This window comes from Alnus glutinosa, chromosome 7 (assembly GCF_958979055.1).
Source record: "Alnus glutinosa chromosome 7, dhAlnGlut1.1, whole genome shotgun sequence".
Taxonomy (NCBI): domain Eukaryota; kingdom Viridiplantae; phylum Streptophyta; class Magnoliopsida; order Fagales; family Betulaceae; genus Alnus; species Alnus glutinosa.
The window spans coordinates 11,119,064-11,190,827 of NC_084892.1; the positions used below are offsets into that span (position 1 = coordinate 11,119,064).

The window sequence follows — 71,764 nt, forward strand, 5'->3', positions numbered from 1 at the left end:
TTGGAAATTTGGAATGTGGATCATGTGGTAGTTTGATTGTTGGAACTCTTGAATGTTGGTATGTAAATATGTAATGTGTTGGTTGGGTTTATTGGAATGTGGTATGTAAGTTTTTTATTAAAAAAAGAAAAAAACCAGCAAACTTATGTTGGTATAATGGTATGTAAGTACATTTTACAAGTTGGATACTTGGTATGTAATAATGTAAGTATGTATGATGGAATGTAAGTACATTTTTGTTAAAAAAAAGAAAAAAAACCAGCAAACTGATAAAAGATTTAAATTTTAAAGCTAGAAAGTTTTTACAAGTTGGATATTTGGATCCAACGTCCAAATTCCAATTGTTCAAATTGTCCAATTTTTTCTTAGACATATAATTGTCATTTGTGGGCCAGTTTGGCAATTTAAAAGGCCCAGCTTACAAAACTGAAAATTTCAAATTAAAAGCCTAAGTTTAGAAAATCAACCGGTTAAGGCCCAATTTTGAAAAGCCCAATTCGGAAAAAGCCCACCTACTACCGATTTAACCGACTAGTTTCGACCGACTGTTCCGATTTCCCGATTTATCCGACAATTTCGAAAATAATGTTTAGCGGAAAACTGTCGGGTATTATTCCGACTTTACCGACAAGGGCGGTTCAGTAATCGGAAATAGCATTTTCGACACCGATTTACCCGATACCCACCCCTACTAATGCATAAGAATAATACAAAATCCAAACAATTTGATTGATCATTTGATCTTATCACGATCGTCTCACTAATGCACTAAGATCAATCAAACTAATGTATAAACAAAGGGAAATGTTTGGTATATTGGGGGGAAATTTTGGTGAGTGGTAAAGACTCCTGTGGTGAATATTTTTGTGAAAGTTCATTATTTTTTAAAATAAAAAACAAAAATGTAAGTTAAATACATGAGACATTAGCAACGATGTGTCTTCACTAATTTGAGTCAAATATATTATAGAGATAATTGTACCATTGGTCTTTAGGGTTGGCCTAAATTACAAATCAATCCCTCTGATACAAAAAGTTTATGAAGGGTCATTGTGGTAACTATAATTACGAATCATTTCTTGAACCCGTTTTTCATCCACCAAGTTAACAGATTCTGTTAGTTTATCATGTCATACCCGATAGGACATCAACACGTGTCCATTACAATAAAAAAATACAAATATATTAAAAATATAAATAAATAAAACTTAAAATTTTTTTAAAAAAAAAAAAAAAAATAGAAAATAGTGAAGGGGTGGCTGTCCCCCAGTGGTCGGGGGTGGCGCACGGCCACCCCTTCACTATTTTTATTTTTTTAAAAAAAAAAAAAAACTTTTTAGTTTTATTTATTTATATTTTTAATATATTTATGTATATATTTTTTTATTGTAATGGATATGTGTCGATTTCCTATTAAGTATGACGTGACAAACTAACAGAATCTGATAACTTGATGGACGAAAAACGGGTTCAGTGAGTAATCGTAATCATAGTTTACCACAAGAACCCTCAATGAACTTTTTCTACCATAGGGAGTGATTTGTAATTTAGGCTAACCCCAGAAACCAATGATGTAATTATCCTTATATTATTTATGGATGATTTTAGCAACGACGACTATTGTGTTCACTAATAACGTTTGTTATTAGCAACAACATGAATAGTCGTCGCTAATAGTCAAGTATTAGTGACGATTATTGTTGTCACTAATTACATTTGTTATTAGCAACAACATAGTCGTCGCTAATGTGACGACATGAATAGTCGTCACTAATTAGTCAAGTATTAGCGACGATTATTGTGGTCACTAATTACATTTGTTATTAGCAACAACATAGTCGTCGCATTAGCATGAATAATTGTCACTAATTAGTCAAGTATTAGCGACGATTATTGTGGTCGCTAATTACATTTGTTATTAGCGACAACATAGTCGTCGCTAATGCGACGACATGAATAGTCGCCACTAATTAGTCAAGTATTAGCGATGATTATTGTGGTCGCTAATAACGTCTGTTATTAGTGACAACATAGTCGTTGCTAATAAGCAAATATTGTCGCTAATACTTTTTACGTGGGGAAAAAATTCCCGCCACAATATTAACGACGACATATCAGCGACGACAATTTTATCGTCACTGATGTTGAAACTTTTTATGACATTAGCGACCACCCCAAAATGTCGTCGCTGATAAGTGATTATTAGCAACAACTTCTGGGTCGTCACTAAAAAATTGGTCACTGAAGACCATTTTTCGTGTAGTAATTCGTTCATGTCCTCAAGAGTGTCGTCTCTTCTTCATAACCTAAACACAACAAATAGACCACGAAAGGTTTTATGCATAGAAAGATCTATGACAGTGTTGGAGTAGCATCTCACATAGAGAGAGCGAAGACCCTCAAGCTTAAGGTGACTCCCATCAAGACCTTTTAAAATTTAAAGCTCAAGAACAGAGTATTTGAAAGAATGTTCTGTTCTCGAGAAAAACAAAGTATTCGAAAGAATGTTCTGTTATCGAGCCTTCGCACATGGCGTCAATGGCTGTGGTTTTGGGTTTGCTTTCTAGTAAGTTTCTCAACTCTAAATCTTGCAACGTTTAGCATATGATTTGTCTGTTTTCTCTTAAAATTTGAGCGTTTTGATTTTCGCAAGTGAAAACCCAGAGATACAAATCGAAGGCACATTCACAGCAAAAGACATAATCATCGGATAAACGTAAAAACCCACAAAAGAATATATTAAAAAAAAAAATCTGAAACAAAGAAAATTTACTCAGGGAGTGTGAGAGATGGCGTAGAAGAGTAAACAGAGAGAAGGCAGGGACCGAAATTTAAATCTAATTTACTGGGGCAGGTAGAGAGAACGTAAATGAAGAAATAGAGTGGAAGTGGAGAGTTTTAGAGGGTGTGAATTGAATTTTCATGGTTTTAAATCCAGTAACAAAAAAACAAACATTTGACAAAAACGAATGAAGACATCAAAACACACGGCACATAATTTGCATGGTTTTAAAGTCTTTAACACAAAAACAGATGAAGATATCAAAACGCACACCACTCAAGTAAACGCACGACACCAACCGGTTAAGGGTCAGTTTGGGTTTGCGATTTTAAAAAGTGCGATTTAAAATAACGATTTTAAAATGTGCGATTTGGAAAAAATAATTTTTAAAAACGCAGTTAAGCGTTTGGTAAAATCGCAGTTTAACCTTTAAAATTGTGAATTTACCTTTAAAATTCTGGGTTTCCAAAAAAGTATCATATTATCTGCGATTTAGGGTGCGTTTGGGATTGCGATTTCGTAGACAATAAGTGCGATTTTAAACCAAATCGCAGAACATAGATCGTTTGGGAACTGCGTTTTTAAAAATTGCGATTTGAAAACGTAGAAAATCTGTTTTTTCAAATCGCAGATAAGATGGTGCTTTTTTGAAAACGCAGGATTTTAAAGGTAAATTCGCGATTTTAAAGGCTAAACTACGATTTTGCCAAACGCTTAACTGCGTTTTTAAAAATCACTTTTTTCAAATCGCACATTTTAAAATCGTTATTTTAAATCGCACTTTTTGAAATCGCAAACCCAAACGGACCCTAAGAAGCCCAAGAATAAAAACGCTCACTGAAACGCACGTTTAAACCCTTCCAGTACAGTGATTAAAATTCACGGTTCATGCCAGTGTCCTGAGTTTAGGCCCTCTCTAAGGAAGAACTCAACTTTATATATATATATCCTCTCTAATTAGTATAACCCATATTTATTTCGTGGCATTGGCACTTATACGCTAGGGTCCTACCCGTTGTGGTAAGCATGAAAAATAGGATATTCCATTAAAATATCCGAATCCTCTTTGAAAACTACGTACGTAAACAAATTTTCCTATTTTTGGGTATCGGAAGAAACGTGTAAACTTCACTGAAGACCCGAAAAATAACTAACAAATCCCATCAACCTTTCTAAAACTGCAGAATCCTCTCAGGAACGCAAACCAATACCACTCATGTAAGCTTACTTACTATATGTTTTTCTTTTCTTTCTGTTGAATTGTTAAACGGGTTGTTTTTGTAGACGTATATGATCTCGAGTCTCACGGTCGGATGCCCGGATATAAAGTTTTATTATTATTATTATTATTATTATTATTATTGTGGGATTTTGCTTCAGTTTATTGTTTTCTGGTCAGAATGATAGAAATGTTGCTGGGTTGTTTACTCTGTAACTGTGTTGAAACTTTTTTCAATAATGTTAAATTAGTTTCTGGCTAAAATTTTAGTGTTGAACGGTGTGCATTCCTTAGTCAGCACTTGGCAATGCGTCCCAGACGGGGATCAAGCTTAATTGACTTTTTCATGCACAAAGGTTGTTTGATAAAGTGTCTAGAAAAGGATTGGTTGTAGTTGATTTGGGTTTATGGCAGTCTTTTTTTATGTACATTGGAGTGCTCATGTTCGAAACTGAAATCTTGGAAATCACCTGTTTTTTTTTCTTTTTTTAAGCATTTTGGATGCTTGTAGAGTTTGAGATCATGGAAACTGCTTTGCTTGTTGTTCATGGGTTCACTTTTCCTTGAGATTGTGAAAGCAAGTCTTGTAATCTAAGTTGTTAGCTCTTATTTTTGGTGTTCTATATTGCAATATCCTATTCATTTGCTACAAAAGATGTAATAATATAGCTAATTTATATGAGAATAGTAGCTTCAAAATCCAAAGATACTAGGTCCTGAAAAAAGTTATACAACTGTCAATTCAGATATAGCCACCAAAATGCAGGTGTGAACTTCAATGATTTCCAGTCATTTGCTTGTTCTAGCTTCAGTTTCATTCCTGTTAATTTTATGTTTTAACTACATGCTATTTTTTCATTCTATATGCATATTGGAAATGAGAAGTGGTTTATACTCGAGCAAAACTAGGCTAACTAGGTTGGTTATAAGCAAAATGACAATCGATTCAAGGTTTTTTCTTCCACCCCTCCTTTGCCCCAACAAACTTAAAAAAGAAAAGGAAAAAAAGGGGGGCGGGGGAGCAGCAATAGTATCAAGCATATTATGTGGGGTATAATATAGGTTATTGGCCCATGAACTGAGAACGCAAGAATTGTAAGAATAATGAATGATGTAAAAATTGAAAATCATTACACCGCCCCCCTCCTTGAGGACTTCTATGTTAAAGAATGTCAAAATCTTTCAGATTTTTTATAAAAGTTTCTCCGACAACAGAGCCTGCCTTTACAAATACGGCAGGATAACCAATTGGAGCTTCTACCCAAGCTTCACAACCTTGTTCTCTAAATAGTTTTCCTGTCCAGATATGTTGCCAATCACTACCTTCTCCCACTGGAAAATAGACCTTAACATTCTTCTTGCCTTTGTCTAGGACAGGCACCACTAGGATCTCAGTACCAACCAAAAACTGTTGGTAACTCAAGCTATGAACATATTCATCTTCTGGGTAGTGGAGAAATAGGTGGCGGCAAACTGGGAGGCCTTTTTGAGCAGCTTCCTGTATTCAAAAAAATAACAGTTGGGGGGTTGAAAATTGAAATCCTTTCTTAATGCACTCACCAGATTTGAAAAGAAATTAATATCTAGAGTTCTGGGAATACCTTTACAAGTTGGATTCTGTAAAACTTCCATGCTCTGTACACTTTAGCAAGGCGAGCAAATTGTGATAAAGTTTGGTGGTTTGAGTAGAATTGGCTATTGCTGGATGGCTTGTTCCCCTGCATGCGCAAGACAGCCAGATATCAATTACCATTGATTATCCAACTTATCACTTTCAGGTGAAGGAATCATAATGTTGGTTTGAAACCATGGAAACTGTAGCTGTCTATATTCTTAATTTGAGCTTCTATATCAAGTTCAAGTCAATAGCTTCATACAATTCTATTTGTGTAAACAACTTTCTATATCCAAAAAGTAAACAGAAAAGGATAGGAGAAAAATAGAAAAAGTTGGTATTTTTTGCAGTTTTGGAGGTTAAAAAAAAAAAGGATTATCTTTAGAAGCTAAATGAATGTACTCCTCTTTTAGGTGTACATGCCTGAGCATTAGGTTTTCATCATTGAGCACAACCGACATTATTTTTGTCTTTCTTTTTTTGTCTGTTTTTTTTCTTCATATAATAAAGGATAACGATAAAGACAATTTATTTATGTTATGTGTTCATGTGACAGGTTTTTAACTTACTTCATGGGTCCGGAAGACAGTAGTGAAAGCATTTAGCTCCATCCAACGCAAAAGCAACTCTTCACTTCTTCTGTACTTGAAAAAAGGTAAGTTTACTGCACAGTAGCCTCCAATATCACTGTGGTTAAAAGCAAACCCTGAAAGTCCACTGCTCAGTAGGCCAGTAACAGCACTCTTTATCCCATCATTAGCCTGCCAACTTACCATTTGGTCCCCTTCCCAAAATAGCATCCCCCATTTAGGACTATTTCTGAAACCAGCTCTCATGAAGAAGACTAGGGCCTCTTCTGGGTCTTCTTTCAATTTACCCACACAGTTACTTTTCCATTCTTCAACGAATTCTCGATTTATCTGGGCCCATAGCTCAGGGTACCTGTTATGCGCAGAAATAGGATCTTCACCTGAAATGGTGAGTGGTAATTATTAGAATCTCAATTTGTCTAGAATAATCATGCAAGGAAAAGCACCAAGAATATGTTATGATCACTTAAACCATGGGAAACCAATTTAACTATATAGGTTCCCTCCCTTTGGCTTGGGACACGATTTCTTTTTCTTTTTTTTTTTTTTTTGAAGTTTTCTTTTCCATTCTTTGGGAGCTGGGGAGGCTGGCTGCTATGGAAATATAATGGTTAAAAATGTTAATGATTACGGAAGCTCATGGACACTTCATGGAAAAGCCTACTGATTTGGCCTGCCTTGAATGTCTAACACTACTAATATGATATCATCTAGAGGTAGTTTATTAGTTTGTCAACTGTGTGTAGGAAAACGCATGGGTATGGGAGATGTGAGGAATTAGTATGGAGATGCTTAAACCCTTATTAAAAGCTATGACAAAACATGGTATGGGTAGTGTTGGGAAATATATTATAACTCCTAAAACATTTCTTTTTGTGGAAAATCAGTTGCGGGAGAAGCTTTCCCTAGAATTTGTATAAAGTTCCCAAAAATTGTCTTTGAAATCTATAAACAGAACAGAACCGAACCTTTACACCCCCACCCCCCTTCTCTAAAAAAGAGGAAGAATACGGAACCCAGGTTCATATCATTGTTGGTTGAGCTTTGGGTATTATAAGTGGCAGATATCTTTCTTTTCTGTGCTGATAAGATGGTAAAAATGAGCTATAAAGACAAAAAAATGAAGAGCAAAATCATCCTATACTACTAAAAGCAGGAGCCAGTAGGTAGAAGCTCGAGCTTTCCTTATTAAGCAGGACTTGGCATTGTCCTTTCAGATTCTGTTGACTGGGAATTGGTGGGTATGGGGTTCATGCAAAGAGGATTCTACTTCATTCATTTGTCATGTCACTTGGCATCACAAATGACCCACATGACTCAGAAAGTTACCCTGACCTTATGTTGGCTTTTTTCAAATATAAGTTCAGATTTAAAAACCTGAATAAAGAGTCGCATCCACGGGCAGGCCTTCACCAAAATCAGCCATCCATCCTCTGACTCCATCATCCACCATTTCTTGTAAAATCTGTTTGAACCAACCAGCAGTATTTGGGTGTGTCAAATCTAACATTCCAACATCAAAAGCTGTATTTGGAACCATGTATGGTTGTCCAAGTTTGTCTTTCACCAAGATGTCCAACCCCTTTGCTTCCTCAAAGAGGTTTTTCCTTCTGTTTGGCTTCTCATGAGTCTGTCAAAGCAAGTGAACGCTATTAATAAAGTGACAAACTCTCGATCTATCACTAATTACAGCATAACATTTTGCTGTACATGGGGTACTGCCATCATTGCAGTTACAAAAGAAAATTGTGATTAATGATATCAAAAATCACTTTGGCTTTAACATACTTTTAGCGGCATTACACTTCTTACAGTGATGCAGTGTACTGCAATCGAGGGCAGGTTAGTGATTTCAGGAATTATAGTTGAATTTAATATGGAGAGCTTAAGTGAGGGAGAAGGTTTTTACTGGAGCTAGACAAGGATTGCAATATGTCATCACTTTGATATGCTGAGCACTAAGATCTTGAACTAGTTGTTGCCATCCCCAGTACCTTTCTGTATCCACTTCCCAATTCCACCACAGTTGTGATCCAATCAATGTCTCCCTCTGCCCCACCCAATCCTATTCAAAAACCAGTACACAGTATAAGCGGATGCACATAGATGCATGAGTAAACCAAATATGTAATGTCCAATCTGTTCAAAACACACAAAATTATGTGGAGAAAGAAAAATCTGAAATGGCTCATCATTGACATGGGTGTCAAGTTTGCAAAGTAATTGTCGAAATGAAATAAAAAGTTTATTGTTTTGAACGGTATAATTATGTTTCTTTTTCATGAAGAGACATGCATTACCTGCAACCAAAATGCTGACATGGGAACATCATAAGTCCTTAGCTTATCCCAAATATGGCGTACGGTTTCCGTGCCACCTTGCATTCCAACCACAGCACCAGATATTATCCACTCAGGAAGCTCAGGAGGCCTCCCAATGGTTTCTGTAAAATGTTCAATGAGCTCAGAAGGTGAATTCCCATGCAATATCCGTCCTTCAACTGAAGTCCCGTGTATCTGCAAGCGACAGCATACAGAAAATAGAAAACTGCAGTTTTAAGATCTTGAACGAGCACGTTTTACTATTCCATTCATGCATGGTGAGCCCATCTTTTGAAAAACTAGTTTTTATGATTTAACCATATAGAAGTTCACATAACATCATGAAAACTGTACATCTTCTTTAATAAAAATGTATTGCTTCTCCCTAACCGAAGTTCAATTTCTGCTTACAATTGAAATTCTTACTTCTGTAAGCACAGTTCCTTTCCAATACTTCTCCTGATTTATATCTGATTTACTTTATTACCAATAAAAAGTTATCTGAATTCCTTTGTCTCAAACAAACATTAAATTTTAAGATGTCATTACAGCTTTTAGATCCAACAGTTATCAAAAAGTACCTGAATCTGAACTCTATCATGTCTCGTTAGATCGAATACTGAATAATCATATCCTTCAAGATAAAGAGACCGCATCTTCGATGTCATGTAGAATGGAGAAGGAGCATAAGTTGTACTCCAATCACCCCCAGCCCTGCAATGAGGAAAAACCGTCTCAATAGTCATTGATAAGTGTTATAATATTAATTAAATGATTAAATTTACTAATTCCTATCAAATTAAGCTTTGGAATAAGTAGTGATTTAATATGATATTTGAGCTAGAGTTCACGAGTTCCAACCTGAATGCACAATTCACCTAAATTTTTCATGTGTTTGGTCGTACTTGTTGAAGTAAAGTTTTTCTATCCGCTTAAACTTTTGGGGTAAGCGGTGATCTAACAACAAGCATAAGGTGGTAAAAAGAGATATTCCTTTCATGATTCATCTTACCTGTAGCTAACCAAGTTAGCTGCAAGAGTAATAGGCTGATCCCCTCTTCCAATGCCTTGTTCTTGAACAAGAATAGGTACCCTTTTGCCTTTGAAATCCATGTGTGAGAACTGCTCCCCAAAACCATAGAATCTCTCGTTTCCTTCACTTGAATATGTCAAGCAGACCCTGTTGAATTGCGCGGGTTCTGCAACCTTCGTCTCTTCTTTTTCCTCCTCTGCTGAAGAAACTGTCACATACGCCCGTGGCCTTGAAAAGTACCAACAGAAACCAAGCCTCCGTTTTCTTGCCCTTCCCAGCCTCCGCCTAAACCCCTGGTATCTTCCTGAAGCTTCTGGAGAGGCTTTTTGGCGTAGCTTGAAGCTTGGCTGCCCAAGCTTCACTTGGAAACCAATCTGATTGCTGTTTTTCTGATCGAACAAAACCCAATACCGTGCAGAAGTAGAAGGTTCCTTCTTCTCAAATTTTGTATCGGCGTAATTGCCAGCTTTTTGAAACTGCTTCTTCTTCTTCTTCGTGCTGAAAATCGAACCAGTTATTAGCAAAATAGGGGACTGGGCACCATTCGAATCTTTTTTCTGATCAAATCCCAGATACCGAAATGGAGAATCTTCATCTTTAGCTTCTAAAGAATGATTAGACTGATTGATCACTCTTATTTCCTCAATGGTTTGGTTATTACAAACCAGACGAACATCTCTATCTTTCACAACAAAGGATCCCCTGCTCTCCTCCACCTCTGTTTCGGCCATGGCTGCAGACACAAAGGCTTGGCCTGGGATGGTAGACCATATGGGTCGATGAGGACGCGATTGATGAGAAATCGATAGATAGCCACCATTGTCGGAGCTCCAAAGAAGCTGGAAGTCCTTCCCAATTGAGAAGATCTGGTGGGAAGGCACTCTCTGGGAATTGAAAAACAGAGTTCCTTGAATGAAAGGGAGGGATGTTGGGTTTGACGGGAAAGGATTATTAAAGCGATTGTGGTGCTTTTTCGTGATTTTGAGCGTTGCCATGTCGGGATTAAAGGGAGGAATGGCCCATCTATATCCTTCTTATAGATTCTCAATCTAAAAAATCTTGATTTGAAGATTCTGTCAGCTTCCTTGAACGTTTTCAAACTCCAAAGTCCAAAAGGAGTTTATTAAATATATTTTATTAGAATTATAAAAATTTAATTTCAACCGTAAGCTTAGAAAAAATAAAAAATAAAAAATCATACAATAAAAATCTACAGCATTGAGCATGGCAGTAAATAAGTTTGTTTGGTTAAAAAATTAAAAATCATTTTTTTTTCGACTTTTTTGCTCTAAAAAGGTTTAGAACTGCGTTTTGAAAAAATTTAAAAATGAAACTTCTCTAAAAAGCTCCTTCAAACTTTTTCTCTTTTCTCTTGCTTTTGAATTTATTAGCTGATTTTGAACCCTACCTTGGGTAGAGTCTCTAGTATGCTTTGTGCTGAATTTTCCACTGGGGTTTTCAATTTAAGATGCAACTCAACAAATTTCATTGTATGGTTTTGCAGCAGAATTAGTTTTTGCATTGAAATTTCCTTCTCAATTTTTTTTTTTAATTAAAAAATAAAATAAAATCTTCCCCTTTGTTTGGGTGGGGGGATCAGTACTAATTAAGAAAAGTTCAAGAGAGTGGGGACCTAAGGTAAGTTTGATTGATTTAGTTTTCTATAATTTCATATATCTATTAGGATTCCCCCATTAATTGCCTCACTTTCACTTTCACTTTCACTATCATAACCTTTTCTTTCCCTTTGCCTTCGCTTAGCACCTTTGTTGTGTCTCATTCGCCTTCCTGCAATTTGGCACTTTGTGACACATCCGGTGGCAAACTCAATACAAATTTGATTTTCATTCTAAGGATTCAAAAGACGACAATTTCTGACTGCTAAACGAGGATAAAGATATACGACAATTAGCTATCTAAATTGCTAGCAGTTTGAGCAATTAATGTGAGAGTCGAGAGAGTCCATATGAGATCTACATGTCCGAATAAGTAGCTAGACAACCCAAGATTTATTTGGGCAGATGAATCTCATATGAACTCTCTCACTACTAGCAATTTGGACAGCTAATTGTTATGAATCACAATCTATCAAAATAACAGCTAATTGTCGTGAACCCTAGCCTACCAAATTAGGCTAATTGTTTCGTCAAAGAAAGAGAGAGCAATGGGGGGTATGTTTCATTTTCTTACCTGAACAGGGTTGCGTGAACACTTCCACCATTGTGTGCTTGCTAGGATGGAATACTGTTTCGGTTCCTAATGATGCATCTGGCCTACATATGCTTCTTGGTTCCTTCTTTATTGCATCTAGACCTCCTAACCAGCACCATTCATTTGCTTCTTTTCACGGTGTTTCTCATTTTTTTAGAAACGCATTCTCCCAACAGACTGATCAGTTGGCGTGGCATTTTCGATCCACCTTAAAAAAAAAAATTTATTTTTAATTAAAATTAATTTAAAGGCAGATTGAACATGCTACGTGAACTAATTATGTTCCGTTAATACAAAATAGCAGTTCTTTTTTTATTTTTTCTTTTTTTGAATTTTTTTTTTTTTTTTTTTTGTCTATGAACTTGGCCTTCATGATGGGGTTGTTCCTAACATCCATCAAGAACAATGTACACAGCCTTCTTCTCCGCCCACGTTCACTATCCAAATTTAGGATGAAAAAGAGTACGTAAGTACGCACGCACGCATGTTTCCCTCTGTTCCAACGAATCTTGGGTGGCCACGTGGTGGTGGGACTTTTCTATAGTAGATCAGACCTGTCAACAAGGCTATATATATATATATATATATATATATATAAAGCTAAATCCTTAATTAAAGATAAATGTTACAAATCAACGGTTGATTTGTAAAAGGGATGAAGGGAATATGGACATTGGAATGATGTAGGGTATCATATCTCATAAGTGAGTGACAGTTTAAAATGCTGACAAATGTTCTTTAATGTATCCCTAAAATCGAAATATATTAAAAATCTAAATCGAAAGGATTTGTTTAAAATCATAATAATTAATAGGTTAAGTGTTATGAATGTCCAAATTAAATAAGGAACCAAATAAATATAAATCAAATCAAATCATATTAAATTGTGTAAATGTAATTTGAATTCTGGTAATATCATTGTGGCATTAAACTTTTAGTCATTAATATTATATTTGATTTATTATTATTGTGTCTTTTTCTTTTTTTATGACTTTTATCCTGTTCGTAACTTTTTAAAACTTTTGCTTGTAGTCAAAGTTCTTCATTAAATAAAAAAAAAATAAATAAATAAAAAAAAATACAACACTTCATATGTGCAACTGCTCATAGCTCAATACTTCATATATGATACTTTTCTTTACGTGTCCTTTTAAATGCCTTCATTTGAAAAAGAAAGCCATTTTTTTTTATTATCAATATTTTTTTATTTTTTTTAATATTCAAATGGGGGAAGGGGAAAGTATTATCATTTAGTTGGTTACCCAGAAACTGGCTTTGTTTGTTAATGTGGGTTAGGAAGGTTTTTTTTTTTTTAAAAAAAAAAAATGTTAAAAGGGCTCTATCACTCAATAGAGACATTTGAAGGAGTCTTCCCAGGGGCCGCCCTGAAGCCCACCTCCCCATTGCATCTGGGCAAATCATACCATACTGCTCATTAATTGACTACCGCACTCCTCCGTCCCTTTTCCTATCCATAGCAGATTCCGTTTAGAGACAAAGATTTGCGGGAGAGATACTAAGCCTCATTAGATTCCTTGGTAATTTCGACCATACATAGGATTGACCGGATTCGTCATGGATTTCAAGTGACATAAATGTTAAAAATATTTTATTTTATTTTTGTAATTTTAGAAATATTCTGTGTTTAAATTGTTTGTTATGTTTTTGTTCTGAAAAGAGAAAACAAAATTTTAAGCGAAGGGATTGGAAGTGCTCTTTGAAAAAGAATTGTTATAATGAAACAATGACTATATCGGAAATAGTAGCTAGGGCGCCAAATATAATAAATTGTGAGTAGTTTACCGACCTTGATATGTATTAAATTATGATTTGTAGTAAATTATGGGGTTTAATGTTTACTTAATTTAATCTATCCAGCCATCACCATATGGTAGAAACCAACCATTGTTTGAATTTACTAGAACCTTTCTTTCTTTCTTTCTTTCTTTATCATTATTATTTATATTCTTTTCTAAGACTTTTTTTTGGCAAAAAGATTTTTGAAATTGAATTACAATGTGACCATTCAAAATAAGCACAAAAATTGGAAGAAGAATAGTTAAGTTGGAAGCTAAAGGAACCTCTTTATCCCAAATATTCCAATGACAATAATAAGCATCAGTACTAAAGAAAAATTATTAAATAACGTACTAAAAATAATATTACCTTCCTAATAACCAAAAATTAAAATTTTAAATGGTTTTAGGGTATCCAACATTGGTTAAATAGGCCAAAACTTTTTAACAATTTTATACTTCAGGTGCACATACATTCAATAGCTCTACAAAAATTTCACTAACAATGGGTTAGTATGTTGAATAGAACTAAAATTTAATATATAAAATAGTTTTAGGGTGGTCAATTCTGTTACAAGTAGATTTTTTTTTTTTTTTTTTTTAATTTTTTTTATATCGTTTAATGTTGGTTTAATTTAATCCGCCCAATTCTCACCATAAGACAGAAATTAACAATTGTTTGAATTTAACTAACCTTTATTTATTATTTTTATTATTATTTACTTTTTTGCTATTATTTTCTAAGATGATTTTGGAAAAATATTTTTGAAATAAAATTATAATGCAATCATTGAAAAGAAGCTTGAGAATTGGAAAAGGCTAAAAGATCATTTTAAAGCTCCAAATATTCTAATACCAATAATAAACATCAACACTAAAGAAAAAAAAGTTGTTAATAATGCACTAAAAATAATAATAGTACTCCCCAACAACCAAAATTCAACATTTTAAATGGTTTTAGGATGGCAAAATATGTTACAAGAAGCATTTTATGACAATTTTTGTTTTTTAATATCAATTTTATTTGATCCACCCAACCGCCACCATAAGGCAGAAATAAACTGTTTGAATTTAATGAATCCGTCCATAACCTTTTTTTCTTTATTATTATTTATATTTGTTACTATTCTTTTCTAAGACAATTTTGCCAAAAAAACAAATTGAAATTAAATTTTAATGTAGACTTTTAAAATTTGACTCAAACACTCGAAATATTGCATTCTACTTTCTTCCATTTGTAATGAAAGTTGTTTATTTTTCTAATGAATTAATCATTTTGCGTACGTTTTGTACGCTAAGCACTCGGAGCGCAGCCAGCTTCGTCTCACAAGCATGTGCTCTGGATTTGCAATCATTGTATTACTACAAGGCTACGGAACCCATGAAATCAAATCCAAACCCTTAAATGAACGACAGCATAGGTGCTGTTGTAAAAAAATTTACAGCACCTAAACCTAATCCGCAACTACTTGCCATATCATCTGTAATCTTCAACAAATTCAGCAGTATCAGTCAAGCAAATCTGACACGGTGGTCCTCCTAAATCCATCATAAGAATGCTAAAACTCTTTCTAGTGTTCTTCTTGTGTTCATTTGAAAAAACATAAATATAATAAATAAAAAAATTACATCTGGATGACATGAATGCAATTTTTTAATTTTTTCTATTATATTTATGTCATTCTAGATAAACATTAGAAGAGCACTAGAAGGAACTCTAACATTCCTCAAACCCATCAACATGAACCAATAGGGCTGCCAAAGCACTGTTGGGGAATACATTATCTGCTTTCATCCTCTCCTTAATCCCATAAGCTCGCGTCTTTGCATTTATGTAGGCCTGGATTAGAGCCTGGAACTGCCGCATCCGACCCGCATATCCAGCCTGTCTCATCCTATGAAACGCTTTTTCTGTATTATGGACATCCCCCCTCTTTGCATACTGTTCCATAATAGCTATGTAAGAACTGTACATTGGCTTCATCTGGGTATGCTGGGCTGCCTTCTGCAGGATGGAATCAGCCTTTTCCACCTCTCCTGCCTCCACATAGAGCTTTACAAGTGAATCCCAAGTCAACGGGCCAATCCGGCAGCCACTATCCCCCATTCGCTTAACGAGATCCTTGCCCTTGGCGAGCATCTTATGGTTTGCATACACCTTCAGAAGCACAGAATAATGCCTCGAAAAAAGCTTCTGCTGCATTTTCGACATCCTATCAAAAACTGCCTCTGCTTCTTCAATCTTCTTCAACTTTCCCCAAGCATCAATAGCAGCCATGCACTCTTCAAGCCGGGGACTCGACTCGCATACCTTCCAAACCCTACTCACATCATCAGCCTTTCCCAGCTGTGCATAAAGAGGAAGTAACACTAGGCAAACCCTACGGTCTTTCAAGTTGTCGCCTTCCATCTCCTTTAAAATTGCCTCAGCTTTGTCTTTAAGCCCACCTGAGGTATAATGCTTTACTAAAATGGCTTGTGTATGTATGTCTGGTTCAATGCCTTCAGCCTTCATTGCCTGTACAATTATATCCATACTTGTTATGTCATTGGATTGGCCTTTGGTGTCGATTAACAACTTGTAAGTGAACGGAGTGGGTTTGACATTTTCTTTCTCCATCAATAATAATACATCAGCTATTTTATTCTTGTCCATCCTCTTGTAGAGTAGGAGCAACTGGTTGCAAGCAAATGGTGAAATTGGGAAGTCTAGATCTTTCATCTTGTTGAATACGTCTTCTGCTTTCTTAATGTTGTTGGCAACCACACAGTTCGCCATCAGGGTTCGGTACATTACCTCCCCTCTGAAGGATTGCGGGATCTTCTCAATGTAGATCTCTGCCTTTTGGAGGCCACGTACCTTGGCAATTAAATCAAGGCGAGAAGCATAATCTCTCTCAACAAAGTCCAGATGCTTATTCACCTCCAGCCACTCTGAGAGCTGCAAAATCAATGTAGCACAAGAAGAGTCGCATAGCCTTAAGTACAAAACTGATGCTATTAATGAACTGGAAATCAACCTCCAGCCACTCTGAGAGCTGCAAAATCAATGGAGCACAAGAAGAGTCGCATAGCCTTAAGTACAAGACCGATGCTATTAAAGAACTGGAAATCAAACATACAAAGGACAATATATACCCTTGGTGCCAGTATATTAGCATTTCTTTTCTAAATGTTTAAAGGTAGAACAGAAGGGAAACAGATATGAAAACAAATATAAGCAGTCCAACTGAAAGATGGATAGATGAGTGAAAACTTCCTAAGGGTGTTCTAGGCATTTGAACAGAAAATTAGGCATATTCTAATGCATCTTAGAACTCACATATATGACTTCAATGCCCAATCTTCCTTTGCTGAAGACCTCAAAAAATGGACTCTAAAGATTAAGAACTCAACAATTGGTCGTGTCAAAGCAAGTGGCATCAAGAACTACTATACATCATGCAGCAACCAAGAATATATGTTTAACCCATTAGTACAAAGGTCAATACTTGGTATAGAACCGGCGGCATTTACCTTCTCAATGTTCCACCGCAATGAATACCATCCCCTTCATTTCCTTCTAATATATTTTTTTAAAAAAATAAAAGTAAATATAACTCACACTCATATGGTAGTGGATCCATGATCTCACCCTCCACCCCCTTATATATGGGGAAAGGAAATGTCTTTTGGTCCAAAAACACATTAGCGTATCCTCTAAAACATTTTAAATTCATTTGAACCCTAACTGGATAGTGGAAACAATATCGTCAGTCCTCTTAATCTCAAGCAACTAATTTATTCTCCATTGTGGAAATCCAATCTATTGCCTTTAGCCAAACAACCCTAAGGGCCAATTATGACCATTAACAGTCCTAACTTGTCCACCTCAAACCAGTTTAAGTCATGGTTTTCTACAAACTTTTATTTTTTATAAGAAATCAAAATTCGTTAAAATGCAAAGGGACACAATCTAAGTACACAATAGAGATTCTACAAACTAATCAGTGATAAAAGAAAAACCCATCAATGTGCATAAGAAAAATCCATGACAATTAACGAAGAAAAGGGGTGAGAGAGGGTCCCCTTCAAGAAGGCCCAAAGAATTACCAAAGAAACCATGCGGGCTACTGTTAATCAAGATGAAAAAGCGGGCCGTGGAAATACAAGCAGATATCCATTTCCTCCATCTAGTACCAAACCCACTACGCCTCATGAGATAGGAGAGGAACTCCCAATTGAGATGGTCATAAGCCTTTTACAGGTCCAGCTTGCACAGAACGCTTAGAATTCCCGATTTGGGCCTACTATCTAGGCATTCATTGGCTATAAGAACTGAGTCTAAAATGTCTCCCCTAATAAAAGCATTCTGGCTATTCGAAATGAGCGCTCGTAACACCTAATTCATTCTAATAGCAAGAACTTTTATCTTGATTTTATAAACACTCCCCACCAGGCAGTAGGTCTAAAATCCCTAACTTCCAACTATTCACTCTTCTTAAGGATGAGACCAATAAAAGTAGCATTGAGACTCTTTTGGAACATCCAATGCTTATGGAAGTTATGAAAGACGCACGTGAGATCATCTTGCACTAAAGCCTAGCAAGAACTGGACAAAAAAAAAAAAATCAATAGTGAAGCCGCCAAGTCCCGACACTTTGTCTCCATCCATACTAAGCAATGCTTGAAGAACTTTCTCCTCTAGAAACGTCTCTCCAACCACTCTGCTTTTGTAGAATCTAAACAGGGGAACGTCAAGCCGTCTAATTTGGGACGCCAAGGAGTTGTTTCAGTAAAAAATTCTTGAAGTACTGAGTGATTGTATCTTTGATCTCCTCTTGATCGGAAGTAACACTAGCGTCAATGCAAAGACTAGAGATAAAGTTGTTTCTTTTGTAAGAATTAGCAAGGCGATGGAAAAATCTGGTGTTATGATTCCCTTCTTTTATCCAAGTCCCCCTAGACTTTTGCCACCAGCTGATTTCTTGCATAAGGACCACATTCTCCAGATCTACTTTCGCCTTTGCCCTCCTAACTCTCTGCTTTTCTACAAACAATCTCTCCTCTTCTAAACCATCAAGAACCTGGACCTGCTCCAGCAAGGACTTCTTCATCTCCTCTACATTTCTGAAGACCTCCTTATTCCAATGTTTCAAATCAAGTTTCAATAGTTTTAGTTTATTAGCTAAAACTTAACGAGTGTCGAAGAGCTTATATGAATCCCACCATTGCTTTGCTACAAAACCTTTGCTTTCAACCACATGCTCTCAAATTTAAATGAGCCTGATCCTCGGGTCATACCTTCGCTATCAAGAAATATGGGAAAAGGATCTCTCAAGCAATTTTCCAGCGTCGTTGACACCTCTAATATTCCAACAAATGATTTTTAAATTCATAACAGGTAAAAGCCTTACCACGGAACCGAGGATGTGGACGGGTTTCTTTTAGAGTCATAGTTCACTAAGCTTAACAAGTTGAGAAGTTCTCTTACCCCTTTCACCATGCTCCCTGTCTCTTTTTTCATATAACCCGAAGTTATGGAATGGTCTTTACGTCTTGATTCAATAGTGAAAAATAACTCCAAAGCCTCATGTTGTATGAGACCCCCTTGGAATTTTTTTTTTCTAAGTAAATCAAATCTTATTGAAAGCATAAGACACCCCTAAATACACCAAATGTATACAAAATAAAATACCTAACTAGGAAGAAAAAAACGAGCAAGAAAATCGACAAAACTAAGCGACAGAAGGGACAGAAAAACCACCGTCCAAAAATACAGAGTATGAAAGAACAAAGTTAAAATATCCTCCATGGAACTCTCCACGTCCTCAAAACACCTAAGATTTCTTTCCTTCCACACACACCAAAAAATGCATATTGGCACCATCTTCCAAATCGCAACACTCATCATCGGCCTTCCAAAATTCCACCAACATGCAAACAAGTTGATAACTCTTCTAGGCATAACCCAAAACAAACCAAATTGAGTGAAGAGAGAATTCCACAGAGCGGAAGCCACATCGCAGTGATGAAGAAGCTGGTTCACTGATTTCTCATTTCTCTTGCACAAGTAGCATCTATCCACTATGACAACATGCCTCTTCCTGAGATTATCCACTATAAGAATCTTACCTAGGACCGCCGACCAAGCAAAAAAAGCCGCCCTTGAAGGAGCCTGAGTCCGCTATACACTCTTCCAAGGGAAGAGACTACCTTCCGAGCAAACCAGGGAGCTAAAGAAGGACTTGACCTTGAACAAGTCTCTCTTGGAAGAGACCCACCAAAGCTTATCTGCACGACCTCTACTCGCAGTAAGTGCAACACCTGGAAGAAGGAAGCAAAGGCATCCACTTCCAAATCATGCACTTCTCTAACAAAGGTCACACGTTCCACTGAGTAGAACGGCCCAAAATCTCCATATTATCCGCAACTGAGGCATCCTTCACACGAGCAATACCAAAGAGAACAGAAAACACTTCCTTCAGAACCGTATTCCCTCACCCTTTCCTGATGTTTATCTACAATCCCACTCCAAATGCACCTACAGGCTCAAGGGAGCACCACGCACCCCACAAACTGCCAAACTTGAGAGTCCACCGCAACTCTCCACCAAACATCTCTCTAACTCCCAAACCACCACAACCATTTACCTAACAGAGCGCGGTTGAACATCATCAAGTTCCTGATACCCAGCCCTCCCTCTGAAATTGGGATACAAACCTTAGACCAACTCACCAAATGATATTTGAATTCTTCACCAAACCCACCCCACAGAAAATCCCGTTGTAGCTACTCAAAGCGAGCAGCAACATTCCCCGGGAGAGGGAGTAAAGATAAGTAATACATAGGTAAATTGGCGAGGGTGCTCTTAATAAGGGTGACTACCACCCTTGGAGAGCCTTTTCCAACTGGCCAATCAATGCTCTATCTTCTCGATTACACCGTCTCAAATATGAGTAGACTTATAGGATGCCCCTAACAGAAGAACAAAATACTTCACCGACAGGGTTGCGACCCCACACCCTAGGATTTCGGCTAACCTTTCCACTTGATCTACATTCCCCACAAGAATTACATTTGACTTAGCCAAATTAACCTTCAAACCCGAAGCAGCTTCAATCAAAAGAAAGAGACTCAGCAAATAACGCAGTAGAGGAGAGCGAGTACTAAAGAATATCAGAATATCATAGGCAAACAAAAGATAAGAAAAATTAGCATTACCAACTTTGAAGCCTTCCAACAAACCGCCACTAATTGCTGTAGAAACCATACGGCTCAAAACCTCCATCACAAAAACAAACAGAGGTGACAGGGGATCCCCTTGTCTCAGCCTACGTCCGTGTTTTGTCCATTTATAATCAATGGGAAGGACAATCAGGTCAACTCTGTACGATTTTGTAGCCGTGTTCTAAGCTGTTCGAGTGGGCTGCGCCACCGGGCCCACCACACAGGCCCCTTCGTGGCCATTGTCTATTGAAGCGGTCGAGTCTCTTTTACCAGAGGGATACCGGCGGTGGTAGAACAACGGCCGGAGGTGCGTAGTTTTCGGAGATGAACGATAACAACAGATAACGCAACACCTCTACAAACCCGCACCATCCTCACTTACGCTTGCCTTTGGAGAGGAGAATGACTCCCTTCCACCTACCACCACAATTTTCTTCAATGGCCAAATAGTTACCATGAGAATTGTAGCACCTTTGGCACAAGAACACACGCTGTGAGTCTCTGACCCTGCGAACAAACCCTGTTGTTATATAGCTGAGCCACCTCATCAACCACTGAAAACAACCAAAAAACTCCTCTTCCCACTTGTACCAAATGAAGATAGCCCTTTCCCGGCTCGATAATACATACACAAAGGGTTTTACCCCCTGCGTGGATGATAAACTCAAACAATTTTGATTCAACAAAGAAGACCTTCTGCCCATGGTGCCTTCGATACATCAGTATGCTCAAAGAATAGGGAACATAACCGCTCCAGAACACCATCAACTGTGACCTTCCATAACACCCACATCCAACCTAAATCCAGAGGAACCCAAAAAAAAACACAAAAACTCCAGCAAAAAGTCAATAAAGTATAACACATCAAGAAAAATTTACTCACTTTTTTGGTATAATAAAAAACCACAGATTTTGGTAAAGTATAACACTACAATTAAAATAAACCACAGATCCATTCCCAATCTTGCACTGCTTTTGTAAAACTTGGATTCCAATGAAAATTTACATTTGACAACCCCATATTCTAATTGGTATTGGAGATCCATCTTAAGTATAACTGCCCATTGAATGATTTCAACTACACAGACCCATAAAAATACATGTATACATGTACACATCATATGTTTGCACAAATCAAATTACAGCTATGTAGCATAGGCATACACAAATAGCCACCTAGGAAAGTATTTGATTGACAATTGAAGTCCAAAAATATCAAGTATGAGAACAAGACAATGCAATTTCCTATGCTAGCAAATTTAATTAAATTTTAAGTAAAGATAAGATCACATAAATTCACCTGCAATGCCCTCCCATACATCCGGCGTTTACGAAGATTAAGCACGGCCAACGAGATCTCTGCGCGGCTCAAATCATTTCCTTCCTCAACCCACTTATCAAGAGCATTATGAATAGAAAAACCAGGAGCATCCAAGATGGCTTTGAACAGTGCAGATTGAGCCCACTTCCTAAACGTTTTTTTCTCACTTGGGTCAGTCTTAGAGTCTAGTAACTCCAGCTCATTTTGAGAAGGCTCTTCGATATCATCACCATCATCAGAAAGTTCGGGTTCGGAGATTAATTCGTCATCACTTTCATCCTCTACATTACCATCTCGATTTGCCTCAGCACTAGAAGGCATCTCAAGTTCAGAAAAACCATCTTCCTCTCCACTGCTTTTTGCCCCAGCTTGTGAAGAAAAACTGTGTCTAACCACAAAGACATTTGAAGAACGACAAGTAGTTTGGTAAAACCTCTTCAAATACAGACATCTATCAGATACCTCTTGAGGAGACTCAAGGGTACCAGCCTTGTCCTCCTCTATGCTAGGACTTAGTATTTCTAATTTAGCACAAGACACCCGAGAAATTCCTATGCTGAATCTTGGGCTCCTGAAAACCAAAGAAAAAATAAATAAACTATCAAAGCAGACAAATACAACAAGAGAATCATGAATAATACAAGATTTATTCATTTATAGGGATTTTACTTCATAGAAAATGCTGGGGAATACTGTCAGAAAACCATAATAATCAAGAAAGAGGTATCATGAAATATAGCAGATGTTTCTCGGGGAAGATTTTCATACAGGATCCAGCAAACGGTTAGAAGGCTTGGACAAAATTTTAGATTCTTTATAACAAAAGAAAACATAAGGGATAGAAAGTTAAGTTTCCATTACAGGAGGAAAAAAAAAAATTGTAGATTTCAAGCTGTTGGTCTGCATACAAGATATTCCCTCCCTTCTCTAAAACCCATGTCCCAGCGATAACCCTCCAAGTATAGAACAATAAGAGTCAAAGACGAGAGTAAAGGAAGGGACCCAGAATTCATATGGAGCAGATATTGAATCTTTTAATGCCGATAAAATGTTCAATGAAAAGTTCGTAGAAAGTATGGACTACTTGTAAGATTAAATTGAAAACTTAAACGAAATAATAGCCAAGCTATTGTATTTGATAAATGCATTACGCAATACTACAATTCAATGAAAATGAAGAAGGTTAATCCATGAATAATGTGCAACACAAAAACTTATACAGTTTGAAACTAATATGAGGTACGACACCAGAGATTTTTTCTTTAACTTTTTACGTTTTTTAATTTCAAAACACGCAGCGACAGCAACTACCTGGAAAACAAAATCAGGTGTGCTTTGTAACAAAGGGAAAAACATGTTTCTATGACTACAAGTGTCAAGTTAGCCAAGACACATTTGGTTGAGCAGATAATAAATAATGATGATGCTGGCAGAACTAATCCAACGATTTTTCAGAAAAAAAAAAAAAAAAAAAAAAAGAATATATACATATTCTAATAAAAACAACATGACAAGCATATTGTTACTGCTCGGTACGAAAAGTTGGTTATGTTAAAATGAAATCTCAAATTTTTCTTAAACCTTGGAAATTGATAATTATGAAGAGGGAAATTTTAGAAAATAAAGAAACCAAAATGAGCCATTAAACTCAAAATTCCACTTTCTTCCATCAACCAAACAGAGGCATCAGATACTGAAACCCAGGTAAGCACCACAGTTCCACTGCTACAACAGAAGCCAACAAGCCAACAAAATCCCATTAATTCCCAACATCCATCTTCCCTTTCATTTTGCTCCGCTCTCTCAGAGACCAAACAGAGGGATCAAATACTAAGAACCCAAAAAGGTATGCTTTTCGTCACAAATAGAAACCAAACTAAAAGAACTGATTTAACACCCCGCGTTCAACTTGCACCCCATTTCCCCACTTCCTTATCAACCAAACAGATAACATATCCCACACACACATGCACACACAAAGAGAGGGTTACCGGAGAGGAATAGAAGCCCGACGAAGAGCCCACATGGCGAAAAGAAATCAGAAGCCCTAATGGTGGAAATGGAGACTGACTGGTGGTTGTGGTGTGACATGGAGGAAGAGAGTAGTGCGAACGGGAAGGCACACTCTTAAACCCCAAAAACCCTCCCAAGTGCCATTTGGTAACATTTTCTTCTTTTCTCCCAAAAATTGGCTGTGCGCAAATTTTGAAGCCCTTTTTGAGCCCTCTCAGATCATGCTAATCCATATTCTTCCTGATCTAGATTCTGAGTGCATAAAACGAATAATTATACAATTGATCTTTTAGTCGGCCTAAATTATAAATTACTCTATGTGGTATTAACATAAATTCAGAGATTCCTGTGGTTAGATTAATTTACAAATCGATCCTTGGAATCAAAATTTTAACAGAATTTAACTCTAATGATCGATTTGTAAATTAAGCCAACCCACATAGATTTTTGAACTCATGTTGATACCACAATAAGTAAATTGTAATTTAGGCCAACCACAAAAATCGATGGTACAATTATCCCAAATAAAAATAAAAATTGAGTGTAGTAGCTTAAACGTACTGGAAACAGATCCTTGTTGAATCGGAGAGTATCCAATTAGTTATAAGTGTAGGGTTATTTTTGTCTTTTCACATTTTTTTAATAAAAATATCTCTACACTACAACTAATTGGATCGTTTCATGTTTAGTTGAACTAGAGAGGATCCTAATACAAAAGGTGCTAGCCTCTTGAACATCGTTTAAAAATAACGCTTATTTATCATGATCAAAAGGCGAAGCATGAGTGTCGCCACAAGATATCGGAAGTGAACAAGGTCATGTATAATACCTTGTTCAGGATTAATACAATTTTCTTGAGCACCGAGCGATAAAAAGAGAAATGAAACAGTGTTACTAGATATTGATATGAAAATTTTGTTCACATCCCCACATAACATTGAAACTTTATGCAAGCTTCGGATGTATTTCCCTATGTCATTTAATCTCAAATATTATAATGACAATAATAATCATCAACATTAAAGAAAAAATTGTTAATAATGCACTAAAAATAATAATAGTGCTCCCCAACCACTAAATTTAACATTTTAAATGGTTTTAAGACCGCTAAATCTGTTACAAGTAACATTTTATGACAATTTTTTGTTTTTTTAATATTAATTCTATTCCATCCACCCCAACCCACTACAATAAGGTAAAAATCAACGGTTTGAATTTAATGAATTTGTTCATAACCTTTCTTTTATTTATTATTATTTATATTTTTTACTATTCTTTTCTAAGACAGTTTTGCCAAATAAAAAACAAAAATTGAAATTAAATTATAGCATAGTCATTTAAAATTAGATTCTAACACTTGAAATATTTCATTCTACTTTCATCCATTCGTAATAAAAATTATTCATTTTTCTAATGAAAAAATCATTCCGCATACGTTCTAAGCACCGGGAGCACAGCCAACTTCGTTTCTCAAGCATGTGCTCTGGATTTGCAATCATTGTATTACTACAAGTCTAACACCCCATGAACTCTTGTGAAATGATGAAAAGACTATCTCAGCATCCCTCGATGGGTTGCAACCACTTGCCATACCATCTGTAATCTTCAACAAAATCAGCAGTAAATTGATTAAGTGCAGAAAATTAGATTGATTAAGCGCAGAAAGTTGTTGCATGTACGGATGTAGAATAAAGACAGAAACACTAAAAATCCAAAATGCTCAGCCCACAAATTAAAGATGCAGAAAGTTGAGAGACTAAAAGTGGCTAAGGCATCATCCAAAAGGAAGCATAAAATTCCTCAGTCAAGCAAATCTGACATGGCGGTCTTCCTAAATGCATCAACATGAACCAATTGGGCTGCCAAAGCTCTGTTGGGAAATACATTATCTGCTTTCATCCTATCCTTAATCCCATAAGCTGGCGCCTTTGCATTTATGTAGGCCTGGATAAGAGCCTGGAACTGCCGCAACCGACCCACATATCCAGCCTGTCTCATCCTATGAAACGCTTTTTCTGTATTATGGACATCACCCCTCTTTGCATACTGTTCCATAATAGTCATGTAAGAACTGAACATTGGCTTCAACTGGTTATGCTGGGCTGCCTTCTGCAGGATGGAATCAGCCTTTTCCACCTCTCCTGCCTCCACATAGAGCTTTACAAGTGCATCCCAAGTCAGTGGGCCAATCCGGCAGCCACTATCCCCCATTCGCTTAATGAGATCCTTGCCCTTGGCCAGCATCTTATGGTTTGCATACACCTTCAGAAGCACAGAATAATGCTTTGAAGTAAGCTTCTGCCATGTTTTCGACATCCTATCAAAAACTGCTTCTGCTTCTTCAATCTTCTTCAACTTTCCCCAAGCATCAATAGCAGCCATGCACTCTTCAAGCCGGGGACTCGACTCGCATACCTTCCAAACCCTACTCACATCATCAGCCTTTCCCAGCTGTGCATAAAGAGGAAGTAACACTCGGCAAACCCTACGATCTTTCAAGTTGTCACCTTCCATCTCCTTTAAAATTGCCTCAGCTTTATCTTTAAGCCCACCTGAGGTATAATGCTTTACTAAAATGGCTTGTGTATGTATGTCTGGTTCAAAGCCTTCAGCCTTCATTGTCTGTACAATTTGATCCATACCTGTTATGTCATTGGATTGGCCTTTGGTGTCGATTAACAACTTGTAAGTGAACGGAGTGGGTTTGACATTTTCTTTCTCCATCAATAATAATACATCAGCTATTTTCTTCTTGTCTATCCTCTTGTAGAGTAGGAGCAACTGGTTGCATGCAAATGATGAAATTGGGAAGCCTAGATCTTTCATCTTGTTGAATATGTCTTCTGCTTTCTTAATGTTGTTGGCAACCGCACAGTTCGCCATCAGGGTTCGGTAAATTACCTCCCCTCTAAAGGATTTCGGGATCTTCTCTATGTAGCTCTCCGCCTTTTGGAGGCCATGTACCTTGGCAATTAAATCAAGGCGAGAAGCATAATCTCTCTCAACAAAGTCCAGATGCTTATTCACCTCCAGCCACTCTGAGAGCTGCAAAATCAATGTAGCACAAGAAGAGTCGCATTGCCTTAAGTACAAAACTGATGCTATTAAAGAACTGGAAATCAAACATACAAAGGACAATATATACCCTTGGTGCTAGTATATTAGCATTTCTTTTCTAAAATGTTTTTTTTGATAAGTAATAAACTGGTCTTATTAACCCCAAGTACACCGAAAGTATACAAAGAAAGTACCTAACTAGAAATCGAAAAACAAACAAGAAAATCGTCAAAACTAAGCGGGCAAAAGGGACACAAAAGCCACCATTCAAAGATACAAAGTACGAAAAAAAGAAATTAAAAAATCCTCCAAGGACCACTCCAAATCCTCGTAAAGGTAGACAAAAGCGAAAAACAAATATAAGCAGTCCAACTAAAAGACGGATAGATGAGTGAAAACTTCCTAAGGGTGTTCTAGGCATTTCAACATAAAATTAGGCATATTCTAATGCATCTTAGAACTCACATACATGACTTCAATGCCCAATCTTCCTTTCCTTCGAGAGGCGCAACCCTAATACACAGAAAGTATACAAGAGTACCACCATCGCATCTTTATTCCTCACATTACTAAATAACATTGGAAAACATTGCTTCAAAGATCTATTCCCACACCACCAATCATGCCAGAAACTTACATGTGACTCAGCCCCAACCTCAAAACGAACAAAGTTACGAAACTTATCCGATTCCCTCCTAATATGTTTCCGCACTCCCACTCCAAAAGTACCCAACACCTCTTTAGAACACCACCCACCCTTTAGACTCTCAAATTTGATGTCAATCACCAATCGCCATAATGCCTCTCTCCCTACCATACCTCTACAACCATTTCCCCAAAAAAGCTCGATTAAACTCGATGAAATTGTGAACTCCCAACTAACCTGATTGTAATGGAGTACAGATCCTGTTCCAATTCACTAAATGAAATTTTGTCTCATCTCCAATGCCACCCCATAAAAAATCCCTATGAAGTTTATCAAGTCGATTAGCCACACCCACTAGAATATAGAACGACAAGTAATACGTAGGAAGGTTGGAAAGGGTACTTTTAAGAAGAGTTAGCCGACCACCCTTCGACAAATACATCCACTTCCATCCAACCAACCGCCGTTCCATTTTCTCAATGACACCATTCCAAATAGAAACGGCCTTATAAGAAGCACCCAACGGCAAACCCAAGAATGTCATAGGCAAAGATGCGACCCGACATCCAAGGAGTTGAGCCAACCCTTCGACATCCTCCACCTCACCGACAGGAACAATTTCTGATTTCCTTAAATTAATCATCAACCCTGAAGCTGCCTCAAAGTATAAGAAGATACAGCGTAGATGTCGAATTTGTTCTACTTGCGCTCCACAAAAAATCAACGTGTCATCAGCAAACAGTAAATGATTCACAGCTAAAGCATAAGAATCCCTGGGTTCAACTGAAAACCTTATCAAGTTACCCTGATCCATTGCCGCAATCAACATCCAGCTTAATGCCTCCATAACCACCACGAACAATAAAGGTGAAAGTGGGTCCACTTGTCACAACCCACAAGTGCTATAAAAAAACCAGACGAGATTCTATTCACAAGAATAGAAAATCTTACCGTAGAAATACAAAATCATATCCAAACCCTCCATTTCTCCCCAAGACCACAATGCTGCGGTAAATAGAGCAAGAAGTCCCAATTAACATGATCATATGTCTTTTCCAAATCCAACTTACACAGCAGCCCAGATTCCCTCAATCGAATTTTACTATCCAAGCATTCATTAGCAATAAGCATTGAATCCAAAATTTGTTGACTGCCAATAAAAGCATTTTGTGTGTTCGAGATAATCTTGTCCAATACCAACTTAAACCTGTTCGAGAGAACCTCAAAAATAATCTTACTTATAAAAAAAAAAAAAAATCTTATACATCCTCCCCTCCCACCCCCCCCCCCAAAAAAAAAAAAAAAAACTAATAGGGCGAAAATCTTTCACATCCATAGAAGACTTAAAGCATTTTGTGTGTTCGAGATAATCTTGTCCAATACTAACTTAAACCTGTTCGAGAGAACCTTGAAAATAATTTCCACAGGATTCTTGGACATTGCACCATTTATATTCAAAGAGTCCACATGATTGAATTTACGATGCGAGTTAGCCACCCTGTGAAAAATATTTGTGTTCTTATCCCCCTCCTTCAGCAACAAAGCTCGAGATTTCTGTCTACAGTTCATTTCCTCAAAAATGAGAGTTTTCTCCAGCTCTCTCGACATATCTATCGTCTAACCCTTTCCTCCTCCTCTAAGCAACGACACTCTTCAATTAAATCCAGCTCTCAAATACCCTCCAATAATCCATTCTTTTTCTTCCCTACATCATCAAACACTTCATCATTCCATTTCTTCAAGTCCGTCTTCAAAGCTTTCAATATATCAGCCAAAAACTAACTTAGCAATCCATAAAATTCATAGGACATCCACCAAGTTTTAACTTGATCAACAAAACCATCCGATTTCAACCACATGTTTTCAAATTTAAAATACATGCTCCCTCCACTTGGCGCCCCACAATCCAACAGCAAAGGAAAGTGATCGGATAGAAGTCTTGGCAATCTCTTCTGTGTTACTTCAGGAAAAAGTTCTTCACACACTGGAGAAATTAAGAATCTATCAATTCTAGACCATGTTTGATCTTCCTGATTATTTAACCAAGTAAACTGACCACCTTCAAGCGGAAGATCCACCAAACCTGCATGAATATGAAGTCTGAAAACTCTTCCATTGCTGCAGAATAGCCTGCAACACCTAACCTCTTGCTTGGAAATCGAACAACATTAAAGTCTCCCCCAATACGCCATGGCATCTCCCACCAATTCATCAACCCAGCTAACTCATCCCACAGTTCCCTCCTATCCCTGTCATCATTCGGACCGTAAACCCCCCCCCCCCCAAATGCCCATACAACATTATCACCAGTAATGAGCAGAGAACAAGCAATTGTATATCTTCCCACACTCCTCAACCTTCTCCACCACCCGTCTATCCCACATTAACAAAATCCCGCATGACGCTCCACTTGCTCCCATATAGCACCAATCCACATAATGGCAATCCCATAGACTCCACACCACCTCCCTTGAGATAGCTGCCATCTTTGTCTCCACCAAACATACATATCCGCCTTCCACTCCCTTAGTAGCCCTCTAATCCACAACCTTTTATTAATCTCATTTAGCCCTATGACATTCCACATTAAGATTTTAAGCTTCATAAAAAACGAGATGACCCCCTTCCCCTATGTCGGCCTCTAATAGATTGTACCCCTTTCTTCTCATAATAAAGGGACCAAGCCAACCTATTTAATTCCCACTAACCTTTTGCCCCTGTTGTAGACAAAATAGTATTCATATATTCTGCCATTGATTGATCTCGGGTAGCTTTAATCTCCTCAAATAATGCCAACAGTTTATCCTCATAACCTTCACAAGATAACCCTACAACTTGATAAAATCCCTTAACTGTTTCCACCACCCACCTAGGTGACACCCTAGGATGATGCCCATCTCCCACATCCACCGCCAGGGGTGTGAGTAACAACGGTTCACACCCCTCCAAATCCCCCCTTATATCATCTTCTTCATACTGTAACAAAAGGTCTTCAGGTAGATACTCCTGCATGTCCAAAGAATACTAATACAATACTCCCTCCTCCTTTCCCTCCTCACCCTTGGACATAGACCCAATCTCCATTTTACCACCACCGCTCTCCCGGAAAAAGCTCTCCACTTGCTTCCCCACTGAAATGATTTCTTTTATGTTGCCTACCACCTTGGCCTCTACCGACGAACTATTGACCAGCTTGAGTTCCAGGACTCCTCCACTTACGTCCAAATTTTCTTCTGCAAGCCTCTGATCGACAAACTTTGAACCAGACCCAGAAGATTCCGTCATAGCAGTCGACGGCGACCATTTGGAGAGCTGTGGAGCTTGCATTAGTACTCCACCAGCTTTCGACATCTCTTGGGCAAGCCCCTCTTTGACGACAGAGCCAAAACCAAACATATCGGTGGCCTCATCAACTTCGTCTAAGCCAAAACCAGACTGGCGAGACGCTACTGTGGAACATTCTAAGTCCAACCCATTCTTTCCAACTACCAACTCCTCCGGCGATATTCTGACTAACAATGAGACATTTTGTTCTCCTCCTCCATCACACAACGCACCCTCAGGTACAGGAACGATGGTCTCTGCCCCAACTATAGAGTGAACTGTAGCCTTCTCCAAGCTCCAACTCGTTCCCGCTTCAGTATTGTCCATCCCCTACTTCACTCTCAAAAAAGCCTTTGATTGTGGGTTGCAATGTTGAAAGACCAAGCCAGAAAATCCTGGCTTTTGACAATGGGCCAACTCATCTTGTCCCAACTTGGACAGTGAAACTGAAACATTCCCACACGGGCCTTTACCTATAACCCCAAAAGGCCCACAATTTTTAGTCCCCTTTTCCGGTTCCTAATTACATGCAGACTGGCCCAGTCCAAGATGCTCCATACACCTGTCCACATCCTTCCTGAGCAATAATAACAAATTTTATAACGCTTGCGCAGTGAATGCTCCTTCTTCAGCAAACTTCAACGTCTTAGACCAGAGTCGATGACGACACGACCGACTCTAAAAGCGAGGAATGAGGAGTAGAAACTTTCACAACTAGGCTTAGGTTGAGGAACCCCCTCCGAAGGAAAACCTTCTTCGAAATAGATGGATTAACAATATCATTCACACAATCTGTCACTCCCGCAAAATCCATCATTGGAAGCACTGCAGCTGCTTCCTCAGCTATAAAACTGACAAGCAACCTCATTACTGCCACAGATTCTGCAAATAAATTCTCATCCAACTGCACTGATCGACCTTCCCTTGCCTTCTGGTAGTATTTCTGAAATGGTTTAGATATCGGCGACACGTAAAAAGAACAACGAAGCCTCTCACCTAACTCAGCCGCCCTTGAAATAGAAACTTGTGAATGGGCGAAGATGGGCTGAGAAGACCCCTCAGGTCTGAGCTGAAGGGTCAAACAAGCACCACCGGAGCTGCTTGGCAAAGGAGAAGAGGTACCGAAAGAACCAAACCCAACAATAGAGCTTATTAGAGCCGGAGGAGCATCCAGTGACACTGAAGGCAACATCTCCGGCGTTAGCAAGGGGGCAAAGACGAACCGTGAAGATGCAGACAACTTGGCAGAATCAACCTCTAGATTAGAAACACACCCACCCCCGGAAGTCGACAAAGCCAGAAACAACCACCGAAGTCGTCTCCGGCCGATGAAAACTCCCATGGGCAACCGTCGGACGTTAAAAACACTTCGTAGAAACGAGACCTGCTTCAAGGTCCGACACAAGACCGGTAACCTCAGAGACCTCCATCGGCTCTTTGAATTTGGGTTTAGGCATGAACTGGCCCAAACGAAATCCTTTAATCTTATGGCCCAAACAGAACCCAACAAACCGACCCAACAACTTCCCAACAAACCGGCCCACAACTAAGTTGAACCTGACAAGCAACTTACTCCACATACCCAAATTTCAAACGCGAATTTGTCATCCTTGCAGAGCCTGCCGAGCCGCGAACAAAGAGACCAGCTTCAAGATTCTTCTTAACCAACGAACACATAAGCTTCTCCTTGACTATCAAATCAAGCAGAGGTATCTCCAACACAATGCAATCCACCGCCGATCTCAAAACCTCATAGTCTACATACCTCACCACCGAAAGGATATCAATAGCACACGGCTCCGCCAACGGAGCCCACAACCTGAGATAAATAACTCAGCTCCAAACAATTTTTCTATAGGTACTCCATTGAAAAAGATAAGAAAATTTAAATGATCAAAACTCCTTCAATTTGTTAAGAAAAACAACTCGTAGCCACTCTCCTATCATAGAGAGAAAACAAGAAGAGTCCAAAGATTCTAGCTCCCAATCCTGAATTGCCCTAATGAAACTTGGATTCCAATGGATTGAAGAGTTGGAGGGATCCAAGTAGTTTGACACTAAGGCCTCTTTGTTAAAGGCTATTGAATAAAGTTCTGAAAATGAGTACTTTAGAGCCACATCCCCGCACAACACGTCACGCCAAAAGCGAATGTGGGATCCATCCCTAATCTTGAAGGAGACAAGATTGGAGGAAGAACCACAACCGTTTCTAATATTCATCCAAAGACTCACCCCCCGAAAGGCCCTCAAGCTTCCTCTGAACTCCAACCCCCTCTCTAGATTCCATACTTCTCAACAATCACTTGTCTCCATAAAGAATTCTCCTCTTGCCCGAATCTCCATAACCATTTACCAAGAAGAGCTTTGTTGAACAGTATGAGATTTTTTCCTCTCAACCCTCCCTCCTCTATAGATTGGGGAGCAAATATTCTTCCAATTTACTCGATGAAACTTAGACTCCCTGCTTGCTGGCAATGAGAAGAGGGATAAGAAGTACATAGGTAGATTGAATAACACTCTTAATGAGAGTAAGTCTCCCTCCCTTAGATTGGTAGATCTTCTTCCAACTAACCAACCTTTCTTCCATTTTCTTGACTACCCCATCCCAAATAGCTTTTGATTTAAAAGGAGCCCCTAGAGGGACCCAAGTACTTTAGGGGAAGAGAAGAGATGCTACAATTAAGAATATTGGTCAGCTCTTCCTCAAGTGGAACCTTCCCTATTGCGATCAGATTTTTGGAGGTTGACCTTCAATCCCAAAATGCCTCAAAACGCAATATAATGTGAACAAAATTATGGATCTGATCACTATCTGCATCACACATAAAAAGTGTATCATTTGAGAACATGTGGGATATTTCTAGGGGCAGCATTAAGGATGTCTACTTGAAAATCCTGATAAACAACCCCTAGTCAGCGCTCTAAAGAACATCCTAATGAGAGCCTCCGTGACAATTAAAGAAGAAAAGGGGTGAGAGAGGGCCCCTTCGAGAAGGCCCAAAGAATTACCAAAGAAACCATACGGGCTACTGTTAATCAAGATGGAAAAGCGGGCCGTGGAAATACAAGTAGATATCCATTTCCTCCATTTAGTACCAAACCCACTACGCCTCATGAGATAGGAGGAACTCCCAATTGACATGGTCATAAGCTTTTTCCAGGTCCAGCTTGCATAGAACGCTTAGAATTCCAGATTTGAGCCTACTATCTAGGCATCCATTGGCTATAAGAACTGAGTCTAGAATGTCTCCCCTAATAAAAGCATTCTGGCTATTCGAAATGAGCGCTCCCAACACCTAATTCATTCTAATAGCAAGTACTTTTCTCTTGATGTTATAAACACTCCCCAGCAGGCAGATAGGTCTAAAATCTCTAACTTCCAACTATTCACTGCTCTTAAGGATGAGACCAATAAAAGTAGCATTGAGACTCTTTTCGAACATCTCATGCTCATGGAAATTATGAAAGACTCGCATGAGATCATCTTGCACAAACGCCCAGCAAGAACGGTAAAAAAAAAAAAAGCAATAGTGAAGCCACCAAGTCTCGGCACTTTGTCTCCATCCTCACTAAGCAATGCTTGAAGAACTTTCTCCTCTCGAAACGGTCTCTCCAACCACTCTGCTTTTGTAGAATCTAAAGGGGGGAACTTCAAACCATCTAATGTGGGATGCCAAGGAGATGTTTCAGAAAAAAGATTCTTGAAGTAATGAGTGATTGTATCTTTGATCAGCTCTTGATCGGAAGTAACACTAGCGTCAAGGCAAAGACTAGAGATAAAGTTGTTTCTTTTGTGAGAATTAGTAAGGCGATAGAAAAATCTGGTGTTACGATCCCCTTCTTTTATCCAGGTCCCCCTAGACTTTTGCCATTAGCTGATTTCTTGCATAAGGGCTAAATTCTACAGCTTGACAAGTTGAGAAGTTCTCTTACCTCTTTCACCCTGCTTCTGTCTCTTTTTCAAACACCCCGAAGTTATGGAATGGTCTTTACATCTTGATTCAATAGCAAAAAATAACTCCAAAGCCTCCTGTTGTATGAGACCCCCTTGAAATTTTCCTAAACCGTATATAGGTCTCTTAACCCAATCTAAAATAGCAAAATGTCTCATACGGGGGGTTGTGATGACAGAGGCCCTAGATATAGCACCCTCTTTGTTGTAAACCATATATAGGTCTCTTAACCCAATCTAAAATTGCAATATGTCTCATACGGGGGGTTGAGATGACGGAGGCCCTAGATATAGCACCCTCTTTGTTGTAAGGAGAAAACATAGTAACTGGCTTGAAAGACACATGGACGACTATGGTGTTTCCCCCATATAGATTCCTCAATACCTTGTTGAAGCCACATACAGAGCCTTCCAGCACAGCTATTGTACATAGACTTACGGGTTCACTGGAGGCCCCTTTAGAAAAGTAAGCCTAGTGTTGTTATCCAAAATAGAAGCTAAGACTGAGCAAGAGGCCAAGGAGGACCTACAGTAGAGAGAGCAAAACACTAAATCCAATGCTAGAGGCGGCCCAACCACCGATGAGACATATGCCATGTTCGCAATCACACTTTGAAGCTCTATGGCTTACTTGGAAGTGGGATTCACCAACATCTCAACGCTCACCGATAATCAATGCAAAGTTTGGTTAACGGCAACAACTTGTGAGCCTGCAAGAGCCTCTCACCAGAGAGGGGGGTAGCTCAGGAAGCACAACTCAGGCCATACACCTATTGCCATAAATGGGTACAAGGCCATTGGGACTTGGGCCTTAAGAAAGCACATGAGAGAGCCCATATAAACTTAGTGCCCTAGGGAGATGTCCTCTGGATATGAGAAATAAATTGACTGCGAGGACCTGCAAATGGGCCCAATACAAGTACTAAACCTTTATACATTGTTGCCTCTTGTTGGCATGCGCTTTTGATGTCCACCAAGCCCGTAACACAAAATTGAATTTAAGACACTAAATCCAATGCTGGAGGTGACCCAATCACGAGTGAGACTGATGCGACGTTCGCAATCACACGAAGCTCTATGGCTGACTTGGAAGTGGGATTCACCAACATCTCAACGTTCACCATTAATCAATGCAAAGTCTGTAAACGGCAACAACTTGTGAACCTGCAAGAGCCTCTCACCAGAGAGGGGGGTAGCTCAGGAAGCACAGCTCAGGCCATACACCTATTACCATAAATGGGTTCAAGGCCATTGGGACTTGGGCCTTCAGAAAGCACACGAGAGAAGCCCATATAAACTTAGTGCCCTAGGGAGATGTCCGCTGGATATGAGAAATAAAATTGACTGCGAGGACCTGCAGATGGGCCCAATACAAGTACTAAACCTTTATACATTGTTCCCTCTTGTGGCATGCGCTTTTGATCTCCACCGAGCCCGTAGCACAAAATTGAATTTAATAGTCTAAACCCTCAAGCCCAGCCTGCTCGGGGGCCTTCTTCATTATATTCAAGCTTGGAATCCACACTAGAGTCTTCTGGGCCTTCACCCATTCCACGTGTCTTTTTCCCCTCTTATCCACACATATGCAAATATGCTCGAAAGCTTATCATGGCCAGCTACCAAGCGTTTCGAGTACTGAAAAAGTACTCTTTTGGATTTTTGTATCTTCCACGTTGGGAAGAAAAGTGCTCACCTTGCTGCTCCTACCTCCTCGTTTTGTCCTCATTTACAATCGATGGGAAGGACAATCGGGTCAACTCTGTAGGATTTTATAGCCGTGTTCTGAGTTGTCTGAGAGGGTTGCGCCACCACAGAGGCCCCTTCACCGCCATTGTCTTTTGAAGCGATCGGGCCCCTTTTACCAAAGAATACCTAAGCAAACAATTGGTCTAGAGGTGCATGGAGGGGTGCCAGCGGTGGCAAAACAACGGCAGGAGGTGCAAGGTTCACGAAGATGAACGGTGACAACAGATAACGCAACACCTCTACAAACCCGCACCATCCTCACTTATGCTTGCCTTTGGAGAAGAGAATGACTCCCTTCCACCTGCCACCACAATTTTCTTCAATGGCCAAATAGTTACCATGAGAATTGCAGCACCTTCGGCACAGGAATACACACAGTGAGTCTCTGACCTTACGAACAAACCCTATTGTTATCTAACTGAGCCACCTCTCCAACCACCGAAAACAACCAAAAAACTCCTCTTCCCAATTGTACCGAATGGAGATAGCCCTTTCTCGGCTCAATAATACGTACACAAAGGGTTTTACCTCCTGAGTGGATGATAAACTCAAACAATTTTGATTCAACAAAGAAGAACCTGCCCATGGTGCCTTCGATACATTAGCAAGCTCAGATAACAGGGAACATAACCACTCCAAAACACCATCAACTGCGACCTTCCATAACACCCACAACCAACCTAGATCCAAAGGAACCAAAAAAAAAACACACACACACACAAACTCCAGCAAAAAGACAAAATTTGGAAAAGTATAACACATCAAGAAAAATTTACTCTCTTGTTTGGTGTAACAAAAAACCACAGATTTTGGTAAAGTATAACACAGCAATAAACATAAACTACAGATTCATTCCCACTCTTGCACTGCTTTATTAAAACTTGTATTCCAATGAAAATTTACATTTGACCAGCCCATATTCTCATTGATAATGGAGATCCATCTTCAGTATAACTGCCCGTTGGATGATTTCAACTACACAGACCCATAAAAATACATGTATACATGTACACATCATACGTTTGCACAAATCAAATTACAGCTATGTAGCATAGGTATACACAAATAGCCACCCAATAAAGTATTTGATTGGCAATTGAAGTCCAAAAATATCAAGTATGAGAACAAGAAAAAGCAATTTCCTAAGCTGGCAAATTTAATTAAATTTTAAGTAAAGATAAGATCACGTAAATTTACCTGCAATGCCCTCCCATACATCCGGCGTTTACGAAGATTAAGCACGGCCAACGAGATCTCTGCGCGGCTCAAATCATTTCCTTCCTCAACCCACTTATCAAGAGCATTATGAATAGACAAACCAGGAGCATCCAAGATGGCTTTGAACAGTGCAGATTGAGCCCACTTCTTAACCACTTTTTTCTCACTTGGGTCGGTCTCAGAGTCTAGTAACTCCAGCTCATTTTGAGAACGCTCTTCGATATCAACACCATCATCAGAAAGTTCGGGTTCGGAAATTAATTCATCATCACTTTCATCCTCTACATTACCATCTTGATTTGCCTTGGCACTAGAAGGCATCTCAAGTTCAGAAAACCCATCTTCCAAGTCATCTTCCTCTCCACTGCTTTTTGCCCCAGCTTGTGAAGAAAATTGTCTAACCACAAAGACATTTGAAGAACGACATGTAGTGTGGTAAAACCTCTTCAAATACAGACATCTATCAAATGCCTCTTGAGGAGACTCCAGGGTACCAGCCTTGTCCTCCTCTATGCTAGGACTTAGTATTTCTAATTTAGCACAAGACACCCGAGAAATTCCTATGCTGAATCCTGGGCTCCTGAAAACAGAAGAAAAAAGAAATAAACTATCAAAGCACACAATTACCACAAGAGAATCATGAATCATTTAAGATTTATTCATTTATAGGGATTTTCCTTCATAGAATTTACTGGAGAATTCTTTCAGAAAATCATAATAATTTAGAAAGAGGTGTCATGAAATATAGAAGACGCTTCTCGGGGAAGATTTTCATACAGGATCCAGCAAACGGTTACCTGAGAGGAATAGAAGCCCGACGAAGAGCCCACATGGCGAAAAGAAATCAGAAGCCTTAATGGTGGTTGTGGTGTGACGGAGAAAGTGAGTAGTGCGAAAGGGAAGGCAGTGAGGCACACTCTTAAACCCTAAAAAGTAAAACCCCTCCCAAGTGCCATTTTGTAATTTAATCCAATTCGGGACTGCGATTTTTGGGTAGGGTTTTCTTATTCAAGAAGTACCCCCACATTTTGTCGAAATCGCATTGGCACCCTTTGGTAACCATTTTCCCTTTTTTTTTCGCTTCTCAAACAATAAAAAAAAAAAAAAAAAAAAAAAAAAAAAAAAAACAACAAAGCCAACATCAAAATATTATAACTTTTTTATTTTTTATAGCACATCAAGTCATCAATTATTTTTTATTATTATTTAAATAAATAAATAAATATTACAAAACAAAACTTTTTCATTTTCTCATAAAAAAAATTTCAAATTTCTTTCTACTTTATTTCACATCAATAACATTTTATTACTATTCAAGAAAAATTCTTTCTCTACAAATGGTTACCAAACTGTGCCATTAACTCTACCTTCGTGTAATAATAGTACCACAATAATTCCCGAACTTGTCTCGAGAAAGAAAGTTTGAGACTAGCCTTGAACATGTGCTCATAGACACAGATCTCTTGGGTTTTCTCGCTCACAATGCCCCCAGTGTTGGGGTCAGCAAAGCACAAGGCTATTGACTAAGAAAATTTATACTCTCTCCTCAATTTGTTTTCATCCTTCGCCTCCAAAACATATCGCCATTGATGAGAATGGTCCATGTTGGATTTGGACTCAAGATCCAAACTAGACCACTGGGGATTAACAAGCGAGGAATGCGATCACACATTTGACAAACCAGAGTATATGCAGTGCTCAAATGAAGATGAGGCACAATAGGTTTCATAAGAAGCAGAGTCAGACTATAACACCCCCGGTCTCATGTTGAGAAGAGATGAATAGCTCGCATAGAGTGAGTGGTTTATATAGATATTCATGAGTGTTAAGTCCTACATTGCCTAGTTACTAGGTGAAACTAGGCTTTATAATGGATTCTTGGAAAAGTTCCAAATTGACTAGTCATTTTAGAGTGATAGCGCAAATGTGCTAGCGTTTTTTTCCTAAGTCGTTACAATTGGTATCAGGGTCACCTAATAACGCTAGGTCATGTGGTATTGGAGCACCGCATGACATGACCCTGACAAAGACGTCATGGGTTTAAAGATGGGAGTTTGTAACACCCCGGTCTCATATTGGGAAGAAATGAATAGCTCACATAGAGTGAGTGGTTTATATAGATATTCATAGGTGCTAAGTCCCGCATTGCTTAGTTAATAGGTGAAACTGAGCTTTATAATGAATTCTTGAAAAAGTTTCAAATTGACTAGTCTTTTTGAGGTGATAGCACAGATGTGGCTAATGCTTTTTCCCTAAGTCGTTACACAGACACAAACAATAAATTATTGGGTTGTCTAGACCGGTAAAATCATACCCCTCTAGTACAATAACGCTTATTTATCATGATCAGAAGGCAAAGCATAAGTGTCACCACCAGATATCAGAAGTGAACAAGGTTATGTCTAATACCTTGTTCAAGATTAGTACAATTTTCTTGAGCACTGAGCGGTAAAAAGAGAAATGAAACAGTGTTAGTGGGTACTGATATGAAAACTTTGTTCACAAGATCCCCACAAAACATTGAAACTTTATGCAAGCTTCGGAGGTATTTCCCTATTTCATTGAAGATTCGTCTTGCCCCTGGCCTAAATCCAAGTAGCCTTTCGTTTTCATCAAATTCAAAAATGTTTGAAGCATCTCTCATTGCTTCATTACTTCCTAAATTATTGATCTAATCTTTGTAAGTCTATAAAAGGAAAAAAAAAAATCATTTGAAAACAAAAAGAAAAGGAAGAGAACTTACAAATTATCTCAAGTTAGATGGTTGTGGTGGGGGTAGACTTGCCAATGTTAGAGGTTCACTATTAAACTCTGGGTTTTGACCCAGAAGGTCTGGCAGATTGTCTATAAGATTAAAATTCTTGTCAATTAAAAGGTTGATCAAATCACACAAATAAAAACTCTAAGAGAGCTAGCACATGTAACAGTATCTGCCTAAACACCATCTCTTAGCACACATGAATTCTATATTGAATTCTCTTACAAAACACAGCCTTCAAGTCTCTTTAAATAGGCTCCAGAAATTCTAATTCTATTCAAACTTGGATTTCCATAGGCGGCGTCCGGACGAAGCTTGTGGCTTTCGGACTGGTAACCCTAGCGTCCGGATTAGTGCATACCCTTTCTTTGTCCACAGTCATTGCATTTTTGTCTAGACCCTGTGCGAACGAAGACTTACTGACTTCAGCGTCTGCTGTGCCGTCCAGATCTTGAGCTACTAACTCCACTGTATGCTGTAACGTTCGGACCCTAATCGGACATTTAATGTCTGACTTGGGCGTCCGAACCTTGGCAACTGGGTGTCCGGCCGGTCTGTAGGGAAAATTGACTTTTTGAGCTATAAATCTTCCAGATTCTTTCCTTTACCAGGTATTTCCTTCTTAGTGAAATTTTGTGCAAATTACTTTCTTGTTCAGCCCTTTCCATCTTGAAATTAAATATTCTGCAACAATTTTTTTGGAATCCTCTAGAATTACGGTGTCTCTGTTATGGAAGTCCTTGATATAGAAGTCCCAAATATGGATGCATTTTTGTCAACTAGAATGTAGCCAATTAAAATAAACTAACAAACTTCCTATTTGGCCATTATGGGACTAAAAAAAAAAAAAAATTATACCAAAAATAAAAATTACTCCCCATTTTTGTCTGAAAATGACAAAAAGTAAACAGAGTAATACAAGTCAGAAAAAGAAAATAAACCACAAAGGGTTTAAAAGTACTGAACAAAAATATAATTGTTCAAAGTTGCCCAGAAATAAAACAATTTTTTTAAAAAAAAAAAAAAAAACTGAAAAACATAGAGCAAGTGATACAACACTTATTTTCCTCATCATCAGATTCCAAGTATTGAAGGCACCTTTCCACATTGATGTTGACCTGATCCACTTTTGCATCCAACACCTGGTACTGCTCACGCCAATAGGTGTCCATGGACTCTATATGCTGTGAGATCCGATCTATTGCACTCAAGATGGCATCATTGGGAGGAGCTACCTGGGAGGAAGATGCTGCTAATGGCTCTGGCTGAACTAGAGCAGGTGGATGAGCTGGCTCCTCTGGATCCCAGTGCCTCTGAAGCTGAGCATCAGACTTCATCACTGTCTTTTTGTTGAAAGGTCCTTATGGTGAGTTTTCCAACTCATAGGAAAGAATATCATCTACAAACTTGCTTTTGACATATTCTTGTTACCAAACACCCATAAGGTAGCACCACTGAACTATCCTCCTGCATCTCTATTATAGTCAGGACTATGTGCTTGCACATGCAAAAAGGAATGCCCTGGATAATGGCATAAAGAAACCTGACCCTCTTGATAATGAGATTATTGTTGTGAGAGAGTGGCCACAAATTCTGCAGCATAATACGAGCTAAGAGGTTGTGATGAGATTGCAACTAACCCATCGGGATACTCTTCATGTTATCTGACCAATCAGGGATGGTTCTATGAGGATCAAAACACATCCACATATCTTTCCAAGTGTTGAGGGGAGGGGGGGGGGGGGGGGGGGGCATAATTTGGGAAGGGAATCCCTGAAAAAGGTGCTAGAGGAATATTTGTCACTCTGCTGATGAGATCAGGATGAATCTGGATAAATTGTTCTCGCACTGTGGTCTCTAGTACTGGACCATCTGGTGAGAAGAAAGCAATCTTCATGTTCTTGTAAAACTCTCCCACAAGTCTAAGATAGAATTTGTTAGAGGTGAACAAGCTCTGCCATCCATTCTCTTGAAAGGTTTCATTGATGAAGGCAAAAGGGGCAACCATAACATCTTGTCTAACGACAGCCCACTCCATCACAATAGTCCCCTTGTCAATCTTGGCCATGGCCGCTTCTGCTTCCGCTATAGATCTCTTGTAGAGTCGGCCTTGGGAGTCGGTATAAGACATTTTCCTGAAAAAGAAACACAAAAAAATATTAAAAAAAAAAAAAAAAAAAAAAACCAAATATCCAAAACACATGTTAGATGACCCAGTAATATGCCAAAAAAGAAGAAGAAATATAATAGCTATAAAATGCATGCTTTTTCAAAAAGATCAACAACACATGCAAAATTAAACTAGTCCAAAAGAAATTGCCCATGCAAAAACTAGTATATAACAAGAATAACATATTCATGCATGCAATAAAAAACCGATTTAAGCATGTCATAAATAATGCCAAAAATAAATTCAACCCCAGCAGGCATCAAGCATTAATCTCAGACAAATATCTCAAGAATATTCCTCAACTCCCTATGTTTATAAATAACAAAAATATAAATAAAGGAAGATAAGGACATACCTGGAAAAGGAGAAAAGAGATATAATGCACAAAATGCCAAAAACTATCCAAAATCGAGAGAGAAATCGAGAGAAAATGAGAGATTTTTTAAACAAAAACTCAAGGGACAAACAATGGGGGTATGCGGCGGTTGGAGAAAAAGATGGGTTTTATAACCCTAGGTCGCACGTCCGAACAGTCTACTTAGACGTTCGGATGGCAGTCTGTCATAAATGGCAGCTCCGCGTGTGTCCGGACGCTGGCTATGACCGTCCGGACGCTCCACACAGAAAAGCTAAAAAATGGGGAAAATAGCAGAAAAATAATTTTTTCCTAATGTTAACTTCAAAACACACATGTATTTAAAATTGATAACACAGTTAAATAGCAACTCAAAAATATGAAAACATATAATTGAGAGTGAAATTATTAATGAGCATAAATTTCTTTGCAGATAGACATTTTAAACAGTTTACTCAACTCATGTTATGCGTGTCGTGTGTGAAAGCTTTCTCAGTAAGGCAAGATGTTCACAAATAAGGTTCATAAACAACTGAAACTTCTTAAAGAGAGAAAAATTTCATGTTGGATCAATCAAAAGTCAAACCTTATCTTACTAGTGCCTAGCCACCCTCATATGATATACTCTCCTTAAGAAGTAACACTTTTTCTTTTACTTAGTTCGTTAGTGATCGTCTATATCCGCAATGATTTGATCACTGAGTCTTTCTATATGGACAAGTACAAGAATATATTTAAACAACACAATCAGCAATGGATCTTTTACATATCCATATTTTTTGAGAATTTATTGCTTTTTTATTATTTGTGTTGCAACCTAAAATGAATGCCAGAATTTTCAGGTTCTAGGTTCAACTAGCGAGTTGGTCAATTTGACTATCTTGACAAAAATTTATCTCTTAATAGAATTTTCAGAGTAAAAAAACAGAGATAAAAGATTTTACCTTATGGGAGCTTTAGATAGTGTACAAATTCATCGCATGAGAGGAATAAACTATCTAATTTTTAGGGGTAATTATCTTTTCCCCCCATCAACTACCAACCATTGTCAACATGCCCCCATGAACTGACACCTCGACCAAAAGAGAGCATCCAACTACCAACTTTACATACTTTGCCCCCCATCCGTCAAGGAATCCCGTTAACTTGGACGGATATTCTATTTTTGGGCGTTAATTTTGGTTTAAAGACCAAAATGCCCTCCAATAGTAATTAATAAAAAAATATTAAAATTAATATGTTTAAAAAAGTTGAGGGCATTTATGTCATTTTTGAATTTGAGTTAGGGTATTTAAGTCTTTTTACGAATTAAACTGACGAAAGGGGGCAAAGTATGTAAAGTTGGTAGTTGAATGCTCTCTTTTGGTCGAGGTGTCAGTTCATGGGGCCATGTTGACAATGGCTGGTAGTTGATGGGGGGAAAAGGTAATTACTCCTAATTTTTATATGCAGCAGAGAAACTCAGTAGATATCAGACTACAAATCTTAACTATATATAAGTATATTTCATTAAAGCACAATGGTAAAGATATCAATTAAAAACACATAAGATATCTGAAAAGCTAAACAAAATAAATAAAAACTTACTTGTGCTGCATCTTTCTCCCCACCCCCCCCCCCCCCTCCCCCAATTTTTTTGTTGAAAAAAAAAAACACAAAAACAACAAAGACATGCTTCTTAGAAAAAAATGATAAGATCTAATTCTAGTATGTGATGGAAAGACAAACATGTCCTCATAAAGAAGTTTAAAATTACCAAAATAGAAAAGCAGCCGCCTGATGTGCTTTTTCTGTCATCCTCATGAAGACCTGCAGAAGATTCTCTTAAAACAACAAAAGAAGAATGAGGATAAAAAGAATAGTTCCAAACAGAGGTGCATAACATAAGCAATATATCGCAATGAAATTAAGATGCAATGCATAAATCTCGACATGCTCTAGAATTAGGAACCATGATCCTAGGTATGCCATGTACTCACCTACTAGGTGAGTCCACTCCTCCTCAAATGGTGAATGGTTTCATCCTTCCTTACCCATACATTTTTGACTTTTGGGGCAGGAATGTGAGCCTTGTCCAATGTGTCCAATCTGCTTAGGACACTCTTCATCATGCTTAATAATTCCTCATTAGGTGATTATTCTTGGGCGCACGTGGCTTTTTCTTAAAGCACTGGGATTTGTTGTGTCCAGTCTTACCACGATGATGATAAGTAGAAACAAATCTCTGGGGACGTGGCCGCTGATACTGAGGAGCATGATGTGCCTTGGGTGCTTGGAACCTGATTTTGCTATTCTTGGGTTTTTGCTTTCTTGGGTTCTTGCTTCTTGACCTTAGGCTTATGAGCACGGAGCTGTGGACAATGAGGCCGGATGTGACTGTTGATGGCACAATGATGACAGGTGGGTAGACTTCTTTTGTTGGGAGGCTTCTTGATTGGCTCTATATGAACTTTAGTTTCATCACCAACATTGCCCTTACCCTTATCCATACAGGCATTCTGAGGCTCTTCAATTTTAGGCTCTAAAAACACAGTTTTTGAAGACGAGGCAATGTTGGAGACATCAGAAGTAGTAACTACAAAGCCTAGACCAATCTTGTCTGATGAGCACTTTTGTCCTGATAGCATCTGGGCTAGCTTGTTGTCTGTGAACTTCTCCAACATCAACTGAGCTTCTACCAGTTCATCTATCCTTGATCTTTTATAGTAATGTGCTTTTCTTTGTCTTCAACATGTTCAACTCTAGCACATTCTTTTTGTCACGCCCCCGTTTAGGTAAAATAAGGGAAACGCGAACTTAAGCATGTAACAATAATTAAAGACTAAAAGACTTAAGGCACTTGTGAAAGGAGTATTTTCATAATTATAATAGCAGCATCAAAATATAAGTCTATTACTGGGGACTATTGTCTAGTTTCATTTTTTTTTTTTTTTTTTACAAAAGAGAGGAAATATACATCAAAAATCAACAACCGAAGTTGTGAATAATCCTCCCAGATACATATAGGACGGTATAATGCACAGCTACAAAAAAAAGAAGATATAAGCTGTACTACATCGAGACTAGTCGCTCTACGGTCCAGGGTAATGATAGGGTCCCCAGGCTGCTAACTGATATTATGATTAGACCGCTACACTATAATACAATATGTCCAAGTCTCCCACTCATAGGGCCAAATCCGGGGGTCCCTAACCGTCAACAGGTCCACGGGTACTCCATCCCTCAGTACTATAATGTATACTGCCACCTGAAAAATGTTGAGGGGAAAGGGGTGAGTTCGACAACTCAGTAAGTGACACAACAAAATATATGGCGGTATGCTACAGTTTGATATTTTAAAATTTCCAGAGTCCACGTATAAAAATAACAGCATTAACAAGCAATGTACATATATAATCATCATGCATAATGTGTAAGTTTTGTCTATCACTGGCCCACTTCCGCATTTTTACCATGAGCGGTGCACGTTGGGCTCATCCATAGGACCGGTCCCGAAGGACCCATGGCTCATCCTGTCGTCACAGGGGAGAGCTGCCGGGTTAGGAAGCTCCCTAGGTGAGAACCCCCCAGCTGATAGCCCCACACTTTTGGTGTGGTTGCCCCGCTACACATCATCATCATCATAAGATCCGGATCGCAGCATTATGGTACCGTGTGACAAAACTTTGTGTGGTGCACATAAAACAAATATTCAATCATAAATTCATCATCATGTTCATTTAGTACACATGTAACACATATATCATCATCCTCATTCTCATGGTGCACATGTATCATATACATATTTGAAAATCATAATTACATCATCCTCTTTATTCTTATGGTGCACATGAAATATATAATCACCAGCTTCATTCATTCATGTGATTAAGATAACATATTCATTATTTCATACTTGAGATAATAGAACAAATAATATTAAAGTGAAAGAGTCTTTCGAAAATTTCCGACACTTTTATTTTGAAAAGATTTTATTTAAAAATTTGCTGGGGTTTTTAAGGTTGTGTTCCCTTACCTGGATTTTCTGAGCAGGCTCTTAAATTTCGCTACCTAGATCAAACCATAAAATTATTCTTAGAGACCATCCAAAGAAAAATTAAATTATGTCTTATAACTATTAAAATTTCAGCATTTCAGAATCAATAATTGCAATTATCTCAAAAACGGCTTCTTAAATAATAGTAACGAACATCTATAGCAAGAATACCACTATAGATAATCATCATTTTTAAGACATGACCAGGTTAACTCTATAAAAGTGAAGACAGAAAAAGGCCCCACTTAAATGAATATTCAAAAGAATCGTTTCCATAATAGTACGAAAATAAATGATAAAAAGTATACTAATAATCTAAAAAAAATAGATAACTAATATTGCAAACCATACTAGGACTATAACCATAATCATTAACCCCTCCACAACAGCCATTGTAGGAAAAATCGATTTTTTGAGCTGTAAATCTTCCAGATTCTTTCATTTACTAGGATATTTCCTTCTTATTGAAATTCTTTGCAGATTGCTTCATTGTTCAACCATTTCTATATTGAAATTAAATATTATGCAACAATTCTTCTGGAATCCTTTGGAATTACTGTGTCATTGTTATGGAAGATCTTGATATGGAAGTCCCAGATATATAACCTTTTTTCAACTAGAATGTAGCCAATTAAAATAAACCAACAAGATGGATATCAAGATGATGTGGAACATATTTATTGGAGATGATCAAAACAATTAATAAAAATAACTGTTACGAGTACCAATGAACAATCTCCACATCATCTTGGTACCCATCTCTTGGTAAAATTTAGCATTTCTCATCTTAACCATATGTATATAAGTTCCTGAACATCATTCCCTTATAAGCTAGTTTTCAATGATGAATTCTACCAAAAGTTTTTATCACTAAACTCTTATACTAAATTGTAGAAATGATTTTGTGATACCAGGTTCTATATTATTTGTTTTTTTTTTTGGTCAAATTTGTGCAAAAATACAAACCGATTCATAAAACTATTATTTGTTTTGTATTTACAATTAAAAATACATATTTCTTTCCATGGAATGCAATTGTAAATGGTTTACCCAAATCACATATATATCACAATCAATTCAAAATTAAACTAGCTTTTATTTAAGATCTCCTAATAAAATCAAAAAATTATGAACAGTGCTGAAAGTTTAGGATGATCTGGGTTAGGGGTGTTCAAACGGGGCGGTTATAACCGCTTTAAAACCGCTAACCGCTTATATATATATATATATTAAAAAAAAAAAAAAAAAAAACTGACCTGAGAGGCGTCGTTTTGGGCATTGCTGAATGCCCAAAACGACGCCGTTTTGGTAATATATATAAACCATATTTTCTGAGGTTTAGGTTTCCATTTCATTTTCGTTGCGCCTCCGCCTCACGCCGTCTCTGCCCTCTCGTCTCTCTCGTCTCTGCCCTCTCGTCTCAGCCGCCGCTCGTCTCCGCTCCCGGTCGTCTCCGCCGCCACTACACTGTAAGTTTCTCCACCCTCTCTCGTCTCTGCATATATTCTAAATGCCTGTTTTGCCGGGGCTGTGCTAATATCCTCGGCCAGTATCTTTCTTCTCTCAAGACTCTCTGTCGACTGAAATTAAAGATGTTTTCGAAACACCTAAAATTAAAGAGCTATTCTAAAATCGGTTGATAGGTATGGCCGCCCAATCTATTATTCTATCGATAGGATATTGGAGAAAGAATCACAAAGCTTGTGTTCTGCTGCCCCAGGTGTACTAGGTGAGCGTGTGTATCAGCAGAAAGTGCTTCTTAACATCATGGGATGATTTCTTAGGGATTACAGTGAAAAATTTAAGAAAAGGGCATTTCATGTATTTTGGGTGTGAAGAGACACAAAATAAAAGAATTCTCTGAAGCAAAGGAAGAGCCCTTTGCAATTCCCCTGTTTGCGTTCTGTCCACGTTTTGTGTGTGAAGAGACAGGCATTTGGGGATGATCAAAGGCCTTCTTGAATCTTAACCATGTCAAGGAACAATTAAGTTTGTTTTTGCACATAAATTTATGTCAAATCTTGAGAGCTTTAACTGATGTTCAAATCGTTGGTTTTTACATCCTTTGTGTTTTTCTGCAAGACTCTAATTTTCTTTCTTTCTTTCTTTCTTCCGTCTCTCTTAAAAAGCCAACTTCTAAAATATTGTAATGATTGTAGAAGAATTGGTTTGAGTTGATTTTGATTTTGATTATCACCAAATTAATCATGAGACAAGGTTCCCATAATAGAGACAATATACAAAATGAGTTTAAGCCATCAAAAGGACTGGAAATAAATCTGCTAAGCACTTATGCCTCAAAATTTGACATAAGAATAAGAATAAGAACAAAACAAAAGAATAAAACAAAAGAACACAACTAGCTGGTCTAGGCCCCATTTCAAAAAAAAAAAAAATTCCAATTATATTTTCATTGGATTTTGATTCTCTGTAATTTTCAGCTCACAGTAGAGAGGCAGAGAAAATTGTACAGTAACTGTTATTCATAAGAGGCCCAACCTTCTAAGGTTTTGAGTTCTTTCAAATTGGGCCAGTTGAAGATTGGATTTTTTAAGTGATAATTGGGTGCCAAAACAGCAGGTCAGGTCCTCTTCTCTCCCAAATTCTGATTCGGGTGTGGGTTTTGACCCTAAGGGAGTGGGCCTATGCTCGGGTCAGCCCGCTGTCCCTCGTATAGGACTACCGCAACAACACAACGTTGACGAAGTCCCTCGAAAAGGGATCCATAACGCTTCAAGTAGCAGAGTAGCAAAGACCTCCATCTGGGCTTCAATTCATCCTACCACTTTTGTTTAATTGTTTTAATATTGTTTTTCAATGCTTGACACGTATCGAACGCAACGGTGTTATCGAGCTCCTCCGAACGCTACTTCTTCCGTTTCCAATTTAGCTTTAGGCACTTTACCCTTATTGCCCCGAGCCCATGAGCGCGAGTCGCGGAAGACAGAAACCCTAAGTACCCAGAATCGCACACAGGCGCACGGAGAAAATCCTAGTAAATGAACCAATTCTTCTTCAATTGAATTCCAGAACTACTCAGGTACGAATCCCCCAATCCAATTTTCATTTTTTATCTTGACATTTCGTGCATTAAATGGATTTTACGTTTCATTTTCGAAACCTAGATTCGGTTATTGCTTTGCTATGTTTGGCTGCCGAGGAAATGCTAATGAAATTGCTAGGTTTATTATTGGGGTGGGTGTTGCCAGGAAAACTAGAAACCTAGAAGATTGCTATGTTTGACTTCGTTGGGGTGGGTGTGTCATCATTCAGAAACCAAGACTTGCGTTTCAGCTTAGGGTTCCTTATTATTCTTTGTTTCTAATTTTCTTGGCAACCCAACGGAGGATTTCTGTTTCAGATGCTTGAATCTTATAAGAAAATGCAGAATTTATGCCAAAGTAATACCTCTTAGTTTTTGAAAAAAGTTACTAAAAGCACTAAATTTAGAGCAAAAAATCCTCGCTGACATGGTCATAAGCCTTTTCTAAGTCTAATTTTATGTAACCCTCCCAGCCCGCGCTGATTGAGATGATTATCTATGCATCCATTGGCAATAAGAACAGAATCTAAAATCTGATGACCTTTGATAAAAGCATTTTGAGTCTTCGAGATGATATGCTCCATAACTGTTTTCCTTCTCCTGAGCGGTGTGGTCCTTCGTTCGACGGGAGTGGGTGGTCTTCTCTTCAGTCGTCCCAGTCTGTGGGTGAGAAAATGCTGGGCGTTGGTGCCCTGTCAAGGCTTGTGGTCTCTCCATTGTTTGGGTGCCCTCCTCTGTTGTCATATTCCTTAGAGGTGGGTGCATCTTCGAGGGGAGGTGATTTTTGTTTTCAAATGCTGGTGTCTCCCACGAGGGGAATACAAGGGGCTTATGGGACTTAATGGCTCAGATTGATCAGGAGCAGCGTCAAGAGTTTTCAGTCTCCACTTCTAAGTTTAAAGGGAGTAGAGAGGCGAAGAACTTAGAGTGCTCGATTAATTATGATGTTAGAGGTTTTAGTTCTAGTCAGGGCAAGGCAAGAGGACCCTTGCTGTGATGTATTGTTCTCTGGGTTTTGTGGGTTGGTTCCTATTAGGGTGCTTTGGTTTCCTTCTGTTTTTGGGTTTTTGCGGGTTTTGTTTTCTTTCTTTCTTCTTTCTTTTTTTGTTTTGGTGTCCTTTTTGTATACTACCTATATGCTTAGGGGTACCTTTACGCTTTTTATAAAATTTATCTGCTTACCTAAAAAAAAAGATCTTATACTCAAAAACCCCTACTTTTTTAGGAATAAGGGAAATGAAGGTCACATTCAAACTTTTGACGAATTTGCCACATTCTTGGAACTCAAGAAACACCTTTATAACTTCTTCTTTGATAACATCCCAGCAAGACTAGAAGAAAGCTATAGAAAAACCATCTGGACCCAGTGCCTTACCCCCATTCAACTCTTTTACTACTTCGAAGACCTCCCTTTCCTCGAAAACTCACTCCATCCAAATGGCTTCCTCCTCACTAATAGAGTGGAAAGGAAGACCATCCAAATTTGGCCGCCAATATTTCGTTCTTGATAAATAGTTGAGTGAAAAATTGGATTGCTCCTTAATCTCAGCCGGATTAGAAGAGATGCCACCATTGATAACCAAATTCTCTATCGAGTTACATTTTCTATTAGAGTTTTGTCTCCAGCTAACCTCCATCAAAAGAATCGTCTTCTCCATCTCGATTGTAGCATCATCCTTCCTCACTTTCTCCTCACTAGAATCCAGTCTATGTTCTTCAATTCCATCTAACCCTTTTAAATCATCAAGAAGAGCCTTTTTATTCTTTTTCCACATTACCAAACTTTGTATCATTCCATGTTTTTAAGTAAGCTTTCAGAGCTTATAGTTTTTGGGCCAAAACGAAGCTAGGACAGTCATGAAAACAATAGGAAGACCATCATTTTCTCACCTTCTCCACGAAGCCATCTGTTTTCAGCCACGTGTTTCAAATTTAAAATAACTTCTACCTCTCTGAAGAGATAGGCTCGCCCCAAGGAGAGATATCCAAGGCTAGTAATTTTTTCTCACACTCCATCCTGCTACCCTCTACAACCCTCAGATTTGAAGCTAAAATCAATACCTTTCCTTTGCTGGTAGTCTTTCTACCTTGCATAGCCAAAGAAGGAATCACAACACCATCCAAATAGTTCACCTCGATTGAATTAGCATTGGCGCCATGGATCAGACTTTTTCAGCAACTCCAACCTTCAACTGGGTCAACCCCTCCTCCTCCACCCCCCCCTCTCCCGGCAAGAGAGATATCTAAGGAGATAGGTTCACCCCAAGGAGAGATATTCAAGGCGAGTAATTTTTTTTACACTCCATCCTGCTACCCTCTACAACCCTCAGATCCGAAACTAAAATCAATACCTTTCCCTTGCTGGCAGTCTCTCTACCTTGCATAGCCAAAGAAGGAATCACAACAACATCCAAATAGTTCACCTCACTGTCCCCTCTCAATTAAGATCTGAATTGAATCAACATTAGTGGCGCCATGGATCAGACTTTTTAAGCAACTCCAACCTTCAACTTTTCCCACCCCCCTCCCCCTCTCTTCTGCACACAAGAGAGGGAAAAAAGGCCCAAGGGTTTAAGCCAGGGACTAACACCCTCTTTCCCTCCCTCAGAATAATCGACCAGCTCAAATCCTCTAGAACATCTGCATGGCCAGCACCACCCCAATAAAGGAGCATCACCATCAGTACTTGTAGTGAGACCTAAGCCCGATGACCTAGCATCCCCTCACTTCTAGAACAAAAATTGATCGTTTCTACCACCGAATCTTCGTGGCTCAGATGTTCAACATCTACGGCCTTGTCGGCGTTTAAAGCCCCTTGACCAAGGGCATGTTGCAACCCAACGAGGCTAGGCGCACCACCAGCGAGAGGGGAACTAGACTCGAGGACAACCTGCTCAGCCTCATTGTTGGCAAAAATCTGGCTTGGAGAGATGGAATCTCTTGTATTTCTTGTTTGCTATAATAGAATTCCCTCCTACTTCATGTGTACGGACTCCTACTTCTTGTGCTGTGCCTCCACCAACAGCGTATGCACGCATCTTTGTTTATTCATTCTTTATTTTTAGACCGTCATGCTCGCTCACCTATTGTACTGCAACTGCTACAGGAAAGATTCCACCAGTTGACCTATAGATTAGCTGATGCCGTGACTGGGGAACCTGGAATGGTGCCAAAAAAGGGAGCTGCTAGCGATGGAGGTCTTTGCTACTCTTATGAAGGGCTCAGCTTCAAGCTAATTTCATCGGCCTATGAAGAGTTCCAGACTACGACGAACCACCTCGCTCGAAACCCAAAACCACCTTCCCAATTAATCGATCTACGTCACCTCCAAGATTCTCCAACTGTTGCTTCAAGGATTGAAGGATTGTACAAACGTCGTTGCCATTGCCTTGTACATCCTTTGCAACACTGGCACGACTGAAGGCATCTTGGGGAGCTTCCTTGTTCCTTATCTCGTATGCCTCTTGATCGACAGTGCTCTAGGCGTTTGTCGGTGACGCGTCAAGACCAGCAGAGCTACCTCTACGTTGCCTCTGCCCAACCACCACCTCCCCAAATTATCTTTTATCAACCACATCTAGTTCACGCCTTAACACTGGCCCGAATTCTGGGTTCGATAGAAGACGTCTTTGGGATGAGTTGGCTGGTTTGTGTAGTTGGTGGAGTCTGCCGTGGTGTATAGGGGGAGACTTCAATGTTACACGCTTTCCGAGTGAAAGATCTGGTGATGTTCGTCTTTGCTCGGCTATGACTGAGTTTTCGGATTTTATTGCAGACCATAGACTTATAGATCTTCCCCTAGCTGGAGGCACCTCTACTTGGTCGATTGCTCATGATCCTCCCATGTGGTCAAGGATTGACCGCTTCCTAGTGTCACATGATTGGGAAGCCCGGTTTCCTTTGGTTTCGCAAAAGAGGCTTTCTCGCCTTTTTTCGGATCATTTTCCGATACTTCTGGATTGCGGCGATGTTTCTAGAGGGAGAAGGCCTTTTAAGTTTGAAAACATGTGGCTAAAGGAAGAAGGGTTCGTGGGTTTGGTGAAACAATGGTGGGATTCTTACTCGTTCCAAGGTTCGTCTAGCTTTGTTCTAGCGTGTAAGCTGAAGGCTTTGAAGCAGGATTTGAAGAAATGGAACGATGAGGTGTTTGGCAACATAGAGCATAACAAGAGGAAGCTGACTGAAGGTATTCAGGCTTTCGATGCTATTGAAGAAAGAAGGGCATTAGGGGAAGAAGAGATCTTGAGAAAGGCTGAGACTGTTAGGGAGCTAGAGAAGTGTGCTCTTTTGGAGGAGGTGAGTTGGAGGCAGAAATCTAGGATGTTGTGGTTAAAGGAAGGGGATAAGTGCACTAAATTCTTTCATTCTATAGCCAATTCCAATAGAAGGTACAATTCTCTGAACTCCTTAGTGATAGGGGACTCTATATCCTCTGATCAGTCAGAAATCGGTGTGCACATCGTCAAGTTCTATAAGAAGCTGTTTACGGAGCAGTGCAGGTGGAGGCCTTCGGTTGAGGGTATATCCTTTGATTCTATTCTAGAGTCTGAGGCCAGTTGGATGGAGAGAGCTTTTGAGGAGGAGGAGGTCAGGAATGTAGTTTCAGCAATGGAAGGAGATAAGGCGCCAGGTCCTGATGGCTTTTCTATGGCCTTCTTCAAAGAGTGTTGGGATGTTTTGAGGGGGGACATTATGGATGTGTTTCAGGAGTTTTTTATCGGGGGTTCTTTCGAAAAGAGCCTCAATACTTCGTTCATTTCTCTTATTCCGAAGATTCCAGGTGCTAACGATTTAAAAGACTTTCGACCTATTAGTCTTGTGGGTGGTGTTTACAAAATCATTGCCAAAGTTCTTGCAAATAGGCTTAAGACGGTTCTGGAAAAGGTTATTTCTAAATCTCAAAGCGCCTTTGTCAAGGGGAGACAAATTTTGGACCCAATACTTATTGCTAATGAATGTCTGGATAGTAGATTAAGATCTGGAGAGCCTGGAGTCATGTGCAAAATGGATTTGGAAAAAGCTTATGATCATGTCAATTGGGATTTTCTCTTGTTTGTATTGAGGAGATGTGGATTTGGAGAAAAATGGTGCTCTTGGATAAAACATTGTATATCCTCTGTGAGATTTTCAGTGATGGTTAATGGCTCTCCCAATGGATTTTTCAGCAGTTCACGTGGATTGAGACAAGGGGATCCTCTCTCACCCTTGTTATTTGTTTTTGTGATGGAGGCATTGAGTCGAATGATTTCAGCTGCGGTAGGGGGGGGCTTACTCGAAGGATTTAGTGTGGGTAATGTTTCATTCTCACACTTGTTATTTGCAGATGATACTTTGATTTTTTGCAATGCTCGCCATGCTCAGTTGCGTTATCTTAGAAGCCTCTTTCTTCTATTTGAAGCTGCTTCGGGCTTGAAGGTTAATTTGGCCAAGTCAGCTTTAATCCCTGTGGGAGACGTAGTTCAAGTGGAAGGTCTTGCCGATATTCTAGGGTGTGGGGTTGCTAATCTACCGGTGAAGTATCTAGGCCTTCCGTTGGGGGCTTCCTACAAATCTATTCATATCTGGGATGGTGTTATTGAGAAGGTTGAACGTCGGTTGGCCAGCTGGAAAAGGTTATACCTTTCCAAGGGAGGTAGAGTTACCCTAATCAAGAGTACTCTTTCCAACTTGCCCACGTATTTTTTGTCTCTTTTTCCTATCCCGGCAAGTGTAGGTGCTCGTATTGAGAAGCTACAACGAGACTTCCTTTGGGGAGGAATTGGTGATGAGTTCAAGTATCATTTGGTGAAATGGTCTAAAGTGTGCACTCCAGTTTCAGAAGGCGGGTTGGGTATTAGAAATCTGGTGGTGTTTAACAAGGCTCTATTAGGCAAATGGCTGTGGCGTTATGGGATTGAGAGGGATGCTTGGTGGAGAATAGCGGTGGATTCCAAGTTTGGAAGTCTATGGGGAGGTTGGTGCTCCCTAGAGCCTACATGTACTTTTGGGGTGGGGTTATGGAAGAACATCAGGAAAGGGTGGGAGAATTTTGTAGGATTCTCTAGATTTGAGGTGGGAGGTGGGGCTAGAACAAAATTTTGGCATGATTTGTGGTGTGGGAACTCAACTCTTAAGGAAGCTTTTCCTGTGTTATTTGGAATTGCTCGTGCGAAGGATGCTTCAGTTGCGGATAATGTGGAGCCTGTGGGGGGCTTCAATCAGTGGAGCGTGTGCTTTTTTAGAGAAGCGCATGATTGGGAAGTGGATACCTTTGCTGCGTTTTTCCAGGTATTGCACTCGGTCAGTCTTAATAGAGGCAGTGAAGACAAATTGTGGTGGACCCCTTCCAAAAAAGGTTTGTTCAAGGTAGGGTCTTTCTTTAGCTCTCTGACTTGCGATGTGAGAAGTCACTTTCCGTGGAAGAGTGTATGGCAGACTCAGGCTCCTCCGCGGGCGGCTTTTTTCGCTTGGTCTGCGGCTCTAGGCAAGATCCTAACGGGGGATAACCTCAGGAAGAGGCATATCATTGTGGTGGATAGATGTTGCATGTGTAAGAGAAGCGGGGAATCAGTGGATCACCTTCTCCTTCACTGCGATGTTGCATACGCTATGTGGAGTGCTATTTTTTCTCGTTTTGGGCTGTCTTGGGTTATGCCTCTAAGAGTCCTTGACTTGTTTGAGTGTTGGTGGACGGCTGGGAGGCAAAGGAGTGCTGTTATCTGGAAGATGGTGCCAACATGCATTCTCTGGTGTGTTTGGAAGGAAAGAAATGATAGGTGTTTTGAGGACTTGGAGAGATCATTGGAGGAAATTTTAGCTTCTTTTTTTCATACTTTGTATCTTTGGACGGTGGCTTTTGTGTCACCGTTGTCGTTTACCTTTGATGAATTTCTTGTTCGTTTTTCTCTTTCTAGCTAGGTGCGTTCTCTTGTATACTGCCGGTGTATTGAGGGGCGCCTTACGCTTTTAATAAGACCTACTTATTACCTATAAAAAAAAAACGCCTTAACACTGGCCCCGACGTCCCTTTTCCACTACCATAGAACTTCTGGAAGGCGTTTAGGAATCTCTGGAGCTCAATAGCAAACCCTGACCTCTTCCTCCTTTGCCTTTTGGGATGATCATGAATCCTCTCCTACCACCACTGTCGTACTTTGCGACTGCCAAACTACGTCTTGCACGATTCGAGCCATGTTGGGCAATGAAAGCCTTAACCCCCTCCCTCGAATGCCTCAAGAATTCCTTAGAGCTCTCAGCTTGAAGCAGCTTCCTCGTGGTTTCCAGCAACCACGAAACACTAATCTTCTCCAAGAAATTGATCGAATGAGCCATTGGCATCTTTCACATACCCGTAAAGCTGAAACCCCCTCCACCTAGACAAATTCGAAAGAGACTCAACAAGGGACCATCTAGAAGAAGCCATATCGACCCAAACCAAAAAGCGAAGAGAAAACTTCACTACCAAAGCCAATGGAACAGACCCGTCGCGCACACCACTTCAGACATCATCGACAGCCTCATTTCATACCACCCAAGCAACCAACCAGCACCAGACAAGCTAAAACAAGAGGAGAACCAACATACCAGGAGAGAAAACAAGTGGGACATGCCCTCATGTGCTGCAGACAACCTCATTCCATACCACCCAAGCAACCAACCAGCACCAGAGAGAGAGCCCCAGTTTCTTTCAATCTTTGCAATGTAGTAATTAACCTATTTAATCAGTGCTAATGTTTCTAAAATTTGTCTGTCTCTTGGATCCCTACGAAGTGTGTTATTCCTAACATATCAACTCTAGTATTTTTCTTTTGTGTGCTTTTTGTTTACGATGTTGGTGCTGCTTCTGTGTGCTAGGCATCATGGACTCAGATTCACTGTCTCCACCCTCAGATAATGGTGATGCAAAGACAACATTTCGCAAGCCATCTACTGATGCAGCAAACAGGAAATATCGGCGCCGTTCTCCAGTTAGTGGGTCATCTTCATCTGATGGTTAGTATTTTAACTCGGGCTTTGGGTTTCAGGACTTACAATGGTCTTTGTTTGGGTGGGTTAGCATGGAAAGAGTCACTTGGTAAATTTGACAATCTGTCTTGGTTTTCAATATTGCTAAAATATGATTATGTAATTTATAAAATTGGCCTTACAAAAAAGATTTATGAAATTGGCTTATTGTGTTGTCAGTATGGGCTGATTATAGTTGCTTCTCTTTATGTGCTTGTTGATGCTTTTGGTTGGTGGATAGGATGGTGTATTGCAATACCATTTGCTTTAGTTTGACTAGTTTGTGGAAGGGCAAAAAAATGTTAACAACTTATTTTTGTGGTGATGCATGTATGATCTTCTTTTTACAGTGTATTTTGTTAAAAATATGTCTATATATATAGTTTTCATTGACAAAAATAAGTAGTTGTTACTAGGGTGAGGACAAGTGAGGGAAAGGAGCTGTTGTTGGTGAAAAGATATTTTCACTTATAGAAAACTAACATTCTTTCAAATGTCGCAAAGAAACATGTTCATGAAATTGTTCTGAGAGAATAGATCTGGTAAGTTAAAGGGAAGTTAAGTTGTCTGTGGGGGCTTCATTTTCTTTTTTAGAATTTGTACTTTTTTGGTCTCGATGCATGTGAGACAACCTTGGAGGATATACTCCAAGACGTGATTTTTGGGATATCCTACTGTTGGTGGTTGGAATTCTGGTGCAATTGTGGTTGCTTCAAGTGAGAACTTTTCATTTGTACATGGACTCGAGGGAACAATTTAACTCTTTGCATTGGGAAAGGTTGCCACTTTTGTATTTCTATGTTGTTTTGCAGAGTCCAACATTAACAAAAAAAAAAGCATTCTTCTTTTTGATGCAATAAAGATTTGAAAATATTTAGTTTCATCTAGTCCATCTTTCTCCCTTTCTTCTGCTATTCATTATCCATGGCCCACATGCTTACAAGATTCATATTCCTTTCTAGACCAGCAATGCTGAGTGGCCTACATACAGTACATTCATAAAATTAAGTGTAACTGCTAGTGTATAATCACATGGTGAAAGAGTGGCACGACAAGGAAGTTGATATAGTATGTATTCATGGCTCAGAAGAGAAAAAAAGAAGAGATATAGTCTGTATTCATATGATAGAATTATGTGTAACAACTAACTAACCTTACCATGGAAAGGTGGTTCTTGTTCACCTCCAATGAATTGCAATATTAATGATGATTCCATATGTTGTTTGGTCCTTGATTCTATAGGATCGTAACAATATTACCATGGAAAGCGAGTAATACATCATCAATAGCTTCTTTTGCTGTGGTTCTTTAATTAGTTGACTTTTGCTTCACTTTTATAAAGTGGTCATAAATATCTGTTTGAATTCTTTTAACATAAGATAATATATTAGGAAAACTATACAAGAAAGGATGCAGCAGAAGTATACCAAAAAAAGAAAGAAACATGTTATATAGTAGATCTAAAGTTACAATATCCATTTCTCTCCCCCCACCCTCCACCAAACACCACCCCCCCTCCCCCCCAAAAAAGAAAAATAAAAGGAAAAGAACATGTCAGATGACGTAGTGGAAATAGATAGAAAGAGAGGAAGAACACTTCTCTCTTGAATCCATGAATATCACAAGGAAGAAAAACAAAGAAAGAACTCTTTCCATTTCTTAAAACATCTCAATAACAAGCTTACTAATCTGGAATGATGAAATAAGATTCATTACAAGCTTTTATACAGGTCATATATTTAACCTAGATAGAAATCATAAATTTACTAGAAGACTCTATAAAGGAAATAAAACAAACTTTAAAGCTTTTAGGAAAACCTAAAAAGAAAACAAGACAAAGATTGTTGGACCACCCATGCCTGTTATAACTTTGTTGGACAAGGAAGGCGTTAGAACCATCCATGGACGACTTCATGAAATCCTTCAGCCCATCCACTTGAGCAGAGCTTCCATTGTCGCCAACAGCCAGGACACACAGGTCTTTCTCAAGAAAACTGATTGAAGGGCGCCCCTGCTTCTTTCAAAAATCTGAAGAACTGAAACCCCATCGTCTATCACGAACTTGAAAGATTTTGCTTCTACACAAAAACAGATCAAAAAAACCATGACCAAAAGCTGGAGTGGAGAAGTGGCCTGACGCCAGTATCGAAATAAAACAAGCAAGAGAAATGCTGGCACGCGCCGAGAGAGAGAATGACAATGACCCCTTCCCTTGGAGAAGTATTTGGCGGAATAAGGTTTCCTTGTGAGGCATGTTCTTTGTTTGGTTGGCTGCTTTAAGGAAGATCCTTACTTTGGATAACTTAAGGAAACGACATCTCATAGTGGTAGATTGATGCTGCATGTGCAAGAAGAATGGAGATTCTGTATATCATCTCCTACTCCATTGCAAGACTGCTTATGCCTTATGGAGTTCTATCTTCGGCCTTTGTGCATTAAAGTGCGTTATGCCTAGGTGGGTGGTGGATCTCTTCGTTTGTTGGAGAGGGCAGTGTGGCTCTTCTTAAAGGGTAACATTGTGGAAGATGATCCCGTCTTGCTTAATGTGGTGCATTTGGAGAGAAAGAAATGATAGTAGTTTTGAGGATTGCGAGAGAACGTTGGTGGAATTAAAGGCCTTTTTCTCTGAAGTGTATCTAAAATTGGGCTAGTTGAATTTTGGCTCTTTTTAAAACTACAATCATTATATTTTTAAAAGAACTTTTACCAGTTTTCTTGTATTAAACTTCTGTATTTTTTTTTACCTAACGCTCATCCAAAAAATAGGAAGTGCTGTCGATACAAGAACAAAGAAGAAAACAAGGGAACAGCTATGAGGTTTCAAACCAAGAAGAAATTAATTTTGTGGATTCTTTATTTAAGCATGAGCTCATGTATTGGTTTGTTGGCTTTCCTTTTATATATCAAAATTTAAGTCATTTGAAGTTATTATGCTTGTTACTTATGTTGTTCACTCCCAACAAGCAACGACTTTCGCTGTAGTGCTTAGTCTATTGGGCTAACACACAAATTAGTGCTCAATAAAATAATCTAGTTGCTCTGGATGTGTAATGTTGACATATCTGGCCTGGGGATTGACAAAAAAACCTATTTTGGGTCAACCACCAAATTAATATCTTAAGCAATGTGCAGGAGCATGACTAAGAATTATTCATGAATATGAGTGTTAACAGTTCGTTTGGTTAGTCAGTTTCCTGCTGGCCACCTTGGTGCTTATTATCACCTTTATGTCTTTGCAGAAATTCCTAAGCGGGACCGAAGCTCTAGCCCAAACATTTTGAGGGATGACCCAGTGAAAGTCTCTGAACATCGACCAAGGAAGGGTGATGGGAGAGAATTAGAAAGGGATTCTAGCGGAAGTCGTTATGGTAGAAGTGGTGATTCTTATAGACACTCTGAACGACAGTCCTCCAGGGGGTCCCATGGTTACTCTAGGCATGATGACTACATACATGACAAGCATGTGGATGAAGAAGAGAGAAACTATAAGAGGTTGTCCTCTCGTTCTGGTCGAGAGTCAAGGGGTGGCACTCATTTTGAACTTACAAGAAAAGAAAGTGAGCATAGTAAGTCAAGAGATTATTCGAGAGATGTGGATAAATATTCCCGAGATAAATATGATGGGCATAGAAGCAAGGATAAGGATAGAGAAGCCTCATCTCTAGAAAACCTGAAATATAAAGAGAAGGAATCATTTGATAGAGCTGGATCTGGTAGGAGACATGCATCATCTGAAGAGGTGGAGAGGGGTAGGTATACGAGGGACAGAGATGGTCGAGATGAGAAGAGGGATTATCATAGAAGTTCAGGAGATTACAGAGGTGACCGACTTTCCTATGAAGAGACTTGGGGGCATCGAAATAACTCAACTTCAGGAGGAGACAGTCGTAAAAATCGTGTGAAAGATGCTTATAAGAGTGACTCGGTGGATCTGGATGGTGAAAAGCTTTCCAGAGAGGAAAAGAAGAAATATGATGACCGAGAAACTAACGAAGATAAGGACCGGTATATTAGACAACGAGGGGAGCATGCTGATAAATTTACTTCTATGAGTGAAAATCAAGAATCTCCAGCCAAAAAACCAAAGCTATGTGGTTTAGACAAGGACATTCACTATGGGAAAGATGGTACCTTTGTTTTTGTCCCTTTCCCTTATTGTATTACCTCATAATATTTTCCTATGCTTTTTCATAATAACTTGATACCATGTGATCTAATTACAGTTAAACCAGTTTCAAAGTTTTCATCTGTAGCTGAGGGTGCTAAAGTGACTCCAGGACAGGGCCAGGCCAATGAGACTGATTCTGCTAATGATCTAAATGCTGCAAAAGTTGCTGCAATGAAAGCTGCTGAATTAGGTAAGTAATTGGGCTCCTTGGGACAATATAGATATGATATTATGATGATTCTCAACTTTTTACTTGCTACTTTTTTTTTATAATCTAGTTTATCCATTATTGTAGTTTGCTGTAATCTCTTATGGTCAACGGGATACTGATATGCTGCCACTAATGATATTTGCTCTCAGTGGGTTCTGTGTTTAAATCTTTGTTCTTATTTGCTTCAAGCAAATGTGAGCTTGTTAATCTCATTAGTTGCTTTGGGGATCCCCTTTTTGAAAGCATAATTTTGTTTATTTAATTAGGATATTAGGGGACAAAAAAGAGAGGAAACCATATGGTACTTTGGCTATTACACAGATCGTAAGGTGTTGCATCCTACTTGTAGCCAAATGGATTTGTCCTTATATTAAAATGCTGAACAATGTGATGCAAAGAGAGTGTCAGTGTAATGTGGAAGATGCTGCTATCCGGATATAATATCCAGCTTAGAACATAGCTTAGGTAGTATCTTATGATGTTTACTAATTAAATAAGGCAGATTGTAATATCTGCCTTACCTATGATTTCCATATCTGTTTCCGGAATGAATGTAATTGCTTTTGTCAGTTCCTAGTTGAAACTGCTTGCTTAATTTCTCTGTTGTTATTATTGTACTTTGTAGGAATTACTATGTTTAATCTACTGCTGCTTATAGGGCAATATACTGGCCAAATAATTAGAAATTAGAAATTCGATGCAAGCGCATCCTCTTGGCCTTGGAAAGGCAAAGCTTACATGATGTAGTGTTGAGTGCCTCATATGGGTCTTGGGTTTTAGGGTTTAGTGGGTTTGTTGGGTTTCTTTTTTTAGCTGGTTTGGTTGTTCTTGTGTATACTTCTTGTGTACTTAGGGGTGTCTTATGCCTTTTTTTTTTAATAAATTTTTATTACTTATAAAAAAAAATAAAAATGAGACATTGGAAATTATTTCAACTTAATTCTAGATTGTAATAACCTTGAACCTCCTTTATATTATACTCATTTGAATGCTTTTTGGTGTGACACAGTTAATAAGAATCTTGTTGGAGTCGGAAGTTGCATGACTGCTGACCAAAAGAAGAAGCTGCTTTGGGGTAACAAAAAGAGCACAACAGCAGAAGAGGTATTTGTGATGATTTCTACCATTTCTTGTATTTACACATTATTGAATTTTACCATTGTGGTACTTATGTCCTAAGCATCATTATGTACATTCAGGTTGCATAGGGAGGGGATTTAAACTGAATAGATGTTTGGTCTAAGATTTTTACTACATTGAAAAATGACTAAGGCGTACGCTTTTTACATATTCCAGTCTATATAATTCACTTTATTTCTTTAGAACGTCACAACTGTAGTAGCAGTGTTGGAGAAGGATTTTAAACCATATGGTCAGAATATAGCGGCAGTTCGATTGTTCCGCTGTGTTTAATTTACGTTTCTAGTAGTACTGCCCAATGACACATGGTTTGTCTGAAGTCGAACAGTAAACTGCTGCTTTAGTTTGTACTACAGCAGTTAAATTCTCCATGCTATTTACTATCACCTGTAGTGTCATTCACAATATTTAATCTTTTCGTTTTAATTACTCTTCTTCCAGTCTGGTTGCCACTGGGATTCAGCACTATTTTCTGATCGTGAACGACAAGAAAAATTCAACAAACTCATGGTATATCTCCATTGCTTCTACTTGTTCCATTGCATTTTTAGTTGGCATTGTTAACATCATATAGAACCTTTCATTACTTGGTCCTGAATGGCTCACTCATTCCATTGGAGTTTCTTCACATACTAACACATTTTTAGAGTCTGAGGTTGCCTTGGTGCCTATGGCCAATTGTAGGGTGTGAAGGGCGACTTGAAGTTGGAGCAAAAACCCGACAACCTAGAAGGAAGCGATCTCCTTCGAGCCGAGAAGGAGAAGGAACTCCAGATGGATTTAGAGAAGCAGTACACTGCTGGACTGCGACGGAGGGATGGCCGTACTGTTGGATTAGGTCTTTAAGCAATTGCTGTGGATTTTTCTGCACTCATATAGTGCATTGCTACATTTTGTTGTACTCTTGTAGAGGAGTTATGTTTCCTGTAATTTCATACTTATGGGATATGCTTTGTTGTTGGAGTATTTCATATCTTGGCGGAAGAACGGTGTTGTTTGCCATTTCTACAGCTTTGATTTATGTGAGATTCAATCTCAGGCCTTATTCCCAAATCATAACCTGTCCTTTCTTTTTCAGGAGGCTGTTAAGCCTTCAAATTCGAAATTCAGGGGTTTACCAATATTATATGGAATTTTATTTATATATGTCCTTTCTTTTTCAGGAGGCTGTTAAGCCTTCAAATTCGAAATTCAGGGGTTTACCAATATTATATGGAATTTTATTTAGACATATATATATATATATATATATTTATTTATTTCTGCCCAAGTTCTAGTTTGGACTTCTGATTGACTGCAACCTTCTTTACTGCACTGTGGCTTTCGCTTTGTGGAATACCCTTTTTACTTGATTTGGTATGTTTTAGGTTATGCCTAGATGAGTTTTTGACTTGTTTGCCAATTGGTAAAATTCTAGAAGGCCGAGAAGTATTGCGATTTATAAGATGGTGTCGATTTGCATTTTTTGGTGTGTTTGGAAAGAAAGAAATCTTAGGTGTTTTAAGGATTTGAAGAGTTCCATGGAGGATATTTTAATTTCGTTTTTTCATACTCTATATCTTTGAAAGGTGGCTTTTTTGTCTTTAATGTCGATTTCTTTGTTCGTTTTTTTCTTCTTAGTTAGATGTTTCTTTTTGTATGCTTTCGGTGAACTTAGGAGAGCTTTACGCTTTCAATAAGATTAAATTTACTTATATATATTTTTTTTAAAAAGGGGTTAGCATAACATACCGGATTTCAATATAGGTAATTCGTAACATACCGTTGACCTTGCCACAAGGCATCGTAAAACATACTGACTATGCCGTCCTACTGGCACACCATTACAAGGTAACTGTAGCTCATATTGGAGGCTTGTGATCATGGAGTAAAGGTAATGCATACCAAAATTCAATTACAAGGTAGTTGTAATTGTATTGAAAAAATCGCCACCAAGTTCCCGTAACGCATACAGACTACCCCTTTAAGGTGATTGTAACTCATATTGGAACTCTCATTGGGTAACCGTAAATCTCATATCGTACCAACTCCCTAATCTAAGTAGTCGCAAATATCATTACATAACAGTTTTAACATTTTAATAATTATTCATTGTTAAAACATGTTTAGTAAATAAAATGTAATTTGGGTTTAGAAATAAAATTATATAAATAAAATGTGTGGGACTCACATAATGTCAGAAAAATCATATGTTTCATATAAGGAAATCTATAGTTTTCATTCACAATCCCATGCATAAAATATTTTGTTCAGCTACTTTCATAATGAGTTTACTTACCTCGAACGCTTAGATCCAATCCTTCACATATTGAATGATCTAACTTCATGAGCTGCAAATTCAAACCATAATATTAGTCAAACAACTAAATTCATATCCCAAGACACTTAGAAACCTAAAACGCATTTCGAAAAGTCTTAATTCAAGCTTTTAGGACAGTGGAGATCGATGTTGAGGATTCTGGAATCAATCTTGACTAGCTGGCATCGATCCTAAAGGAACTAGGATCGATCTTGTCTATGCAAGTTTGATCCTACGCAGCTCCAACACTTGTTTTAGGTCATTTCAAGCTCCTAGCACGCAATTCCAAACGTCCCTATGGGTTCTACACACCCAGAAACGTTCAAGAATATTTTTAAGTGCCAATATTATGCTCTTGATACAAAAATCATCAAGAGTTTACCTTGATTACCATATGCACGTTAGGACAATTATAAAATCAATAGTGTGCGTGTTTAAAATATTTTTTGAACATGTAAAATCATAAACACGTCATCTAAAATCATAACCTTTCTTTTTGAAACCATCAAACATGAAAAAACATAAAACATACATTTCTTCACTCAAAAATCATTGTATAAAATACATATTTCTTTTAAAATGAATCATCCCATCACAAAAACATAACTCAAAGTCTCAAACAATCAACCATTATGGTTATGGCAGGAATACGACAAGAAACTAGAAGGTTATTAAGAAACAACAAATTTATACAGTTGATAGGCATTACCTTGAGAAAAAAGATTGAATGATCAAGGTTCTACCTTTGGGACTGACGGATATCACTAGTTCCGGGCTCCTCTTACCTCTTCGCTTCACTCTCACACCCTTGATTACCATGCATATGAAGTTCTCTAGGGTTTTTAGGGTTTGGAGCACTCAAAATCGAGTTTTTGTTGCATTTGGATCGATCTTCTAAATGACAGGATCGACTCTTTTGACTAGGATCAGTCCTCTGCCTCTTTTCTTGGGATCTTTTTTTTTTTAGAAAAACCACAGAGAAATTATGGAGAAATAAAGTTAATACACTTTGTTTTAATATCTATGAATATTTTTAAAAGAGAAATGTTTGATTTCCATTTTTTGCCCACCTCTTGTCCATCTCCATACAAGAAATGATCAAATCCACAATTGAATATGTAGGACTCACATGGAATCAACATGTAATTCCACAGGTTCAGTGATGGATTTACAAAAGAGATAGGTAAAAGATTTTTTGGTATAGTTTCCAGTCGGTGATGTATCTGCTCCTAATTCACACCTTAGGTGGCTCAGTCTGGCCCTTCAGTGGCTCGGTAGGTCCTTCGAGCAATCTACAAAACAATGAGAACAAGTCGGGGGTTGGTTGGTGTTCCTCCCTCCGATGCCTAAGTCAGTGGAGTTGGTGAGAGCAAAATAAGAGAAAAAAAGAAAAGAAAAAGAAAAAGAAAAAGAAGTCCCCCCAAATACCTGCAAAGCTTTCTATTTATAGTGCTCTAAGACTGAGTGGAGGCACTGTGCCGAGAACAGTACCTTCAGAATTTCTTGGGATCCTGGGTGTCCGTCCGGTCTGTTAGCACGATGTGACTCCGCAAATCCAAAGAGTCGTTAAACGGTATGACTCCCTATCCTTGCAAATCTCTGCCGTGTCATAGTAGGTGTACCTTTGTACTATGAGTCTTGGTGGCACTCTCGGACAATGATTCTCGCATACCTTCTAATGAACAACTGGCTCGCCTTAATTTGGTAGACCTGGTTGGCTCGGTCCTTGGTCCCGGACCCACTTCGGCCCGGTTGGAGTTGGATTTATTCCCAACAAGATTGATGCGTAACATTTTCTTTTTAAAATATTTTATACTTAAAAAGTTTTAAGCCTATAAATACATTTTTAACATAACCCTAGCCCCTACACATTTTTTTAGGCCTCCATAAGCCGTTTGGGTGTGAGAATTGAAGTGAAGAGAGAAAAAGACAAAGCATTGTTGTTTTGAAGGCTTCTTTGCAAGTTTCAAAGCCTCGCAAGGTGAGAGAATCATTACTTCTTCTTTTTTTTATCGTATTGAATAATTATTTTCTTTAAGGGTGTGTGTTCTTGGGATATTTGAATTGTTAGAATGTTTAAAGGATGAGTTTTATCGTGTGTGTGTGTGTGAGAGAGTGTTCTTGGGATATTTGAATCGTTAGAATGTTTATAGGGTGTGTGCGTGCGTGCGTGTGTGTGTTCTTGGGATATTTGAACCATTAGAATGTTTCATTTTACTTTTTACTTTTTTTTTTTTTTTTTTTTTTTTTCATTTCTTTTCTTCTCTCTCTCTCTCTCTCTCTCTCTCTCTCTCTCTCTCGTGCCTGATTCCAAATGAAGAAGCCAGGCTCTCTTGAAAGCTCTGAAAGCCAGCCTCCCATGGAGGTTGAGATCAAGCTACCGGTCCTCCACCTGCCTCTCATTCCAGTCCCGCTGATACTGAGGAGCTTCATTTTGACGGAAAATATCACTCCCTCAACAACCTCCCAGTAATTCGGGTGATTTTCTCATATACGCCCTTTATCTCCCCTCTGTTTCATTCCTCCATTTTCTGAATCATGTGTTGTCTCTTTCTAGGAGGACGGCGTCACTGGAGCTACCCCTCAAAGTCTATTGGGGATTCCGAATTTTCGAGCTGATTTTTGATTCGGGTATTTGAGATATGTCAGTTTGTAATAACCTGCAAGAGAACAGATACGCTGATCGGGAGAGGTATTTCGATGAGGATGCGTGATGCCATGAAGGATGCGTGAAGGAGATGCAGTTCTTGAGGTTAAGGATGTATGGAGCCGTGAAGCCTGAAGGAGAGAGAGTCAGAGAGAGAGAGATTTTTTTTTTATTAAAATAATGTATTGGGTAGCTACAGTGCTACCCAATGTATTGGGTAGCACTGTAGCTACCCAAGGATGGAGCCCTAAAATAGGGCAACTGCTGTGACTTGTTTTTTGTAACTTTTTTAAAATTTTCCTTATTTTAGGGAATAGAATCACTTATAGGGCATCTGCTACTAGTGCTCTTATAGGATGAGTTTTACCGTTTTTACTGTTAAGAACATAGTTTTTAAGCCAAAGATGATTTTAATTGGTTTGTTTTTTAAGTCTAGAATCTTATATTTTCAAGATCAGATTAGATGATGAATTTTATTGGTTGATTGATTTTACTTGATCGTTAGGTTGTAAACTACGTGTTGTTTGGAATACAAAAGTGTTTTCAATTGAAACATAAAAGCTTGGATTCGGAGTCTGAGGCCTTATATGATGTCTAGGATGATCTTTTAGAAGTTTCAGTACACTTAGGAGCCTTCCCGAGGTTAGGATAAGTCATTCTAGGGTTTGGGGGTGCTAAGAATGAGCTGGGAACAGTCCCAGCCCTATCAGGATCGATCTCCCTCATCCAAGATCAATCCTAGGCTGATGAGATCAATCCTTCCCTAGCACATGATCGATCTCCTCATTGCTAATCGATCCTGTCCTATTCTAGCACCCTGTTTCGTTAGTTTTGGGTTCTAGGGTAGGTTTTTGTTTCGGTAGAACCTTATAACATTTTGACTTTTGTAGAGAACCATGTTGGAGAGTTCGAGGTTGATTTTAAAGACTACCCCTACGATCAAGGTGAGTGAACCTCACATAGATGCTTTTATCTAATTCCTTTTGGCATACTATTTTGATAGATGAAACATGCATGCTCTCTCTACTTGCACGAAAATATATTTTTCTACAATGTGTACTCAGTTTTATGCATATGAAATACTTTAAAAGAATGAAATGGAAAAGGCATGAAGATTCGTGTAAGTATTTTATCATTGTATACATGAGATGAGGCTTTAGTTATGGGCTACTATTATACGGGCAAGGCTCTATCATCCAGTTTACATTTATGTTTTGCCACTTGGATCCAATAGGCTAGATAAGTGACATGTACAGCCATGTACCGATATTGGTCACGACCACATGACATCGCTAGTAGTGTGGGCCACCCAAAGTCAAACCCGGTCGAACTGCTAGTTGGTGGCCGCTATTGTACTTCATCAGGGACCGATGTTGTATGAGAGGTTCTTTCGAGAATACGTAAACCTTACTAAGAAGGGTTAAGGGCTCTGATAGACCATATGGAGTTGAACTAAAACTTTATTTTATTGTTTATCATATAATTATATGTATAATAGGGATGTACAAGCGGTTTATGATTAGTGGTTAGAGCCAATAATTGTTAATCGCAACCGCCTAAGGCAATTATTGAATTTTAACAACTGCAATCGCTCCGCTTAGGCGATTAGTGGTTGTTTAACTGCCGGTTAACGGTTATTAAAACCTATAACTTGCAGTTTGAAAACCACTTTTTATATGTTAAGAGCTTGCATTAACGTAGAAGAAAATGGGAAAAAAAAAAAAAAACCAAAATTATAATAATAAAAAAATAACATAGAAAGATAAGAGCAAATTGGTAGATCTTAATAACCATAATAATAATAATTTTTTTTTTTTTAAAAAAAAAAGGAAAAGAAAAGAAAGAAGAACACAAAAAGATAAGAATAGATTGGTAGATCTTGAGAGCTTGCGGTGGGAGGTGAAGTTGGCTTGTGATGGTCAACAATCTTAAAAAGTTAAAAACAAAAGTGTGCTCAGTAAGTCTCATTTATGTGAACCTTGGCATTGAGCAATAAATAAGGGAGGGGCATAATAGTGAGTTGAGAGTTGAGTGAGTTTGAGAGATTCAGAGAATTTACTTCACTAAATCTTGTAAACTGTAAACCTAACCTATATAGTATAAATTTCTGGTGATAAAACGACATTGTTTTGGTGTTATATATATATATGGCAGTTAGCGATTGGGGGTAGGGGTGGGCAAAAACCCTCCCACCCGCTCCCCCCACCCCTATTTCAGTTGTTTTAAGCATAAAATATGCGGGTACAAAATCCAACCCGTGCAGGGCGGGGCGGGATGCGGGTTGGGGTTTTAAAAATCTTCGGGGCCCTGCCCCGCCCCACCCCGCCCTGCAAGGAAAAGAAAAAAGAAAAAAGAGAAAAGAAAAAAAAAACCCTAAACTAGCCCTAATTAAAGCCAGCGCCGCACCATTTTTTTCCCATCTTATTTTCTACTTTTTACTTTCTAGAGCCTTCTTCACTTCATTCTCTAAAGTCTAACCCTAGCACCACTCTTCCACTTCCACAGTTCCACTAAGCCTTTTCAAAGTTCAATCTTCATCTTCTGGAATCTGGACTCATCTCTTTCTTTTCTTGACATTCTGCCATTCCAGGTCTGTTTCGCGCTCTCATTCTCTCCCTCTACGTGCCAGATCTGTTTGGTTCTATAATTTATAAATCTTATTTGTTTCGGCCGGTATGATTTAGTGTTGAATCGGTTGATTTGTGTTTTGTTTTTAGTTTTGGTTGATTGGATGAGATCTGGTGCTGCTATGCAAATTAAGCTTCGAGCTACCGGTGGGAACAAGACTCGCCCCGCCCCGCTCCGCCAAACTCACACCCCCTGTCCCGCATGTACCCGCACAGCACGGTTTTGCCCTAAACTATGCGGTTCACGGGTTCAAAATATACAACTCGCAGGGCT

General features: G+C 38.7%; 4 protein-coding genes and 1 long non-coding RNA gene across 6 annotated transcripts; 2 read left to right on the top strand and 3 right to left on the bottom strand.

Annotated features, from left to right (window-relative positions):
* Positions 1–3,705: 3,705 nt before the first annotated feature.
* Positions 3,706–8,628, top strand: LOC133873995 (uncharacterized). The gene is made up of 3 exons (XR_009901192.1): positions 3,706–4,000; positions 6,173–6,271; positions 8,494–8,628. It is a non-coding gene; the product is annotated as an uncharacterized LOC133873995 (long non-coding RNA).
* On the bottom strand, positions 5,095–10,655 carry LOC133873994 (uncharacterized). Its single transcript, XM_062311812.1, has 8 exons — positions 9,540–10,655; positions 9,109–9,241; positions 8,507–8,722; positions 8,116–8,271; positions 7,584–7,836; positions 6,186–6,586; positions 5,603–5,719; positions 5,095–5,499 (listed from the first exon to the last, which is right to left on the bottom strand). The coding sequence occupies exons 1-8, from the start codon at positions 10,553–10,555 to the stop codon at positions 5,164–5,166; spliced, it is 2,628 nt and encodes an 875-aa protein (XP_062167796.1). The 5' UTR covers positions 10,556–10,655; the 3' UTR covers positions 5,095–5,163.
* A 4,313-nt stretch (positions 10,656–14,968) lies between these two features.
* LOC133873574 (pentatricopeptide repeat-containing protein At1g80270, mitochondrial-like) lies at positions 14,969–24,336 on the bottom strand. The gene is made up of 3 exons (XM_062311304.1): positions 24,089–24,336; positions 22,077–22,668; positions 14,969–16,508 (listed from the first exon to the last, which is right to left on the bottom strand). Exons 1-3 carry the CDS (start codon positions 24,121–24,123, stop codon positions 15,285–15,287), a joined length of 1,851 nt encoding a protein of 616 aa, XP_062167288.1. The 5' UTR covers positions 24,124–24,336; the 3' UTR covers positions 14,969–15,284.
* Positions 24,337–25,735: 1,399 nt separating this feature from the next.
* Positions 25,736–39,007, bottom strand: LOC133872848 (pentatricopeptide repeat-containing protein At1g80270, mitochondrial-like). Its single transcript, XM_062310468.1, has 3 exons — positions 38,851–39,007; positions 38,033–38,633; positions 25,736–27,155 (listed from the first exon to the last, which is right to left on the bottom strand). Exons 1-3 carry the CDS (start codon positions 38,883–38,885, stop codon positions 25,911–25,913), a joined length of 1,881 nt encoding a protein of 626 aa, XP_062166452.1. The 5' UTR covers positions 38,886–39,007; the 3' UTR covers positions 25,736–25,910.
* Positions 39,008–50,119: 11,112 nt separating this feature from the next.
* Positions 50,120–64,976, top strand: LOC133872386 (uncharacterized). 2 transcript variants are annotated; one of them, XM_062309886.1, is made up of 7 exons: positions 50,120–50,412; positions 58,249–58,386; positions 61,638–62,525; positions 62,622–62,756; positions 63,787–63,881; positions 64,359–64,427; positions 64,567–64,742. In XM_062309886.1, exons 2-7 carry the CDS (start codon positions 58,254–58,256, stop codon positions 64,606–64,608), a joined length of 1,362 nt encoding a protein of 453 aa, XP_062165870.1. In that variant the 5' UTR covers positions 50,120–50,412; positions 58,249–58,253; the 3' UTR covers positions 64,609–64,742. The 2 variants fall into 2 exon arrangements, with proteins under 2 accessions (XP_062165870.1, XP_062165869.1); XM_062309885.1 differs by having other exon boundaries at positions 50,126–50,412; positions 64,602–64,976.
* The last annotated feature ends 6,788 nt before the right edge of the window (positions 64,977–71,764 follow it).

Excerpts from the sequence above, each read along its gene's own strand:
- LOC133873994 (XM_062311812.1), bottom strand. The coding sequence starts at position 10,555 with ATGGCAACGCTCAAAATCACGAAAAAGCACCACAATCGCTTTAATAAT. Across the intron at positions 7,837-8,115 it reads GCAATCCTTGTCTAGCTCCA|ACTCATGAGAAGCCAAACAG; the intron begins GTAAAAACCTTC and ends TTGCTTTGACAG. Across the intron at positions 6,587-7,583 it reads GGATGCGACTCTTTATTCAG|GTGAAGATCCTATTTCTGCG; the intron begins GTTTTTAAATCT and ends TCACCATTTCAG.
- LOC133873574 (XM_062311304.1), bottom strand. The coding sequence starts at position 24,123 with ATGTGGGCTCTTCGTCGGGCTTCTATTCCTCTCCG. Across the intron at positions 22,669-24,088 it reads CGGGCTTCTATTCCTCTCCG|GAGCCCAAGATTCAGCATAG; the intron begins GTAACCCTCTCT and ends TTTGGTTTTCAG. Across the intron at positions 16,509-22,076 it reads TGTATGGGAGGGCATTGCAG|CTCTCAGAGTGGCTGGAGGT; the intron begins GTGAATTTATGT and ends TTGATTTTGCAG.
- LOC133872848 (XM_062310468.1), bottom strand. The coding sequence starts at position 38,885 with ATGTGGGCTCTTCGTCGGGCTTCTATTCCTCTCAG. Across the intron at positions 38,634-38,850 it reads CGGGCTTCTATTCCTCTCAG|GAGCCCAGGATTCAGCATAG; the intron begins GTAACCGTTTGC and ends TTCTGTTTTCAG. Across the intron at positions 27,156-38,032 it reads TGTATGGGAGGGCATTGCAG|CTCTCAGAGTGGCTGGAGGT; the intron begins GTAAATTTACGT and ends TTGATTTTGCAG.
- LOC133872386 (XM_062309885.1), top strand. The coding sequence starts at position 58,254 with ATGGACTCAGATTCACTGTCTCCACCCTCAGATAATGGTGATGCAAAG. Across the intron at positions 58,387-61,637 it reads TGGGTCATCTTCATCTGATG|AAATTCCTAAGCGGGACCGA; the intron begins GTTAGTATTTTA and ends ATGTCTTTGCAG. Across the intron at positions 62,757-63,786 it reads AATGAAAGCTGCTGAATTAG|TTAATAAGAATCTTGTTGGA; the intron begins GTAAGTAATTGG and ends GGTGTGACACAG.